Source organism: Emydura macquarii, unplaced genomic scaffold (assembly GCF_026122565.2).
Source record: "Emydura macquarii macquarii isolate MOO-44397 ecotype Brisbane River unplaced genomic scaffold, CSIRO-AGI_Emac_v2 contig_1363, whole genome shotgun sequence".
Classification (NCBI taxonomy): domain Eukaryota; kingdom Metazoa; phylum Chordata; order Testudines; family Chelidae; genus Emydura; species Emydura macquarii.
In genome coordinates, this window is record NW_027131500.1 from 17,436,684 (window position 1) to 17,508,772 (window position 72,089).

A 72,089-nucleotide genomic window follows, 5' to 3' on the forward strand; every position below is an offset into this window, starting at 1 on the left:
AGACACATCACATTAGTGGCTCATAGCCATCCTGTGATCAAAAGCAGGAGAGAAAATGCCCATTCACTCAGAAAAATAAAGAACCACCAAAACTCAAATTAAATTCATTGCCAATTAATAAGTAATTGTAATCTGTTCTAATGCAGAGTCTTCAACTCTCTTTTTACATCCTTTGACCAAGGCGTCAGATCTTGGTAGAAGGATCTTCTACAAGACAGAAATTGTTATAAGTGGCATTGTACTTCAAAATATCATAAAATAGTTAAAAATAAACTGCAGTTTTCATTAAAGTTGTGGGTATGTCTTATAAAAAGTTTTGAGTTAGTTTCTTATTCAACTAGTGACATGGCTGTAATTTTGCTTTTCTTATGGTTAGAAGCAAACTATAAGGGCTGTTAATACGGCTGGGAAGTCTCAGAAAGCGTATCAGAGAGCAAGCTTTGAATAAATTAATTGCCTTCTGGGCCAGTTGGAAACAGGTTAATGGATTAGATGGTTTATAGGTGGTAAGCAAGTTATTTTTTGGTGTATTAAGGAATCCTACATTTATAATGCTTACAGCATATATAGCACTGACATTTTCCAACTGCTTTCTTTTATTAGCTATTCATATTAACCTATATCCACCACAGAGGAGCGTTAAGTATTTCCATTTTATCAATGGAGACACACACATTTGTCCAGTGGCAAAGCTAGGATTAAAACTCAGGCTTCCCTGAATCCAAGCCAGGGCTGCGCACACAAGAAAGATCTCAGGATTTTTGTCTTATCTAATAGCTAACCCCCCGCCAGATTTCTCTGTACCAATTGACTAGACTCCTGAGTGTGTCACTGCCCGTCTAGCCTGATCTGAAGCCACAGTCAAACAAGCCTTTGTGTTATCAGGATGTGACCATTTATATCGCCTTGAGAGCTTTAATTATACATTTCACTGCTTTCCCCTATCCTTTATCTTTTATATTTGTACAGTACTTAACTCATTATGGGCACTTCCAGGAACAAATAATACATTTAAGACCTGATTTGTCATTTGATCAGGCAAAAAAACCTCTGAGTTTAGTTTGAACAAAGAATGCAGGATCAGATCCTAAATGTGTGTGTTCATAAACAATTATTGTTAAACTATTAACTAGCTGCTTATGTCTTACATATAACCTCTGAGATTTTAGAGGTAGCAACAATGAGCAATTAGGGTTTGTGACCAACTGAAGCTGAGATTCAAAGTCAACACTGCAGTTATATAGCAAATAGCATGATAGGGCTAAAGAACAATCTTCTCTTACAGATATTAAAGAATTAACTTCAGAGGAAAGGTAAATTAATTAAAAACAAACAGATAAAGTACATTAATAATCTCCTGATGGAGATTTTGAAAGGCAGTGTTTCCCCCTCTACTCTCTATTCCTTTTTAATAGGAAAAAAAGGGGGAGGGATCAGGCAAGTTGTTATAGTGATGTTTCCAATTTATATTGGCAGATTCAGGTCACTTAGTTTATACTCTTATGTGTTTTGTCATCAGTTGACTGGCTGTATAAGGATTTAAATGAAATAAACCCACTACAGTACATGAAGATGAACAGAAAAATAAAATTTACTTGTGCAGCATTTTGAAACAATGAAATATCTTTCTGCCATCTGTGAAATAATTTGTTCAAAGAGTAAAAAAACTTTGCTAATTTAATTAATATGACAAGCTGCTGTATCATACATTACAGTCTGTCATGGCTGGAACTTGATTTAATGGAGGGCCCTTCCCCCCAGACCTTGAGTTATATTAAGTACCTTGGAGCAGACTGACATTAAGACTGTAATTTTCTGGATTTCCTTATTTCAGGGTTGGTGTGTGTGGGGGGGGAATTACATGGTGGAGATTGGCTGTACACACACGTAGCCTCCCCATACATGGATCTCAAGTCCAGTAGAGGGGCTTCTGAGATTTGGGAAAGAGAAGAACTATTCTGAGTTCTGAGCTTTGGCGTTGTGTCACTTTTTGAACTTTAAATGTAAAAACTATTTTAATAGTCAAAGAAGGTCTTGTGGCAATCTTTGGAAAGGCTCTTTTTGTCTTTTAGTTGTTTAATCATTGCCAGTTAACTAATTTCCCAACTAATATCCATACTGCTATACTCAAATGGTTTCTTACAATAATAGCCCGTTATAACATCAGATGACATTACTATATTATGCATACATTTCACCAGTTATAATAAAACTTCCTGATGTTATGTTTGAGACTTGTATTTAGATGCAAAATATTAGCAAATATTCATCTCAAAAGGATTTGATGGCATCTTATGCATTTAAAGAAAAAGCAAATGTTTTCATTTATATATGGAAACATGGGATTGGACATAACACACATTGCCCAACTATACATGTTTTCTTTAAAGTTAAATGAACAAACACTTATGTGTTTATAAAAATTAACTAATGTCAACAGGGAAATGTATAGAATTCCTTAGGTGGTTTTAAACAAAGGGTTTTATTTCTGCCTTGTCTAATTATAGATCAGCCAGCCTAACCTTGATACCTGGAAAAAATACAAATTGACTTTTTAATAATTGATTCCAGTAAGCATCTAGAGGATAATAGGGTTATAAGAAATAGCCAGCGTGGATTTGTCAAGAACAAGTCATTCCAAAACAATTTCCTGCTTTGACAGGGTAACTGGCCTATTGGATGGAAAGTTGTAGATGGGATATATCTTGATTTTACTAAGACTTTTGACAGTCTGACATGACATTCTCATAAACAAACTATGGAAATGTGGTCTAGATTAATTAGAAGATTGGTTTTTCAGCTGATTGTTCACCTTACTCAGTAGTCATCAATGGTGTTCTGTCAAATGGGATGGGGAGAAGTATCTAGTGGCGTTCCACAGAAGTCTGTCACTATTCAATATTTTCATTAATGATTTGGATAGGAGTGGATTGAAGAGCATGATGATAAAGTTTGTGGAGGACAGCATGATGGGAGGACATAATTAGAATTCAAAATGACCTGACAAATTGGAAAATTGTTCTGAAATAAATAAGATGAAACTCAAAGTGCAAAGTACTACACTTGGCAAGAAAACAAAACCAAACCAAGCCAAACTCTCCTTTCCTCCTCCCTCCCTCACCCCAGGGGAATAAACTGGCTAGGTGGTAATACTGCTAAAGGATTTGGGGGTTATAGTGGATCACAAATTGAATAGGAGTCAACAATGCAATGCAATTGCAAAAAAGGCAAATATTCTTGGGTTTAATATTCCTGGTAGTAACAGGAGTGTCACATGAAAAATATAGGAGGTAGTTGTCCCTTCTACTCAGCACTGGCAATATCTCAGCAGGAGAACTGTGTCCAGTTCTGGGCACCATACTTTAGGAAAAGATGTGGCTAGAATCTAGAGGAGGGCAACAAAAGTAATACGTTTTAGAAAACCTGACCTAGGAGGAAAGGTTAAAAAACTGGGCATGTTTAGTCCTGAGAAAACTAGACTGAGGAGGGACCTGATAACAGCCTTCAGAAATTGTAAGGATCAATATAAAGAGGATAGTGATCACTCGTGCTCCATGTCCACTGAAAGTAGGACAAGAAATAATCAGCTTGATCCACAGCAAGGGAAGTTGAGATTAGACACTAGGAAAATTTTTCTAACTATAAAGGATAGTTAACACTGAAATAAGCCTCCAAGGGAAGTTGTGGAATCCCCACCCTTAGAGGTTTTTAAAAGGTTAGATAAATCAGTCAGGGATGGTCTAGATATACTTGGTCCTGCATCAGTGCAAGGGGCTGGACTAGAAGACTTTTCAAGGTCCCTTCCAGCCCTATATTTCTGATTTACTTTTAGTCCCATTTCCCCGTGAGTTCTCAGTGCGTTGTGTGCCCAAAGTATTTTCTCTCTCTGGAAAGCCTTAAATCTTTATAGGGAGGTAGGCCCCAGGCTGCAACCTGACTCTCCCAAATTCAGTACTTTCTTTTCTAAGGCCTTGGGTCTCCTCAGACACTAAATAGCATTGTCTTTCCCCAATAGTCCTTCAGCAGCACACCCTTCCTTATTAGTACATCTCCTCCTACCCTCTTGGAATGATGTGGCAGTGTGACATATGTTCCAGACCCCTCCCAGTCCCAGCAGCCTTTGAAAAAAGTTTGGTGTGTTGGAGATGCTGGACCACACCCACTTTTCAGTCTCAGGGATAGTTCACTATCAAAAGGTGCTTCCCCATCCCCCCTTTCTCATCTCCCCCACCTTCATTTTTAGGGTGGTCAGATAATCCTGGGATCTCCCATAAGAAGTTCCCTAACCATTGAATTATGGTAGGGGGGGGGGGGGGGGGAAGAGGATCTCTCAATATGTTTTTGAAGCTGTTTCACTTGTATTAACTAGTTGGGCCACAGGCAGTGATAATCACTGTAGTCCAATGGCTAGTGTCCTCACCTGAGACACACTAAAAAATCCTTAATTTCAATCCCTTCACTTCACCAGGCAGGGGAAGGAACTTAACCACGGCTCCCCACATGCCAGATGAGTACCCTCACCACTGGGCTAAACACTGTAAGGGAGGCTACCTTGCCACACTTATGTTTAGTGTGGCATTAGCTTTGTGCCACCATAATTCTTGCAAGAAAAAGCCTAGGTGCCTAAGTCATGAACCCTGTGGATCACAAGCAGAGATAAGCCCCTCCCTGAAACCTAGAATCAGGCCCCTAACTTCTTGGGGGGGGGGAGGGGGCCGCGTACGTGAGATACACCTGTATAATCAGCATCTCCCATTGGCTAACTGGGGCAGTTGTCGGCTTAACATGCTGGCTTTTGTGGATCCTATTGTCAGGTGCCTCTCTCCCCTCAAGCATTGTATGGGGCTAGGTGCCTAGTCCAGGCTCTGTGGAGTCCAGTGATTTTATTTTAATATGCCTAAAAGTTAGGCATTGAATTGCTGAGTGATGAAAGGCCTACATTCCATTGTGTATCTAAGCCCTGGACTCCCCAGTTTGAGCACTATTTGAGTTCACCCATCCGTGTTACTGAAACCAGCACCTTCTTGATTTGAGTGCTATGTTATATACCTCTCCACAGTCAGAGGGAAGATTTGTTCCCTTATCTATTCATCTCTACTAAAAACTGTCCTTGCACAGTGACTTAGGTACAGGAAATTTTCTGTCAAAAGCTGGCTCTCAAAAGAAATAATATATTTAGAAAACAGCCAAGTTAGCTAAAAACCTTTGTGATGAAATTGAGGGGTTCTGTGGCTGCTTAGTTGAAATGAAAGGAAAGTATTTTGAAGGCAAGAAATTAATAAATATTTATATATTCTCTCTTTACTTAACTCCTCCAATTTGGTTTAGATGGCTTCCCCCCCCCCCCCGCTTTTTCCTTAAAAAAAGAAAAAGAAAAAAAAAAAGATAGAAAATAGAATGTTCAGTGAGATTAACAATAGCCAGACTTACTTTACCACCTGTATCATGTTGTGCAAGGCATTTCAAAATGTTGCATAGTGATAAGCTATTAATATCTTGGGAGATGGGCAAGGATACATTATCTTTACCCAAATGCCAACCATTTGCAGACCCTGTCATGCTAACATCTCTTTGAGGAAAAGATGTGCAGTGGTTTTAATATTAAACCGATTTAACAGCTTAGTGATCAGTAACAAGCATATCATTTATGGTTGACCTCTGTGGACATTTTCACATCACACAAATCTAAATTACATCACACCTTCATGTATCAGTATATTCATAATGGAAGAGTTGATTGATTATAATTTCTAAGAGACAAGATTACTGGTATTTTTCAGCTTTGGAAAACTGCCAGTTTACTGGTCATTCATGTGCAAGCTTAGCCTGCATTCATTGTTTAATTCTGAAAAAATTAATTTCTTCACTGTCTCTTCACATCAGTTTTTGCCACTGTACTCTTTCAATCACATCTTCTTTCCCTATGATGTGATATGTTGGGCTATTTCAATAAGGATTATTGGTAAAATTATTTGAGGATGTATTTGACTGAAAAGGTCATATTTGCTTTAGGTTTTGCAGCTCTTCAATGATCTTCTACATCACTCTTGAAATAAATTTTTTTTTAAATAAAAGTGTTTAACTCTTAGAACACAGGCAATTTGCAGATTCAACAAATTAATTCTTAGGATTAGGACCTATGAGGGTTTATGTAACTCAGCTGGTTCCAAAATGATAATTTGGCATGGTAACTGTAAAATGACATGCAAATTACACTTTCCCCTGAATTTATGCTGTCTGTACAGATCTCCCTTCCATTAACTTCACCTCAGTTATCCCATGACAGAACATATGCCCGCATTCAGACATTATCGTAATAATCTTTGTACATAGTATGCCTTATAAGGGATCATTTGCTCTTAAGTATTCTCCTGATAAAATGTGTGCGCCACCATTGTATGTAAAGTTACAAGGTTTCCCTGTATGGTGTTAATACCACATGTTCCTAATCCTACAGCCCTGCCCAAACAGAAGTTGATATACAGGTCTGTCCTGAACAATGGAAGGTGTGTTCTGCTTTATTTGTGTTTAAGCAGTAAATAGAGTCAGTCTGCAGGAAGGAATAAAAAGGAAGTTTGAACAAGTGAAAGAAACAGCAGGGAACATCCTTCTGAATAGACAGTCTACCACCACCAAGCTGGAAATGTTTTTCAAGAGAGGGACTGAAGCAATAAAGAAAGGGTGGACAAAAACCCCTCTCACTGCATTCACTATCCCTGAAGTGACAAAGGAAGCATTCATTGGACCTTGGGAGAGAGGTCCTGACATACAGGGTTTGACCAATAAGACTGCTGAAAGCAGGTAGTGAGAAATTTTAACAAACTATATCAGATTAAAAGTTCCAGAGAGGTAGCCGGGTTACTCCGTCTACAGCAAAAACAACGAGAGTCCTGTAGCACCTTAAAGACTAACAAATTTCTGCAGGCATAAGCTTTCATGGGCTGCAACCGACTTCCTCAGATGTGTGAAATGGAAATCCCAGATAAGAGTGTATATATATATATATATATATATATATATATATATATATATATACACACACACACACACACACATCCAAGGGTAAGAAACAACAATGGGGTGGGTAAGTGCTAACAAAGTCTATTCAGTTAGAGTAGACGAGGCCTATTCACAACCCTTGAGTAGAAGGTGAGAATGTGTGAACAGTGACAATTACTTCTTGTAATGAGATAACCATTCCAAATCCCTATTAAGACCCAGTCTGATTGTGTCAAGTTTGCATATGAGTTCCAGCTGTGCAGCTTCTCACTGAAATCTGTTTTTGAAGGTTTTTTTTTTGTTGAAGTATGGCAACTTTCAAGTCAACTACAGAGCGTCCTGAGGGACTGAAGTGCTCTCCTACTGGTTTATGGAGGTTACCATTCTTTAGGTCTGATTTGTGTTCATTTATTCTTTTGTAGTGACATTGCCCAAACCAGACTGTCACTACTAGCACTTACCCTCCCCATTGTTGTTTCTTACCCTTGGATGTGTGTACACACACCCACACACACCCACACCCCTCTCCTATCTGTGATTTCCATTTCACACATCTGATGAAGTGGGTTGCAGCCCACGAAAGCTTATGCCTGCAGAAATTTGTTAGTCTTTAAGGTGCTACAGGACTTTTTTTTAATATCAGATTAAAGCAATTAGTAAATGGTTACAAGAAAAATAAAGATAGACATTTCTGACTTTTATGCCTCATTATTTGTACTTACTTAAATTCTCTTTGTAGTTTATAAATGTATTTTATTGTTTTATCTAATCCAGGGTGTTTACATTTAAGTGTCTGGGAAACTGCATTTGGAGGTCACAAATTGTGTGCATATTGTTCTCTTAAAGGAATAACAGACTTACTATAAATTGTATTGTTCAGGAGAGAACAGGACAGAAGAGGTTATACATTTCTGAGAGAAAAATCTAAAACTGGGTGTGTGTTGGGGATTACCCTGCAGTCTAACCAATGGGGAGAGTGAGTGTAACCCACGTGTGGAGGGCAGCTGCAGTTACACAAACACTCGGGATGTGACTTTCATGCTAGAAGACTGTTTGTGAGCAGCCCAGTTGGAGTTGCTTCAACAAGGCATTGTAATGTACCCAAGGTTGCAGGGTGGGAAGTGACAGCTGCTCATTAGTTTGGTTTGTACCCTCATGTCAGAATCACCCCACTGTGTTAAAAATGCCCCACAAGAATATTCATCAAGCTTTGGAAACTGAGCTCTATGAGAAAGTAAGTATTATTATAACCTAGATCTGTTGAGTTAACAGAACCCCTGCTCACTTGTTTGCCTTCTACTAGCCTGACCACAAGTCAGCTCTCATCACTAACTTATTGCAGCTGTGTACACACAGCAGCTGCCACCACCATCACCACCCCGTTTTTAGCCTTCAGCACTTGTGAAAGAACGCAGGATTTCCTCCTCTGTAAAAAAAGCAAGAGCCTATGAGTTGAAGGTGCTCAACTCATCTAAAAACCAGGCCCAAGCTATCTGAATTTGTTGCCTTCCTGACTGGCCGCCCACTATCAGAGGCCATTTTTATAAATTTGCACAAGATCAGATGATTCAGTAGCAGTGTCAGGAATAGACTGTAGCAAACCTCGGCCTCTATAATAGTTCAAGTCTGCATTAACAGCCATGGAGAGGTTACTGATTACTGAGAAGATTGAAGGATTGGCTTCTATCACACAAGTCCTCTGTAAACTGAGCAAAGCCCATTTATTCAGAGCTCTCTTTCACCCTGAAGGCCAAAGTCCTTAATTAAGTCTTTATTTAGTCAAGACTCCCATTGACTTCAGTGAGTGTTTAATTCTGTACATGCACTTCGATAGCATTCTGGGTGCATTTTATGAACACAGTCATAAAAGATAAAAACCATTTAACAAGTTGACTCAGTCAGTTTGATTAACTTGATACCATCCTTCCAAGAGATGACAAACTGCAGTAAAGTCCCACTAAATTATCTCCCTTACACAAAAGAGGAGTCACAGCATAGCTAAGAGGTCAACCCCAGGTTTGTCAGGCCAATGCTTAGAATGATTTCCAAACACTTGGCCCTTCACTGAAGATGTCCTGTCTTTGGTTCTCAGACAGTTAAATCCAGAAGCTGTTAGGTCAACATCAGAACTGTCAGGATAGAATATAAGATACCAGCCAAGGCCAAAGGCACATATGGCTTCATTTATGAAGCCACTTTGGACCAGATTCTCCTCTCACACCACTGAAAAATCAAAAGTAACTGTGCAGAAACTCATGCCCTTTAGCTGAACCTGGAAATAAATTAGAAGCCAATAAAGCTCAGTTCTCAGTAAACACCCCAGTATACACTGAGTAAATGTGCAGTTACATACTTCATTAGCTGAAGTCACCAGTGCGGTTTGTAGGTATTGTCTCTAGAAGAGTAGTAGTATTATCTTGACATGGCAAGGGCATGAATAACTGCTGCCAAGGTCCTCCTTCAGCTGGGAGGAAAAATTGCATTCTCTTCAAGAACTAAGACTGAAGACTCATTTATTTACTCCTAGAAAAAAATAAATAAAAACTAGGGAATGAAAGATATGCACAGCATTATTGCATATTTCAGCTAAACAGTGAAATGATCTTCAAAAATATGCTATATGCATTTGAGAAACTATTAAAATGAGAATGAGATAACCAACCCTGTTCTTTACCACAGATATTGCTCCTTTAAGCTTCTCAGCTGAAGATAATTGACGATCTTGCAACCTGTCATTCATCACAGCATAATAAATAACCGTTAGACCACAACATTCTTGATTTGAGAAGATTTTGTTATTGTTACTATCTGACAGCTTGCAACTTCTAAACAAATCACATATCCGTCATCATTTTCCCCCTTCATTGATACACTCCCAGTAACATATCACTGCCCTAACACACCCCCCACCACCACAATACAGGTGCATTTGAGAAAAAGGAAAAAAAAAAACAAAAAAAAAACCAAGACTATTCCATCCTTTTCTGAAGCTGTCCTTATTCTTTATTTATATAAAGAAACTGTAATAAATTAATTTTGACATTTGAGAAAAAGTGTTTTCAGAGATCACTTATTCTAAACAATCTGTTCCTACTTGCATTTTTCTGTGGCACTGGGAGAACCTTTCCCGGACCTGAAGAACAGCTCTGCGTGACTCCAGAGCTGCTCTCTCTCATTAACAGAAATTGGTCCAAGAAAAGGTGTTACCTCACCAACCTTGTCTCTAATATCCTGGGATCATCATGGCTACAATTACACTGCATAAAGAAATCTTTTCAATAGTTTCCAACCTGGTTGTATTTCATGTGGCAAACGGCCAGCTTCACCCTAGTGGGTCTTGCACTTTTGCCTCTCGTAGTGGGCCAGAGAGTTGCCAGTTACCCCATTTCCCCAGGGAGGGGGGTAGGGACTGTACTCGCAGCTGCAATCTTTTTTCCCCTGGGCTAATTTCCTGCCCTCTGTCTTCTCAGGCCCTGCTTCCTTGCCACCTGGACTGGGCTTCCTTACCCAGGCCCCTGTGCCTGGGGGGAAGTATCTCAGTCCTGTCAGGGGTGGGTTTCCCCACTCCTGGGCCCAGTACTCTCAGGACTCCTCTGTTCTTCCATGCAACACTGTGCTTCTTGCACAGCACATCTACTTCTCCAGCTTGTGCCCTATCTCTCTGGAGCAGAGGGTTTTTTAATCAGGCACCTGGCTGGGCCTTAATTGGCCCCAGCTACTCCTAATTGCCCTCTAGTGACTCCGGCTAGTCTACCCAGAACAGAGCCCTGAGCATTCTGGGGCTCACATACCTCCCTTCCGCACTCTCCTACTGCCCTCACTATATCACATTCATAAAAAATCCTCAGCAGGCAACACAAAGCTAAAAAAGCCAGTTAGACCACATCCAGACTGGCTGTAATTGAGTAGAGTGAATATATTCTTTGATTGGGATGGCCCAGTCACATAGTATATACAAGTCTTTGCTTCCTGATTGGCTTTCCAAACTTGAAAAACTTTTTCTGGACCTTTAATCCATTGCTTTCAAATGGAAGTTTACAAAAATACTTGTTAGTTTTCTTAGCGTATGGCTCTACTGGAATTTAGGGTGGCATAACAACCAGTTAATGCTGGCTTTCTTATTCTTCAAAGAGATAAATATTGAACAAGTTTTAACACTCACTTCTATATAAGTCATGTCTGTTTATTATTTCAATTTTACACAGGGCTGAACTAAGGCAGCGGGATAAGGCGACTAGCTCTGTTATGATCTGGATTTGAGAAATGAGATCAGAGTAAAGGTGAGCTAAAATGAAGCAACAAAAACTCTACTGGAGAAAGCAAACCAAAGAAATTTGGCTATTTTACAGGATTTGTTTCTGATCCTACAAATAAAATTAATAGGGGTTTGTGTGTACTTGAAGAGAAGGAACAGTCTGCAACACAGTGGAACTGGACACAAGCATATGGATAGGATGTTTGCTTGATAGAGTACTGGAACTTTAGAAAAGGCACCTTCATAAGAAGGAACACAAAACTTTTGAAGAACATCTGGGAAAAAGAATGGGGAAACAGGGCTTAGGCTTATCAGTTTCAAAGAAATATTCCAAGTGATATTCAGATTGCCCCAAACGCAAGAGAAACTGCTAACTAGAACAGTACCTTGTGGAAGTATCATGGCATTATGGGAATAAAATTCAAGGGAAAAGGGCAATACAAAACTGAGGTGCACAGTGTCTGGCAAAGTGGCTTTAAATCTTTTCCACTTCATACTTGCAATCTTGGCACAATGAAAATGTGAAGGTTGCATTAAACAAACAGGGCTGAAATGGGAGTGAGAAGCTTTCCATGTATTGCTGTTAGTGATAACTCAGAAACAGAGGTTAAGATTGAGAGGCCATTGAAAACCAGCAGAGATGCTATCATTTTGATCTTTTAATTTTCAGCACTTAAACACACAGTTCTCACAGTGTAACATCTAACCCTTAACTATCATTTGAACAATCCCATTAGAGGACTATGCAAAGCAAAATAACTATTTAATGTACGATTCAACATTGCTAGACTGTTTTGAGGTAGGATGCCCAGATAGCAAATGTGAAAAAACAGGATGGGGCGAGGGACTATAGGCACCTATATAAGAAAAAGCTCTGAGTATCAGGACTGTCCCTATAAAGATTGGGACATCTGGTTGCCCTATTCTGAGGTTACCTTAGTCCCTCACTTTAAAACAAACAGACTGCAGCATACAAGACTGAAGGAACTAACTCTCTTTTTTTGGTCTCACATTCTGTTTTCAGATAGACACAAACTTAAAATTGATTCAGATAATGTTGGGTTTGATTTTTTGGGACAGGGGCAACAAGTTGTGAATTTATACATAGGAATTAATATTTAAAAAACTTGCAATCACCTCTGTAAAATAATCTGAACTGAATGCTGAGTTCAGTAAAATAATCTGTAAAATAATCTGAACTGAATACTGTTAAATTATTTATTTATTTCCATGAGCACTCACAATGTGCTTGGGGCTTTCCAAACAGAGAAGAAAACACAGCTCCATCCTCAAGGATTGGACAATCTAGTGGCAGGCTAAAATAGACTGCCCTTTTCTCTTAAACTTCCCACCATTGCTACCAACAGTGAAGAGCCAATGGGGCATAAGGTACCAGTTCCTGCTATCATGAGCAGTCTGTTCCCATGGTTTCTTCCGCCACTGGAACGTACTGGTGGTAGCAATAATGGTAAATTTTAAGGCAGCTAGCGTGAACAGACCAAAACACAATATGAAGAGTGTGTGTTGAGGAAATGGGTACAAATAAAAGAGTGCTCAGGGTGGTGATTGGCCAGTGGTTTATACCACCTTGAACAGAGGGAAATGAATACATGAAGTACAAATTAGTGAGGATGCAGGCTCATATGGTTTGTTAAGAACTTTTATTTCAGGGATAAAGAGTAAGATGAATAAAGGAAGCTCTCATTCTGTCTCCTGGAACCACTTGCTAAAAACATTAGCAAGGACAAGAGGGTGTGAGCATTTAATTGCTGATTTTGAAATGCCATCTCACAGTTGGAATACAGTTTTTTCCAGAGTGCCTTAGAAGGAAGAAAATCCAAAAGTACTGCAATAATGCCATCATTACTCTGTCACGTGAGAGAGAAGGAAAGTACCCTTGAGGAATTACAGATCTATTCACTTTCTACCAAGTTTTAACACACACTGGGATTTTCTATTATACATTAGCTGCTGTACTTCTGATAAATGAACTGCTGGAGAAGATAAAGAAATATCACCTTTCACCAACTATGGCATTCAAAGACTAAGATCATTTCTGATCCAGTGATAAAGAGACTCTCTCCCACTCAGTGTAGCGTGTAAAGAAGAAGAAGATGAATATTACATATATCTCAGTAGAGCTGCATTTGAAGTTAAAAATTTTGCTGTATGACAAAACAAGGCTATTAAAAAAAATCAAATTTAAGAGGAAGGAGAATGAGGCAAGGAAACAGTATTTCTCTGAAGGGTTTGTCAGTTTTAGGTCTCCCATAAAGTATGTTATAAATTGACCCAGCTTCAAAAAGCAGCTAGGTTACATACATTTTGCAAAAATTTCTCTTCCTAGAACTTAGACTTTGTTACATACTTCTGTTTAGCCTGTTATATTTAGATGGAATAAATAGGCCAAAAGGTGTTAACATAACTCAGTCACTGTCCACCATTAAACAATGTTCAACAAGATCTGGGGTTTGGTATACAATGACCTCAGCCTTGTTAGTACTATGGCAGACACCATTATAAGACTTTTTAACCTTTTGTTTAAAAAGCCACAAAGTGTGGGTGGGCGGGGAAGAGAGGGAGACAAAAAAAAAAACTGTTAAAGTACTTTAAGTATTAAGTAAGGCTTTCATTTTAACTGCATTTTTGTTCCTTTTAGCTGGAGAGAGTTGTAGAAGAAAAAGTCCCCTTGTTTGACACACTCTTAAGTGATGTTAGAAATGGCAATAACTCTTCGCCAGAAGAACAGAAGTTATGGAGATAGGCTGGATCTGTTGTTGAAGTCTGATCCCCTTTAATCTCAGGTGGTGTTTGGGTTTCAGATGTAACTGCTAAGGGTTGGGATATAGAATCATAGAATATTAGAGTTGGAAGGGACCTCAGGAGGTCATCTAGTCCAACCCTCTGCTCAAAGCAGGACTAACCTCAGCTATATCATCCCAACCAGGGCTTTGTCAAGCCTCAGCTTAAAAACCTCTAAGGATGGAGATTCCACCACCTCCCTAGGTAACCCATTCCAGTGCTTCACCACCCTCCTAGTAAAAAACTTTTTCCTAATGTCCAACCTAGACCTCCCGCCCTGCAACTTGAGACTGTTGCTCCTTGTTCTGTCATCTGCCACCACCAAGAACAGCCTAGCCCCATCCTCCCTGGAACCCCCTTTCAGGTAGTTAAAGGCTGCTATCAAATCCCCCCTCACTCTTCTCTTTTGCAGACTAAACAAGCCCAGTTCCCTCAGCCTCTCCTCATAAGTCCTGTGCTCCAGCCCCCTAATCATTTTGGTTGCCCTCTGCTGCACTCTCTCTAACTTGTCCACATCCTTTTTGTAGTGGGGGCCCCAAAACTGGACACAATATTCTAAATGCGGCCTCACCAATGCCGAATAGAGGGGAATAATCACTTCCCGTGACCTGCTGGCAATGCCCCTCCTAATGCAGCCCAATATGCCATTAGCCTTCTTGACAACCAGGGCACACTGCTGACTCATATCCAGCTTTTTATCCACTGTTACCCCCAGGTCCTTTTCTGCAGAGCTGCTGGCCAGCTCGTCGGTCCCCAGTCTATAGCTGTGCATGGGATTCTTCCTTCCTAAGTGGAGGACTCTGCACTTGTCCTTGTTGAACCTCATTAGATTTCTTTTGGCCCAATCCTCCAGTTTGTTTAGGTCCTTCTGTATCCTATCCCTACCCTCCAGGGTATCTACCACTCCCCCCAGCTTAGTGTCGTCCGCAAACTTGCTGAGGGTGCAATCTACCCCATCCTCCAGATCATTAATAAAGATGTTGAACAAAACCGGCCCCAGGACCGACCCCTGGGGAACTCCGCTTGTGACCGGTTGCCAGCTAGACATGGAGCCATTGATCACTACTCGTTGAGCCCTATGCTCTAGCCAGTTCTCTATCCATTTTATAGTCCATTCATCCAACCCATACTTCTTTAACTTGCTGATAAGAATACTGTGTGAGACAGTATCAAAAGCTTTGCTAAAGTCAAGGTATATCACATCCACCGCCTTCCCTACATCCACAGAGCCAGTCACCTCATCATAGAAAGCAATCAGGTTGGTCAGGCATGACTTTCCCTTAGTGAATCCGTGTTGACTGTTCCTGATCACCTTCCTCTCCTCCAAGTGCCTTAAAATGGATTCCTTAAGGACCTGCTCCATGATTTTTCCAGGGATTGAGGTCAGGCTGACCGGTCTGTAGTTCCCTGGATCCTCTTTCCTCCCTTTTTTGAAGATGGGCACTATATTTGCTTTTTTCCAGTGCTCAGGGACCTCCCCCTGTTCCCACGAGCTTTCAAAGATAATAGCCAATGGCTCTGAAATCACCTCAGCCAACTCCCTCAGCACCCTCGGGTGCATTGCATCCGGCCCCATGGACTTGTGAATGTCCAATCCTTCTAAATAGTCTTGGACCCGTTCCTTCCGCACTGCGGGATGTTCGCCTCCTTCCCATTCTGTGCCACCCAGTGCAGCAGTCTGAGAGCTGATCTTGTCTGTGAAGACAGAGGCAAAAAAGGCATTGAGTACCTCAGCTTTCTCCACATCCTCCGTCACTAGGTCGCCTCCCTCATTTTCTAAGGGGCCCACACTTTCTCTAATCTTCCTCTTGTTGTAATCTTCCTCATGCCTGTAGAAACCCTTCTTGTTCCCCTTCACGTCCCTTGCTAGCTGCAACTCCAATTGTGCTTTGGCCTTCCTGATTTCATTCCTGCACGTTCGAGCAGTGTTTATATAATCCTCCCTAGTCATCTGACCAAACTTCCACTTCTTGTAAGCTTCTTTTTTGTGTTTAAGTTCGCCAAGGACATCTTTGTTAAGCCAAGCTGGACGCCTACCATATTTGCTATTCTTTCTGCACATTGGGATGGTTTGCTCTTGTGCCCTCAATAAGGTCTCTTTAAAATACAGCCAGCTCTCTTGGGTTCCTTTCCCCCTCATATTAGCCTCCCAGGGGATCCTGCCCATCAGCTCCCTGAGGGAGTCAAAGTCTGCTTTTCTAAAGTCCATGGTCCGTATCCTGCTGCTCTCCTTTCTTCCTTTCATCAGGATCCTGAGCTCGACCATCTCATGGTCACTGCTGCCTAGGTTGCCACCCACTTCTACTTCCACTACCAAATCTTCCCTGTTTGTGAGCAGCAGGTCAAGAGAAGCACGGCCCCTAGTTGGTTGCTCCAGCACTTGCACCAGGAAATTGTCTGCAACACTCTCCAAAAACTTCCTGGATTGTTTGTGCTCTGCTGTATTGCTCTTCCAGCAGATGTCAAGGTGATTGAAGTCTCCCATGAGAATCAGGCCCTGTGAACTGGAAACTTTCCCTAGTTAAGTAAAGAAAGCCTCATCCACCTTGTCCTCCTGGTCTGGTGGTCTGTAACAGACACCCACCAGGACATCACTCTTATTGTTCTTGCTTCTAAGCTTAACCCAGAGACACTCAACTGACTTATCTCCAGTTTCATACTGGAGCTCAGAGCAGTCATAGTGCTCTCTTACATACAGTGCAACTCCTCCCCCTTTCGCCCCTGCCTGTCCTTCTTGAATAGTTTATACCCATCCATGACAGTGCTCCAATCATGAGAGTTATTCCACAAGTCTCAGTTATTCCAATCATGTCGTAGTTTCTTGACTGTGCCAGGACTTCCAGTTCTTCCTGCTTGTTTCCCAGGCTTCTTGCATTTGTTTACAGGCACTTGAGATAAGTAGCCGAGTGGCCTACTTTCACAGTATGAATCGGGAGGCCTCCCCTGCTGCACCCTCCTCCTTCTGCTTTCTTGTGGTGTCCCTCTTCCCCACTAACCTTCGGGCTTAGGTCCCCGTCCCCCGTCGAAACTAGTTTAAAGCCCTCCTCACTAGGTTAGCCAGCCTGTCTGTGAAGATACTCTTCCCTGTCTTTGTTAGATGAATCCCGTCCCTTCCTAGTCATCCAGATCCCCCTCCCTGGCCTAGTCTGGTCAGGACATCCCTCAGGATTAGGGCAAAGAAGGTCCAGGGTCCCAAGAGATTGACAGCCATGATGGTGAAACTTGCTCCAGTAGTCGTTTTTAAATTAATTTAAGACTCGGGGGGTGGGGGGGGGAGAAAGAGGGAAGAGAATATTTTCTTTAATGATCCAAAGAGAGTGATAGGTAGAAGTAGCCCATCTCCTCATTATTTTATCCACCAGTTAGGCTTCATATTTTACACAAGTTTTGGTTTGTTAGTTTTTGGACCCATATTTTCTTGTTTACCAAGTGTAATATTAACACAGTCCCTGGATTTTATGTTAGTACACCTTTTTGTTTGAACTAATTTAGTCTGTCACCTCCTTCCCTCCCACATAAACATTATAAATTGTGACATCTTATGGACTTTTCCAATTTTCTTTACAGTTGATAGAGGATGAGAGCATTTTGTATATCCCATCATTACTTTTCCCTTCCATAGAAGGTTTGTACAGATTATTCATTTCATAAGGCTAAAGCAGGAGGGTCTAAGATGGTATGACACAGCTAGCAGACAGGTGGTCTAGGTAGTATGTTTCTTCTTCTACCACAAAGAAATTCCATGTGAAAAGGAGGATAACTGAGTTCAACTTATGCTCCTGAGATCCTAGAAAGTGTAGAGTATTGGATCCCTTCTGAAACTGTGGGAATAACTGCTTAGAACATGACCTCCATTCATTTCTGGTCTCACCACAACCAAGTCACTCTGCTTGTCCGCTGGTCCCGCTACAGCATGAATGAGTGCTGTGGGGCCACACTTCAAATGTGATATAGCGTGTGGGTTATTTTGTTTCCCTCTGTGTGTTTTGATGAAAGAGGGGACCATATGGCCCATGATGAAGTAAGCTATAGAAGTAACACTTAGCTAGAGAAACCACATTATCTTCAAAATATATTGAAAAAAGGATACAAGAACATCACTGACCAATGGAGAGCCATCAGTCCAGAGGTCTAGGCCAGAGAAGCATTCTGGAATATGGATGCTTTCAGGAGTAGAACCACCACTCAATCATTGGAACAATTTACCAACACTCATGGGGGATTCTCCATCACTGGCAATTTTTAAAATCAAGTTTGGATTTTTTTTTTTTTTTAAAAGGAGATGCTCTAGGAATTATTTTGGGGATGTTCAATGGCCTGTGTTTGACAGGTGGTCAAACTAGAAGATTTCAATGTTCCCCTCTGGCTATGGACCCTATGAATGCAAACAGGCAAAATTCCCAATTGCATCAATGGCAGGAGGCAGAGACACAAAATCATCATTGAAGATTGCCCTTAAAAGAATTGAGAGAAACTCCACCTGAAATGCTGGAGCTGAAAACATTTCCCCATCCTCACAGTTGGTGGGGGTTTATCTGATCCACTCTGGAGTTCATTCGTCAATTTTTAAACTTGTACATTTATGTATTAGTCAAACAATGGCTCACTGCAGAAACCATAGTTTCTTCCATAGTTTTTTGTAACAAAATAAACAAACACCCCAAAAAACTCCTATAGCCTTTTATGAAGTTGTAAGTAAGATGTTCGGTTGATGACTTAGTAAAAGTAGTAGTGACCAACAGAGGTAGTTATGTTGTTAAAAGCCATAATATTGACAATATTCCATTATTCTAGAATCTTGTATATAAAACCCACAGTAAGATAACCTTTGAAAAAACAGATTCTTCAAACAATTCCATATTTCCTGTTTTTACTTAGAGTTTACCATAAGATTAAATCTAATGAAAATCTAATCTTGACAAAAACCAAGACAGTAATTATATTCCAAAAGGAGAAGGAAAATAATGTATAAGTGAGATTTATAGGACAAAATGTTAGTACTTAACTGAATAATGGCAAAGTGTTCTCAGTGACATTCACGTTAAAGGCAGAACAAACATGGAAAAGCAGAAAGGTCTTGAGTATGAGAAAAGAATCCTATAGGGCAGCATTAAAAAAAAAGGGGGGTACTGTTTCAGCCATTCTCTCAGTAGCTGCATAGCAAGGAGACTGCTATAGATGCATTTTTAGAGAGTCAGAGGAAAAGATAGCTTCTTCCCTTTGTTAAGGAACACACACCGGAAGTTTACCGGAAAAAGCACTAAATATTTTCCAAAATAAAAAAGTGTTTTCTAATAATTAAGTCTTGACTGTATAGAAAGCAACCACCTGGTGGGTGAGAACTGTTGGCAGATGGCTGTTGTCTTATAAAAGGTATTCAGAGCACAGGACTGGACCTCTCATGCTGATTCTGTGTCATATATATCATGAAATATGTTACAGCTCTCAACTGCACCTGCTACACATGCCTTAGCTAGCTATAGTACTGGAAATGCCCTTCTTTCTGCAGACTAGGCACCTGAGGCTGTGGTGAGAAGGTCAGGCTTAATGTATTCACATGTCATGTACTTTTCTGGCCAGGTTATTTGTGCAGCTGTTGGAGGTTCTCTGCTGCCCCTTCCATATTACTCATCTTCCAGGACAGCAAAGAACAGGATTTTCCTAAAAAAAATTATTTTCTGGCTTATATAAAGAAATCATTTCCTATATTTTGAAAATAGGAAAATCAACATTAATTTTTAAATGGTAAAATTGCATCATGAATCCATAACTAGATTATGCTAATGAAGCTAAGTGGTTTGGGGAAAAAATTGTTCCCATCTAGGCTTGGAAGCCTACGTAAAATCTGCAACACCCACCAGTATTTCAGTTTCTGGGGAACATGCAGCACAGCTACTTTGAACAGATTGCAGATGTTCTTGATGTCATATTTCCAGAAGTGCAGACACTTATTCATAAAGCAGTTAATATTGGCATTAAAAAAAAAGGATAATCAGAGCTAATAATGTCATTGTGGGTTCACTTTGACATTCAGAATCATCTGGTAAGGGAAGCAGAGGAGGCACCATCAAGCCACAGCATAAAAGCAAGAATTTTAGTATTAAGCAAATGTATATTTATTTTCTCTTCTTTTGTAGAAAAAGAATAAATTGGAAAGCTGAACTGTGGCAAATAATTCCTGAAAACTGAAGGGGAAAAAAACCAGCTGAAGTTTTGTTTTTTTGCAGACGGTCAGCAGTGTTCTACTCTAGGCTTCTTTGGTGGAAAAGCTAGAGCAACTCCATCAGTAATTAGGGATTTACTCAGGGTTTACACCACTGTAAGAGGAGAGCAGAAGTTACTCTTATCTTCAGACATGATTGTGACCGAGTAAGTGAGTTCATGCTCTTAGCTTACAGATGCATAAAGCAGCTATGAAAGCCATAATGGGTGACATCAAGATAATTGTTTCACAAAGCTTACACTAACAATACATAAAGGAGCATGTCATGGATCCACTTTCTGCTGGGGCACTTCCTCCTGGCCACTCTGGGGAGTAGCTCCTTTCAGATCTGGCACCCTCCTCTGGCACTCTCTTCACCCATCATCCCCTCTCACCCTGCAGCCCCTCTGGCTCCAGGAGATGCAGCTTCCTCTGTATGACTTGGCCCTCTGCCAAGGTATCAAAATCTTTCAGAGCAAACTGTCCCAGGTAGCTCAATGTCCACTGTCCACTTTGTGTCACTTCCCCAGTGGCTGTAGGGGAACCCAGGCCCACCTTCTATTCCAGGTTCTAGCTCAGGGCTCCTTGGATCGGTCACCAATGTCTCCACTATCCCATACTGTGCTGCTTTTCCCCTGAGCCTTTCCTACCTTTTGGCTCCTGCTCTCTGGGTTTGTCAGTCCAAACTCCCTCCTCCCAGGGAGCACCTGTAGTCTACTTTTCAGAGTGCTACACATGCCTGCTTTTGCCCAGGGAGGGACTGCTTCCCTACAACCCCCTTTCTACTCTCAGCTCCTGGGCTTTACCCAGGCCCCTTTTGTTCCCATCCAGCTGAGCCTTGTTTAATTAATCCCTGCTTCCTGGCTTCTCCTCCAGGTGCAGCCCAGGCAGTTAACAGGGCTAGGTGGCCCACTTAATCCCTTCAGGCCTTGTTTGGGGTGGACTCTGCATCACAGAGAGATAAGCATAAACACCAGAGAATGCTTTCCTTTACTGGATAGGTTTCACAGGGGGGACATTTCCTTCCACCATGGGGGAAATTGCTGTGTGTCTACAATTATATTAGATTGTCTCCCATAGAATGGTGATTTTCCTCAAGTCACAGGGAAGTGACAGGAGAGAGAAAACATCGCTGGGTGAGTAGTTTTTGGAAATAGGGCACTTTATGGAATCGTCGATTTTTTTAAGGACAGAAGAGAGCATTGTGATCATATAATCTGACCTCCATAACACAGGCCACAAGTCATTCTTGAATTAATTCCTGCTTCAAGTCCAATAACTGTGCTTGGACTACAGGCTCTCTTTTAGAAAGACATCCAGGTGGTAAAGAACTTTCATGTACTAACATAAAGGCCTGATTGAGTTCTGAGCAGGGGCTCCCTCCTTCACTGGCAGCTACCCAGGCATAAGTGCTGGAACTAGGGGTGCTGCCACATCCCCTGGTTTGAAGTAACAACAACAATTCAAATACAAGGTTTCTGCCTTCAGCACCCCACTATAAAAATTGTCCCAGCACTAATCTACACAGCAGTTACACAGCAACCTAGACTTGCCTCTGGCTACAGATGGAGTCAGACTTCTTCTCAGGCACCAGGAGTTGTAGCTGGGAGGCTCCAAGAACATGAGCGAGGGAAAGGAGGAAAAACATGCTGCCTTCCAACCAGGAACCCTTAAGTGGCATCTGCCCCCAACAATCACATTCCTGGCTGATTAGTGTGAAACGTAAGTATCCCCTAAGGAGGAGGAGAACTGAAGCCTTTTGGAAAACCATGTGGAGAAATGGAAAGCATTTTTAATAAATATGTTTCCTTCAGTGTACGTGTGATATTACCCTGCCTACATGCAGAGTTAGATCAACTAATATTATTAAAGGAAACCAGGGAAGAAGGGTAAAACAATGAAATAATGGAAGTTAGGAGCCTAACTACTTTTGTGGATCTGGGCCAAAGTCCATCCACTGTTCCTTTCTTCAGTAGCCTTAAGTGTCTTCTGGATTGGTCAGGCTGGCATGAAACCAAAATACACATCGCTACAGGGCTTACATGGAAACAGTACTTGGACTTGACTCTTCAGACCTGAAGTAACAGGATTTGAGTCCTCAGAAATGTTAGTGAGTTTCACCATTCTACAGTAACTGGGAGCAGAATAGGGCCTAGTGTATAAGTAAAAAATATCATCATTTGGGACTGGAATGCTTACTCCCATTGAGGAGTACCATGTTCCAGAAGAAGCCCCCATTGAAATCAATGGTACTACATGCAGATTAAGGCACTCTTCAACATGATGGTTTGGCTCTTTGAGTACACAATCTAATTTTTACATTGTAAGCTCTTTGGCCTACATCTACAAAGGGAATTAGGCACCTAGAAAAATCATAGGAACAACACCACAATCCACAAATCTTGAGTTAGTCACCTTGGCTCCCTGTGTAATGAATGGAGAGAGAGCGGCCTGAGAATGTGATCCACAGCAGCCCGAGTGCTATGTAAGGAGCTGCCTGAATTAGCCCATGGGAGATGCTGGCAAGAGATCTATCCTCAGCCCTACTCCTCTCATGGAGTTTAGTGCAGAGCCCAAGCTGCAGGGAGGCACCTATTTCTGATTGATATCCACAGCTAGGAATCACTGCCCTGGCAGCAGTCAGGCAGCTAAGTCATTAGTTGGGAGAATGAGCTAGGCTCAGGTTTCATTCCACGTTGTCATGGTTGCGGTGCCAGCCTTATAAAACTTTTTAGCCCAGTGGGCACGTGGGATGTGGGAAATACACTTTTAATACCTGCCTCCTGCCCCAGGCAGAGTGGGAGAGAGGACTCGAATAGGGTGTCTCTCTCAGGAGGGTGCTCCAAATATTGAGCTATGGGCTATTCTGATGCAGAGCTCCCTCGGTTTCTCCTGTTGAAGCTATTCCATAGTGTATAAATAATTAAAGAGTGAATGGAGCAGTGGGACTGGACCCTAGCTGCCCACCTTCTAGCTGGATGCCCTAACCATTGGGCTATAGCATTACATTCTCCCTCCTTCTGGACCAATAACCCTTTAAAAATTTATCCAAAGTGGAAGAACTTGAACAAATGGAACTCCCTCAATCTCACATCAGAATATCCCACTACTTAATGGTTAGGACACTCCTAAGGGATAGGAGACCCCTGATCAAATCCTCTCTTCTTCTCCAGCTAAGGAGAGGAATTAACATAAATGTTGTCTTTATTACACAATAATGAGTAAACAAGGTGACTGTTAAGGAAGGCACATTTGTGTAAACTCTTTGGCTTCAATGGAATTGCACTGGAGCAAAACTAGGGGGTAGATTGTCAGGTTTTTTTCAAATATTAAAAGATTAAAGTTCTCTCATGTTGTTAAAGTAGAAGAACCAAAACCAAATAGGACGTAAAAGCCAGGGACACAATATAGACAGCGCTTACCACTAAAATATTGATAATTTCTGCTCAGTTGCTGTATTAAGTGCTCTTTAATACAGATGATAAAATTTAACCTTTCTTCTGCTATCACATACCAAAAAAATGACAATCCTTGGCATAGCAGCTAACACCACTGGAAAGCAGGGCAAAATTCAAATAATGCATTCACTTCAATTAACTTTTGCGGTATTCCAAACAGCAGAATGACTGAATGATCTCTCATAGACACCAATGCCCTCCTTTGCATGCAAACATCCTACAAAGGTATACAATATAGGGGAAGAACAGGGGATCAGATCCTCCCAAGGTGCCCAGTGAATGAAGGGAGAAGTCTGTGCATGTTGCAGGTAGCCAGTAGCTCCGTAAATCCTCCCTTCCTGGGATCCCATACACTATGGAATGGTATTGCTATGGGAGGGAGCAATCAGGACTCATTCTATTTCAAGTGGAACATTTAACTACTGTAGATGATTAAAATCAGTCCCGACCTCACTTCCATTGGTGCAAATTCCTGAGGCTTCAGGGGACGTTGTAACGCAGTAGTACTTTTCCTCATTTTAACAAGCATTCACTGCTAGGCCCAGTCTTCTTTAAGCAGGTTTACATGTCCAAACATAAGCACGTAACAGACAAAATACAGTCCTTCAACTCACCCTTTGTCCTAGGACTCTCACAGTTCTCCCCTCTAGTAGTGTCTAGTAACCCTGCTTCTTGAAATTGTCTAATCCCAGCCAGCTCTACTCCCTTTCTGGAGCACCAGCTGCAGGGTTATACCTCACTGATCATCTGGCCCCTTTTTCCAATGACCCACCAATACTCCTCTGAGTCTACAGCCAGCCCCAATCATTCCCCTTCCTCTCTCCCTTTGACAAACCTTTATAACCCCAGCGGTTGCCAATCCCCCTTTAAGTGGATCAATTGGGCCCACCTGCTCTGACTCAGGGGAACTGCAACTGGTCTGCTCAGGGACAAGCTACCTTGTGACAGACCCATATAACTGAGAGCAGAATTGACCCAAATGTGAATAATACATGTACTATAAATAACTTCACAGAGTCTCAGTCTCTAGCTCTCCACATGTAGGGTCAGAGGGCATTCCTCTCCCAAGCCTGACACCCTTAAGATGGTTCATGATAGTTTTTCAAGAATTGCAGTAGGGAAGCACTCTCTCTGAGCAAACATCGATCTCTGATCATTCAACCTAGTCTCCCTTTTGAGATGATGATGATGCAGAAATAAATGGCTGTGCTTCAGAAATAAAAGCCTCATTCAGTGCATTAACTGGCTGTTTTTTCCTCTAGGAACATTTCTAAAATCCTCTTGGTTCTGCCTTGCACTTAGTTTCTAACAGGAGTTTGTGAACTGTGTTTGACTGGTGAATACACGCAAATGAAAAAGCTGATTGATTCTGACTGAATAATGTCACATTAAATCATGAAAGTGAGATGATGTAGAAGAAAGGTATAAACCTTTCAAGGCAACCTCTTTGCTCATAGTTGGAATTTTGTTTGGAACTGCTTGTGGGGGGGTGGAATTAGAAAATAATTTCAAGGTCTATGCTCAGAAAACTGTAAGCTGAAGCTGATCTGGCCATAGTTTGAAGGCATTCAGTTTCGATGTAAGCTACCCTGTGAAGTCAGGCCACTATAATAAATCTTTGAATTTTTGGTGCCACTTTCCCATAAAGTTAGGACAGTTGTCTGTTTGTCCTATAAATCCTTTAAAATCTTGTACATGTTTAATGGGTGATTTTAAAAAAAAGTTTAACACAAATAGTAAGTTATTTTTCAAATATTTAATTTTGTGACATATTTTTCAAAAGAAATGAAGTTAAATAACTGAATAGATCAACCCAATTAATTTTCCTTCCTAGCATTTTAAGTTGTTTTAAAATAAAGATGAATCTGAAAGAAAACGGGTAACAAATTTATACTTTGCCCCAAAAATCTATTCAATTTCACAACATGACTTTATAATCAGTCTTTGTTGGAGACTGAAAACTGAGGTATATTTACTGATTCCTTTAATCTTTGTACTTATTATGATAGTGGGGCACTTAGTTTATAATTTACAAGTGCATTTTCAAATGTATGTTCAGAATTTTTATAATTTCATGATAACAGGTCTGTTGAATGAAACTTGGATGAAAGTTTGAAATTGAATGATATGCATGTTTTATGCATAGATTGTATCACAGCAAAAATAATTCCTTTGTACCTGAAAATTGGATTTCTGACACAATCTGAGGCTTTAGGATTAAGCTTTTCTTTCAGCAGGTGTTATAAGAAATCATTGAATTAGTGTTGTAATACATCTGCTATGTCATACACTTCATTTCCATTGGACTGTTTCCTTCAGTACATTTTTAGAGGTTTATCCAGTCTAGTTTTAAAATTCCCAGTCAGAGGAGTTTCAGTTTGGACACTATTCTCCTTGTTAAGATTTTTCTGATAGTCAACCTACATTTTCTTTAATATAGCTCCTAAACAATTTCTCTCCAATCCTGTGTTTACACTCTTTTAGTATTTGTACACTCTACATTGCAAGATAGCCTCCTCTTTTCATTGCCTTCTCTTGAAAAAATTATGAGCTCCTCTGTACTGTTACCTTCTGAAGCAATCTCCTAATTTTATAGATTTCTGTCAGAGCTGATCAGGATTTTTGCATGTTTCTTTGTGAGCTTTTCTGTTTAAGTTCATTACATTGAAATTTGCATCCTCATGTTTCCCTTTGATATTCTGAGGTCATTGGTTTTCATTTCACAGGGAAACAAATCTGAGCAAACTTTTTCAGACATTTTTTTTTCTGATGTGGAGTGAGACCTGATGTCATCAGGATGTCATTTGCTACAGGAGTCTATAAATAGCCTATAAATACCTACATGGGGAACAGAAATTTGATAGTAGAGGGATATTCAAATCATACAAATATAACAAGATTCAATGGCTAGAAATTGGACATAGACAAATTCAGACTAGAAAAAAGGTGCAATGTTTTAGAGTGAGGGGATTTAACCTTTGGAACAGTTTATCAAGGTTTGTGGTGGATTCTCCATCACTGAAATTTTTTTAATCCAGATTAGATTTTTCTAAAAGATCTACTTTAGTTCAAATAGGAATTAATTCAGGAAAGACCTTTGGCCTGTATTATCCAGGAGGTCAGATTAGATGATCACGGTGTCCCTTCTGTTTTTACAATCAATGAGGTATAGGAGGAAATTAACTTGGTAGCAATCACCATTCACAAGCCCTGATGCAACCCAGAACAGCACGTTCTTTTTGGAGAGAGAATGGGAAATAGTTTTATTTAAATATTTACAAGATGGTGTTTTATTCCCTAGCCATCCACCTGCTGCTTCTAGACCTTTAGGCAAACCCATTTTTCTCTCCTCGTGCTCCCGTGGAGATGGCCCCTTCCTTTTCTGTTTGTGTGGGAATGGGGCCACCTTGCTGCAAGTGCTTCAGTTATGGCCTACAGCTCAGTTTTTCTGTAGACCCCTTTCCTAATGGAGCAGTTTGTTTTGTTTTTGTTTTCCCCCCTGTTCGGCTGCTTTTCCCTTTGCCTCTCTACAGGCTGGGACCTTTCCTTGCCCTCACAGCCTTTTCAGAACTTTAGTTGATCTCTTTTCTTGGATTGAGGAAAACAACCCTCCCTGCAGCGGAGTTTCCCTTACTTTATTGTCTTTTAATCCTTTTCATTTTATTCTCCTCTCTCTAGTGGCAAGATCCAGTCAGGTCTGACACCGTTTCATACTGAGCAGGGACACAGAAAAGCAAGTGTGGTTTCAACAGAGAATAGTGCTTTCTTAATAATAACCCACAAATGACACAGTCATGACTTCTTCCAGGTAGACAGAGACCTATAGCATAACTCTAAAAACCTTCCAGCGCATTATATAGTGGGGGAAGTTCATTGTCCCATTATCTTCTGAGTAATCAAATCCTCATAGACATACACTTTGTATTTATCTTTCACTCTCTTCTAAAGTCTTAGAAGATGGTCTGTATTACAAATTAATGTTTTGTTCTACAATTTTATGGAAGCTTTCAAAATGTATTATAAAATCCTTGTTAGGTTTTTGGTTGTTTTTAAACTCTCCCTACATATTTGTTAGATTCTGTGGATTAGTTTTTGCTAAAACCTTAGTTTTTGGATATTGCTTTTTTAAATCCCTGTGGCCCCGGATAGGCTCTGTGATGTCGATTATCTAGTCTTGTAAATTGTCCTCTTATTTTCAGGTTTTGTTAGCACTAATCTATGCACTGAAACAGCTTAAATATTTGAATAGGCTCCTTTTACAGAAAATAATCAGTGTGCAATTATATTTTTCAGAGTTTTAATTACTTTTTTTCCTCATACATTCTTCCATGCTGCTTCCTACACAAACATTGTTCCTCAGCTGGTCTACAAAGCTGCTACCATCTCCTTATTTAAACCCTCCTGAAAGAAACTTTTTTTCCAGAGTGACTTCAAAAAACTGGGTATGTTATACCAATACACCTTCAATATAGTGTCTGATTCCTAAAATGAGTATCCAGTCCAACCGTGTATTTGAATTTACTTTTTCAGCCAATATATCTATTTGCACTAAAAGGATGAAACATATAGGTTTAAACATGGCTGTAGAAGTGAGAAAAAATAAAGGTGCTACTTATTCAGTAAAGAAGAGTTGTTTTTCTTCTGTCGCAGTGCTGCCCACCCACTCTAGCTTTGGGCTAGCCATTGCCTCAGTTTCTCCTCACTCAGGTTAAATCTCCTGACTCTATAGCCTAGTTTGGTCATTGCAGTAATTTAGCCCTCCAGCTAAGTCTTTTTTTCTTTTTTTTTTTTTTTTTTTTTTAAAAGTCCACCCCTTCTAGGGTATCCAAACAAACAAACAAAAATCTTCTACCACAGTCTCTCCTTTCTGAGAGTCTGTCTTCTCTTCTCACCCCTTCCTAGACTCCTTTGAGTCTCCTCAGAGTAAAGTCTCCTAGGTTTCCTCCCTGGATTCTCCCTTGGTTTTCCATAAGCTTCTAGTGGTCATTTTCTCCATCTGAGCAGGTGAAATAAGTATGTCACAGATGGTGCTGGGCCCATCGCCTCTTAAAGGGCCAATTACCCCGTGAAAATTTCCTCTGAACACCAAGTATTGGCCTCTGCCAGTCTAGATAGACTAATGATTTCATTCATTACGGTTAATCCTACTCCCTTCTGAATCCTTACCTGCCACACCTATAGTCTCCTGCTCCATCACTTATCACTTTTCCTTCACTTTGCAAAGCTTTTTCCAGTTCAACTTAATTCCTTCTTAGGATGGCTCTCTCTCTCTTCATCTTTGTCACTTCCTATTTCTCCCTGAGCTGTACATTACCCCATCTTCTCTTCCCTGTTTTTCTCCCTCTCTCTTCCTGTACCTTGGCCAAGATCTATTTTCCAGAATTCAGTACATAGTTTCCTTATTCATATTAATTTTGATGACTATAAAAAGTGTTCTTTATTCATGAATCTGAAGAATAGAATGTGAACTAATATGGAGGCAGTGCTGGACTGCAAGTACAAGTGTGATTTTTTTTAACCAAGTCATGACTGTCTAACTGATCTGACATATAGGAAAATCTGGGCAGTTGTCCCATAATACTCCATCAAGGCAAAGATCACTGAAAGTATATGCCTAAGGATTGTCACCAGCAACTGTGGTGCTTAACTGCACAAAGGTATCAGAGGAAAGATCACTTACTGATTCAGTTGCATAGACAGATTGTTCTGTATATATACAGTAAAAGAGCAGTATGGCCCAGTAGTTAGAACAAGAGTCTGGAAGTCAGGACTGTGTTCTGGACCTGACTGGCTGACTATATGCCCATAAGCAAGTCATTTAATATCTCTGTGACTCAGTTTCCCCTTTTCTGTAACCATCTTGCTAAAGCATTTTGCGGTCTTTGGCTGAAGAGTTTTTATAGTTTAAATATATAATTTACATTTTTATTAGCTAGGTTCCTTTTTTTCCCTGTTCTAGTTTTTGCTCTTGCTTTCCTCTTCACATTTCTTGCACCACTGCTGTCACTCTATTTGTATCGATTTACCATAACACTAATGCTATAGCCTTCAGTTTGATGTGTTGAAGAGAGGATGATAGATTCTAATACTGCAGCACCAATCTTTGAGCATATGTATACATGCTTAGAATAATCAAATGAAATTATCCAGAAGATTAATTTCAGTAGTATCTAAAATAGATTATCCAGTAATAGTTTAGCTATTTAGTTATAAAATATGAAACAAATATATATATATTATTACAAGAGAATGCTTTTCAGAATATATAGTCCACTTTTACTTGGAATAAGAATTATGTTAAAATATTATTTAGCATCCTTCTTAAAAGAGAGTCTCAAATGAGAAGTACATAAGACAACAGTACATGAAAAAACATAAGGATATTCAGCAATTTCATGAATAATGAATTATATAAAATGTACCACAATACTATATTTTTTAAATTCAGCAGAAAATATCATATACCAGAATATTCGAGTCAAGATGATAGCATATTTGGGAAGATCAAATTTTGTGTTAATGTTTAAATCAGACATAACTATCCAGTATCTTTCTTTGCAAGATGTCACAGAATTGAAGAAGCAACAGACTGGTATGAGACTGATGATATAAGAATAATGAACTGAATATTTCTCATCTATTTACTCCAGTTTAGTTGAACTCCATGGGGTTGCACCACATAACAGAGAGCAGAATTTAGCCCAACATCTCTATAGATATAGTTCTTTTATGGCTGGTCATAGGACCTATTTTGGTGACCCACCCTCAGAAGTTAATGGATACTATTTAATTCAAAATAAAAATTTTGGTGGCTTCAGAATGTGGCCACCAACTCTTGCTGGTGGCCACTCTGACAAATTTTCCTAAAATACTCCCGCAGCTCCCCATACACCTGCATGCCCCTGCTGCTTCTCTTGATCCCTCCTTCCACCCATTTCCCCAGCCCCTGCTGCATCTCCCAGACTTCCACCACCTCCCTGGGCTCCTCACCATCGCTCCTGAGCCCCACTGCTTCTCCCTCCCATTGTCCCGAGTTCCCTTCCACAGCTTCACACCCCAGGCCCATCCTGCTTCTTGCCTCTTGACCATGGTGCCTGGTATGGTCAGCCTTCCTGATGCCCCACAGCCCCGGTCTGAAGCCCAGAGACGAAGCTAGATGGGGAGCTGAAGCCCAGAGCTTGCCGCCAGAGCCCTGTGGCTGAACCTGGGGGGATGACTGAAGCCTGTTGCTAAAGCCTCGCGGCTGAAGCTTGGTCTAGGGCTGGAGCCCACCTCCGTAGCCCCAAGGCCAGCAGGAAGGCGGGTTGGGAACTCACCGGCCACCTGTGGAGTTGAAGATTTCTCCCCTGCCAAGTGCATACACCAGCCCCACATGTCTACAGAGGTGCTGCCCAGAGCCCCCAGGAGATTGTGCGGTGCAGAGCACGGATATGCTGCTGGCAGCGCCTGCAAACACCAAGCTCATCCAGGAGCAACAGCTGGGTGCTGCGGCCTCTCCCCCTAAATCTCCACCCAGGAGGCTCTGGTGGCCACAGAAAAATCTCCTGGTGGCTGCATGCGGCCACGGTGGCTGCATTTGAGAAGTGCTGATTTAGTTTCAGAGGGTTTTGTGGCTGAATACTCCCTTGCTGACCAAACCATTCTATCAATAGTGTTTAGGGACATCATAATGATCTGTTGTTCTCCACCATCTAAATGTTCTCCTTCCTTGGCTTTATCCTCACACTTCCTAATGGTACACTTAGGACCTGTAACTGATGAAGGAAATGGGAAGATGGCTAGATCAATGGTGATAGAAGTCTTGCTCTGTATCAAGTTGTCGTGGGGCTGTCATGGGAGTTGGGTCACGAATGCTGGGAAGGCAGGGAAAAGCAGTATAACTCCTGATTAGATCCCCCATTGGTGACCCCGACTATTAAACATGGTAATACAGCCCAATGGCCAGAATCAATAAGGCAGCGTGGCCTAGTGGCTGGAATCAATAAAGCCACCCACCTCTGTGGGGTAATGTGGCCTATTGGCACAGGGGGAGTGGGGTGTCACCAAAGGGTCTGTGGTGCCCGAGATGGGGGGCTCATATCCTCCCTGCTCCTCCTAGCCCCAGCCCAGGGCCTTGGCAGTGGCGGGGGGGGGACTTACCACCAAGTCGGCAGGGATCCTCCCAATACATGCTGACCAGTTTCCTGATTCTCCCACCACTAGCACAGTTTAAGTCCCCTGGGCTGCTTTCTACCCTGTCTTCCATGGCGATGATCCATGATGCCCTGGGGCCTCCGAGATCTTCAGCCAGTGCCACTCCTGGTGTCTTGGTCCCTTTTTCAGGTTCGTCTGCTCAGCTGGAATCTGCCTGAGGCTCAGCATGGCTTAGCTCCAGGGTCAAAGTCTGTGGCAGCCCCCTGGGAGAACCGGCAGTCTGCACCCTTCCTCTTCAGCAGCCTGCCTAGACTGAGCTGGATGGCTTCCTCTTGTACCTGGCCTCCAGGTTCAGCATTCCCAGCAGAGGCAGAGGGGCATGGCCACCTCTGCCTGCAGTGCATCATTAACCCTCTCTGGGCCAGGCCGGGGCTGGTACATCCAGTCACACAGACTGCTCATAGAAGAAAGAATTCTTTCCAGTGTTACAATGTGGCCATGCAGAGGTTGAAGAAAGATTGCTTCACTACTGTTGCAGCATCCACAACTTTCAGTCAGAAACATTGGCCCTTAGGTGGTCTCAAATCTTGTCACTGGTGGCCATGTTATTGGTTATGTTCTGTCATTGCCAAATCTGTATATCCATCTCTATTGAATATTTATGACAGTTATGATCATTTAATGGGTACATTAAAATCCCTTTATTCTTTTCACGTAACAGTTTCTAAATCACCTGCCTTATTACATTTCCTCTTCTTCCAGCAGCACCACAGAGTGAGTAAACAATATTTTTATAGCTGTCAGCATTTTTCTATTTTCTATTATAAACACTATGAAAAGCCCAATTTAAAAAAATAGCAAGCATATCCAAAAAGGATACATTTCAGACACTTCTACAGTTTGAAGACTATTATCTGTAAATTCTTTAGTTCACAATAGCTCAATAGATATTTATTTGCTTACTATATCAACCTCTACTTTGTCTGCAAAAAAATGTACCTGTATCAAAAGCACCTTTCAATAAGTGCGTGACTACAGTGAAACAGAAATGAAAAAAAATGTGGACACTGCCTTCTTAGATACGCTTTCCCATCTTAATTTGTTTATGTGGTAATCTAAATCATTAGTGGGATCCTTACATAATTTTCTCCTATAAGTAGTGAGAATCCAAACACAGCTTCTGAGATGCAATTAGATTCAAGTTCAGATAAAGACTTGTAGGTACTACACAGTATCTTACTATTTACCCTTTTGAACTTCCTCTAAAGAATTGGTTGCTGTCATACTGAGTGACCTGATTTCGAGAGGTACATTCTATTTACATCCATGAATTACATCACAGCATTGGCCAGTGATGATTGGCTAGTGCTATATCATCACTCTGCAACACCACTTGTTAAAAAAAGATTACTTTCTGGAGAAATGCAAGGACATTACTACTCTTCTGAATCATAGAGTTCTTTACCATGGGTAACTTGAATATGCTTGGTGAATCCATAGAAAGCCCAGTATGCTCTGCACTGTGTACACCGTGATCTCTACACAGAGATCATTTTACAAAACTCTCATTTACTTCAATAGGAGTCAAACTGGGTCAAAGCTGAGCACTTTTTTGAAAATCCTATCCAGGATCTGAAACAGTTCTGAAGAAAATGTAAGTTTACTTTTGTTGCATGCTTGAAATTAATGATTTGAGATTGTCAAACAACAGGCTCAGATGGAATTATTTAATCAAAGGTTGACGATTTGAGATGAGTACAGAACTATACAGAATAAAGAAAGAAGGTATACATTACCCCGCTTTGTAAGGTAAAGAGCTGGCCTCTGTATGTCTCTCTTCTGTAACTGATGGGATGCAGGCAGTTTGCTTTCCCCAACCTAACTTTCAAGCCCTCTCCTCTTTTTATATAGTGGGGGGAGGAAAGAAACTCCTTTTTGGAGGAAAAATTGCTTTCCCGTGATTAATTTCATAATGTGTTCTGTTTTTGTCATTTTTGTGTTACCTAATTACTTATTGAATTTCATTTATGGTATTTTTAAGTTACATAATTGATAAGCTAAAAGTAATTTTAATCTAGTCACTATTACTGACAGCTGTGACAACCAGCAGTTCTTATTGAGTTAAAACATCTTTCAATGGATCCTTATTTCATTCATTACAGAAAACATGTGCAATAACAAGCATCTCTTATCAATCATAGAACATAATTAAATCATAGGCTCCATTATCAATCACCCAGTCTTGTTTATACCATACTTCAGTAGACACTTATCAGTTTGAGGGGTCCTTTCCCTAGACAGCTATATTCCCAAGACTTGGAGGCACCACCAATATTGAAGTACAGCCCAATACTTGATCACATGAAGTGCCTGAATACAGGTCACTCACAGGTTAAGAACCAACTCTCTGGGCCTTAGAATTCAGACAGACATACTCTTTGCTAATATTGTAAGAGATTCTGGGGGAATAGATAATATGCTAATTTAATATACAAGAAAAAGAGGAAAAAAGGTTTAATATTTACTAGCAGGTATTAACACTTTCCAAATTGATATAAAACTGACAACAACAGATAATTTAGGGAATTCATAAAAGCCTACAGACTCTTCTACTTCCAGGGCACTAGTCTGAACCAAGCCCGAAAGAGTAGGCATCTGCTGTTGCCGTCCAATTGCAGTTCGGTTTCATAGTTGAAATAAATTTGATGTTTTCGATTCAGTTCCTGTTGTCAACATCGTGAAAACCAACACAACTCACATTGTCAGGTATCTCATAGGCAGTCTAATGAGAGAGGATTCTGATTTAGTGGGCATGGAGACTCACCTATCTTCTTGCTTTACCAATGATGCCTCCAGATCGAGGCACATTGGTGGAAGAGTGTGAAGGAAGCTTGAACTGCTGCTTTGCTTGCTTTACCTATTGTGTGGCAGATGGAGAATTTCAGTCTAAAATCAAAGCAAAAATATAATAGTTAAAAACGTGCATACGGTTGGTGGCAGAGGGCAAAGGTTTACAGACTAACCCAGTGAACAGTTTGCTTGCAGAACGCTACAAAATTTGCATGTGATATAAATTATGATTGTAATTGCTATGGTATTTGAACTTGAATCACAAGAAGTAGTAATAAAATATTCTTTGGATATTTCTGGCTTGGCCAGGAAGCAAAGTAATGGAATTGCAAATGAAATCCTAATTTCATAAGATACCCATCCTGATTTTCAAAATCTCTAACCGAAACCTTTCCAGTAATTACTAAAGTTGTGCTACAGACAAGTAAGGAAGTGCTTGTTTGAAGGGCTTACACTCTAAATAATACTGAAGTGATAGTCCATGCAGTTAACTGTGTGGGGGTTATTCATAGGAGATCTTTAAGGAACTGTCTGTTCAGCATGAATATTAAAAAGATATCATGGATAAGTGCTGTACTTTTGGAACAGAATCAAAACTCTTGACATTTCCCCCATTGCTGTCACTAATTTATGTAGTTGGCTACTGGGATTAATTCTTTCTTCCCTGCACTCCTGCTGTCAAGAATAAACTCAAATCCAACACATCACTGTCCTGTTATAAATAACGTCTCCCATTTTAACCCAACCAGCGTTTGTTAATTTACTTAAACACTCTAAGAAAAAAAAAAAAGTGTAGCAATGAAGGCATAAATTTAGAATGTCTACATTTGGGAAGAGGATGCACTTTAAACAGGAGAAGATCAAAGAGTCAAATATAAACAAGACATTAACAAAAACTGCCCCGTTAATATAAGAGGCACATTTATGTGAACAGAGAAGTTCTTAGAATTTCTTATTTTATTTCAATGTATTTAATTTGGGGGGAAATATAGTTAAACAAATTTTGGTGCAAGATTAATTTTAATGGATCTCCAATATTTTCAAACGAATACATTTTTAATACAATTTAGTACATTTTTAATGCAATGATATATGCATATTGCACTGAAGATGGGCTGAAAATTCTTGTATCCAAGAAGAAAAAATACTGAGTATGATCTAATGAAGCACTATATATCTAAAATTATTTAAGCACAAGGTGATTGTTATAAAGAATTTCAGCTAGATACTACTTCATTAAATCATACTCCGTTTTTATTTTTTTCCTCTTGGATACAAAAATATTTGGCCCATCTTCAGTGCTGCACACTCTTTTTGTTAACACTGTTCAAGCAAACTAACCAATGCTGCTTAGATTAACTATGAAGGATGCACTTAGTGCCAATTTTATCATGTGGACACATTTCCAGGAGGAATTGGACTGGCACCACTAACTGTTTTTTCTACAGAGGGTAATAAATAGCCATCAGATGATAACACATTTCAGTCTCTGCCAACAAAAGCCTGGATTCAAACCAGCAACCTAGAGGAGAGATTAAAAATTGTGTTATCCCGTTATTAATCCCCCCAAACTGCTCAGTGATTTTCACTCCTCATGACCTTCACTTTAAATGCTCTTCTTCAGGCTAAAATGAAATATCCAGTACCAACAAGTCAACAATGAATGGTTATCCCCAAAATGCCCACGTCTACCCAATGGCACTTCAGAGCAGCAGAGACCCTCCTGTTTAGATTTTCTTCACAATACTACCATTCTGCCTTTTTTTTTTTAAATCAAACTAACAACTTCACATGAGAATTGGGAAACAATGCTGGAATTATGAAAATAAATTACAGTGAAAATCATGCCTAAAATGCAAATGTAGTGGATACCCTTAAAATTCATACCATTGTGAATAATTTGTTTATAGTGGAATTCTCCATTATGTAATAGGTAATTTTGCTGCAAATGTTAAACTTCTGAAACAGCATAACTTGAGTGTGGGCATATTCGGGGAACATCAAATACTCATGAGTTCCTCTAATTTCTGACGAACAGCAGCATAAGATATACTAGGCTGTAAGGAAAGAAAATACAAGAAATTATTAGTTTAAAAAATTAAATGGAACTTTAAATAGCTATCCTAAGGCTATGAAAACTCAACAGGTATAAGATGTGGTGCAATGGCTGAAGTACAACAGCACTAAAGGTATGAGCTGAAATAGTTTAGATAAGAGCCAAATTAATGCCTTGTTGCTTAGCTTTCTAAGGGGATTCAGGACTCAGGCAGGGCCACTTCTCCCTCCAGCATCCCCCCCAGGCCCAGACTTGTGCTGGGGAGACCCTTCCCCACTCTGGGTGGTGCCTCCTCTCCAGCCCGTTTGCCATATGGCCTTGGGGAAAAAACGCAGTGAGGAACCATAGGAGCAGCTGCAGAAGCAGGAATTTTTGGACATCTCAGAGAACTTTCTAGAGTTTTGATTGGACTGTCTTCTCCTGTTCTGATTGGCTGGTTGTGCCAACCCTCTCTTTCCCTCTCCTTTAGTCTCTTCACCTCAACTTCATTAAGAATAATGGTAAAATCTTTGCCAGTAGGTATACACTAGGGCTAGAGCTTATTTGGAAAAAGATTGGTGGTCTGTGAAAAAGAAAAAAAGTATTTTGCTAAAGGTCTTAAATCACAAAACTAAGGAGGGGAAAAGACTGTGAAGAAGGTGAGAGAATGAATATATAAAACACAGTTTGATTTTCTTTGTCACTGGCTTTTACATAGGGTGGAAATTTTAGTTTTTCAAAATTCTAGAATATTAGTTATTTCTCAAAAAAAAAAAAAAATGTTCCAGTTTCAAGATTCAATTCTTGAGAATTTTCAACATTTTCAACCAGTGTAAAGAGTTAATGGAGTAACAGCTCCTAACAGCAGGACTGATTCTGAACTTTAGCCTAAAATTCAGACGTCCATCATCACTTGATATAAAACAACTTTTGAAGAGTATGTCACAAAGATATAATGAACTAATCCAGTGAGATTCATGATGAAAGGCACTCCTATAGAGTCCCACAACTGCAGCAGGAGGGATGCAGAGAGCACAATAAAACAAATGGTGTTGCAAAAGCCGGTGAGGTAACCACTGTTTTACCAGCCATATAGGAGAGAGTTAAATTTTGCATTACATCCTTTGATTGGATTAAATTAAGCCAAATCAGATAAAGTATGTGATATGACCTATATAGTAGTGTGCTTCAAACAACTTTTCTACAGCACAAAGGGGAGCCATAGAAAGATACCCACTAGATACACCCAGCAGATGGGAGGAAGGGGAGTTACTTGAATTTCTTGAGATGGAATCTTATGAGGTGAAAAAGATTTTTCAAAAGGGAGAAAATGAAACACATAAAAGAAACAACCCCCCCCCCCAGAACTCTTCTCTTATGTTCACAGCATACACACAGAAATTAGATTAAAATACATTACTAATCTTGCTGGACATTAGGTCTTAGAATTCAGGCTGATGACCCCAAAACAGAGAGAGAAAACAGGTGCTCAAGGCACAACTCACCCCAACTTGCTTTAAGATGGCTCTTTCCATACTGATTCTGACTGCATGTCAGTTCCAGAGCTCCCAGCCTGCAAGCAGGATCAGAAAATCCCTTCTTCTGCTCTTAAACTGGCAGTTTGCAATTCCAACACAGTTCTCAACATACCACACTTTCAACCCAAAGTACATTTCTCTTTCTGTCCCCCAAGATATCTTTTGAACTTACCGTTTGGAAAATATATATGAAAACAGGATAAAATGCAAGCGAAATTGGATATACAGTTTATCATCAATCTATCTAAATTGCTTTAGAACACAATCTGATACAAAGTATTGTTTATGTATAGTTGCTGCAAAATATTTACCATGATAGCTGAAGCTCAGATCAGGTAGATTGTTTCACAAGTCTTTGGAGCAAACTGGGCTAATTTATACTTTTATGTTGAAAACCCATGCAGTTTGCACTCTCATTATTTTGACTGTCTGATTTTTCTCTTGAAGTTTGAATGCTCTTTCAAAACGAGGACAAAGTAAAGCTCTGTCTAAGTTCCTCCTACAGTTGTGGGCACCAGTGTATCTGAACACTTCAAAAGAGTAAATTCCTTCTACCTTGCATCCTGACAAGAGGTAAACTCAGGGGCTTGTTTGATTGTTTGTTTTTATTATTATTGAATAGGAAAGAGTGGGAATGTTGTTCTGAGTGAGACCAACTGGAAAGCTAGAAAGTTTGGACAAAGAGCTGTGCATAGAGAAAGCTTAGTGATTACGAACAGCCATACTGAGTTAAACCAATGGTCCATCTAGCCCAATATCCTGTCTTCTGACAGTGGCCAATGTCAGGTGCTTCAGAGGGAATGAACAGAACAGGTAATCATCAAGTAATCCATCTTCTGTTGCTCATTCCCAGCTTCTAGCTAACAGCGGCTTCGGACACTTCAGAGCATGGTTTTGCATCCCTGCCCATCCTGGCTAATAGCAATCAATGGACCTATCCTCCATGAACTTATCTAGTTCTTTTTTGAATCCTGTTATAGTCTTGGCCTTCGCAATATCCTCTGGCAAAGAGTTCCACAGGTTGACTGTGCACTGTATGAAGAAATACTTACTTTTGTTCATTTCAAACCTGCTACCTATTACTTATTTCATCTGATAGTGAGTTTCACAGTTTTGGTTTGGCACCTGTGAAGTCTCTGTCCCCCTTACAGTCATGAACCTTGACCTCATTGTTGATAGTTTCATAGTACCAATGGATGCAGCTGTTGTGGGAGGTCATGGTTGCAGAAGTAGGACCAATTCCATGCAATGCTTTGAAAACCAGGACAACATCTTGAACTAGGTTCTGCTCATTGGGTCCCAGTGCCGACAGGTGCATTACAGAGCGATGTTTTCTCAACAATACATGTTGCTAAGCAGTGAGCTGTTGAATTTTGAACTAACTGGAGTTTTTACGGTACTGAGCTTCATTAGTAAATTTACAGAATTTCAATAATTGAGCCTAAATATGATGAAAGCATAGGGTCACAGTGGATAGACCTAAATTTGATTGGATTGGGTACAAACTTCTGATGAACTTCAGATATAAGTAAGCATTTTTGTCATCCTCGCTTTTTGGGTATCCAAGTGTATTGCAGAGAGTCTAAAAGTAGTCCAGAATGGAGTTGTCATGAAAGGGAATGGTTCTTCAAAATGCTTCCCTCTTCATATTAGCAACATCTCAGCATTGTCCAGGTTAAGTTTCAGGCAACTGCCCTACCTCCAAATGATAATCCCCACAAAGTATTGAGAAATCTAAAGGATGACATAATTATACCAATGTACAACCAGAAGAGTGGTTCTTTACACCTACCTTGTGCAGGTGTAAATAATTATGTAAAAGCCATGGTTCCTGATGTGCAGTTTGAGGCCCAAGACTTCTCCATGGATATCAATAGAAATTTTCAGTAGGAGTAGCATGGGACCTGAATGTGAAACCCAGCTGGGAAAACACTTTGTGGCTTGACTGGAGAGCAACTGAGGGAATGGACACCTTCTGAGACTTACAATGATGTCTTTAAACTTACAGGAGACTAAGAGACCAAAGAGGCCTCTTGAAGGAATAGCTGACCAGACTGTTCAGAAGGAAGGGATATTGTACTTTGCACTTTGAAAGGGGGTTCTGATTTGCTCATTTCCATAAAGACACAAGGGATCACCCATCCTTAGTTATTTGTTTCAAATTCTCACATTAATGACAAGTAATGTTAATAAAACAAGAGACACAACAAAAAAGAACGGAGGAAATAATTTGTTTGGGGGAGAATAAAATGAAGTCAAGTGTCTTAGAAGACTGGGTATAGATTTCACATCACTACTACACCACAAATTAGGCATGGTGAAAAGTTTCATGTCCAGAAGCTATTTTAATTTTGACAACCTGCATCTGCTGGCAACAAAGTCTCTCTCTTATGTCAACTGCATCATTTATCACATGGAAACATTCCAGTATATTATGAGAGAGAAGCCTTTATGAAAAGTAGGTCGGAGAGTTTTTTGGGGTTTTTTAAGTCTACAATTCAAATAGTGAGCTATGGTAAACCTGGAACTCCACTTGGCATACCTAAATTCTGAAACCAAATGTACATGCTAAACAATGTAGAGCACTACTGCTGCATATATTAAAGAATGATGCTAATTAAAGAGAGAGAGGACCATAGTATTTTTATTCCTTTCTGTTTTTCTCTAAATAAACTGTGAAAAGATTAAAATCAAGAATGATTGTAGATGATCCCAGAGTAGGAGGACAGATCAATGGCCTTCTAACCTCAGCTTCCCAAATCTGCCACCCAACTGTAAAGAAGATCATACAAGAATTTCAAATAAAGTGAAATGTCAACAAAAAAAGGCTCTGGGACAATACCACAGCTGTAACAAAAGTTTATGATTAGATATGAGAGAATGGTAGATGTTTATCTTCTCAAGTGTTTTTTTTAATTTTATATTAATTTTGATTAAAATATGTTGATCCTTTTCTGGTGACTTCGCATGACTCTGAATACTTGAGCTTTGCTGGTGCAAACACTCAGAGTTGGTTGAGAAATGTTATTCTTCACAAAGAATTTCAACAGAAACAAAATACTTTTTTTTGATGTTTCCACAGATATATTTAGTTTTCTGAGAAAAATAAGCCCAAAATTAAATTATTTTAGTTGACAAAAACCAAAAATTGTTCACTTAAGTCTGACGCCACCTCCCATTTTGTCCCCTTTCCTATTTCCTTTCCAATAATTTAAAGGACTTATGACCAAGCAGCCATAGAGACCCCTGCATCAAGCAATCCTGGCTACAGTAATAATGAACTCAGTCAAAAAGTCCAGTGACATCATCACCATCTGGCTGTCTGTGTAGGGAACGGAGAAGCATCTGTCCAATAGGGAATGAAATCAATGTCCTGATACTTACAGAAAGTCTATTGGGTTCAAACAGTTTACCCATGGTATTAATTTCTTTCCCCAAAATACATCTGCAGCTGCTCCATCCACTTCTCAGAAAATCTCTTTTCAGATGGCAGTAGGAATACACAAAAGACCAAGGACCCCAACCTGCCAAATCAGATCCTTTATCATTGCTGGAATTCTAATTAAGTGAAAGTATTAAAGAGCATTGTGATTCTTTTGTTATTTCTGCTGTGACCTAGTGGGAAATCATTGGCTGTGATGATTACTTTTTGGAGACAGCTACCATTCCACTTCGGAGAGTAAAGACATCAGCACAGGGTTACAACACTTAATTTTCTCTTTGTTCTTCACTCTTCACGTTTGTGTAGCTTACTCCGTTAGCTCCACTGGGTTGCAGGAAACAGAGCTGAAAAGTAAGTGGAAATAATCTTATGTTTCCCTGATGTCAGTGGATGAATCAGTCTGTAGGGGTGAAATCTTTCAACATCACTGGAAGCAGTGGGCTAAATTATCTGCTAATTCAAACCTTGAGCAATTCCACTGCAGTTAGTAGGACTGCACAAGGTGTAAGTCTGTCCAGAATGCAGCCTAATGTGTTTTATTATACTATTTGCTTGAGATTTTTTTTTAAATGGTGCAAACAGCTAGGAGGGTCATTCACTCCTGGTATTTCTTTCAGGATGCCCCGGGAATCTCAAAGGCTGCCACTGAACTCAGGCCATCTCTTATTTAGGGAGCAGTGCAAAATCAAGTTCACTTTTGTTGCAGTTTCTGACACTGTCATCAATTGGAATTAATATAGATTATTTGGAAAGCTGTAGCCTATTATGTGCAATAAATCAAACAGGCCAAACTGGCAGAATTTACTGACTACATAGACAGTAGCTTTTTCCATCTGAAAATAGATATGCACAATTTTGTTTCTATTGTTGTTTACATGGGGAGAGCCATTTCACATTTTGATTGCATCAGTATGAATGGAACAAAGTAAAAAGGATTTAATTGTAAGGCCTTTCACACGGTTAAAATTTTTAAAAGAACATACTTGCTTTACAAGGAGAAATGTATCAGTTTCTGTAATTATTTTTGGTGTACTCTGAAGCAAGTCTTTATTTTCCACTTCAGATTATGTGTCCAGTGAGCATCCAGCCCTACTGGACCCTAAATCATGGCATCTAGAGGTTTTACCAATGTACCATGGATGATCCTAGATTTGGTTCCACCTGTTCATCTGTTGGATTTTACTGACTCCTACCACTGGGAGAAAGAGGGAAACTTCAGCCAGCAACATGACTGCACCTCTAATCCAGCATTTCCAACCAGACTTTAGATGGACCAGGTACTGCTTGTCTAAGAAAAAACACAAAATTCTAGCCTGCCAGCTATCATCCTCCACTTACTACCAGACCACAAATGGGACATCTGTTCTTCTTCTTCTCCCCTTTTTCCTATTTGTCTGTTTGTTTAAGGAAATTGACTTGACAAAACTCACAGCTTTGTAAATTCTCTGAAAGTGTGCTGATTGTGACATTTTGCTATTAGTTAGGAAAAGGAAAACAAAACGTGTTTCTAGTTTTGCTGAAGACTGGATAAATAAAGCAGAATGATTAAAGTATGGTTACTGAGACCTAGTCTGCACTAGACAGTGTTTGCCAGTCTAGCTAAACCAGTATAACTGTACCAGCAAACTCTCCTAGTGGAGCTGCAGCTTATACTGGCAAAATCATTCTTTTCCCAGTATATCTTATATCAGTTCACTAAAAAACAAAATAAAACAAAATCTAAAAAAAACCTTTAAAAAAGGACTTTTCGATGGTATAACTGCATCTACTCTATGGCTTTTGCCAGCATGTCGGTGAGATGTGTGACTTTTTAAACACCTTTCACCAACATAGCTATGCTGAGAAAACATGTAAGTGTGGACTACACCTGAAAAGTTAATGCCAGGACTGTGAAAGGAGCCTTGAGACCACTTTGTGGTGTGTAAAGGTAAGATCCAAACAATCCTTAAGATATGCCAGTTGCCAGTCTGATTACTGGATTTAAGAAAGCAATTTTAGAATGTTTTGAAACCAATTACTAGATACGTTTAGTTTTGATTATTAATCCTAGATAACTATTTTATTACATAAATGGTAACATACAATAACTGTCACACATCAAATGTGCTCAAAGATAAATGTGTGATTAGGAATCTTAATTTAAGAACTCTACTCTGTTAAGTGACTGCTCATCAAATGCTCTTGAAATTTTCCATTGTAACACATCTTGATGGTAATTCATTCTAAGCAATTTTCTTCAATCCATTCTCTAGTCTAAACCAAAGTTTTTACAATGATGCACTTGTTCTATATAACTGCCTTTCACTCAGACACTTGAGAATGTCAATCTGCTAATGTTCATTTTTCATCAGTTTCTGGTTTTTCTATTATTCCTAATTACCTACAATACTCCCTTTCAAGTAGCTCAGTATATGTGTTCTCTCTGTTCTCCTTTTAATGCACAAAGGATTCTTGAGCAGAACACCCCATTAATCATCCTGTGTATCGATGAGAGAATAAAACCTTAAAATATACTTTGCTGTATAGGAGACAGTTATAGTAAGACATCTGTGTGAAAGCAGGAAAGCAAAAGGAGGAAAAACTCAAACAAATGCCTAGGTACTAGACCTTATGTCCCAATCTCCTTAGATGAAAAGCCAAAGTGCATGGAGCCCTCCTAATTTATCTGTATCATCAATAAAGCGATTATTTAGCTGGTACAATAGTTGATTGTGGATTACCTCTGGAAATGTCATTAACATGAGCACAAGATTTTCTAACCAAATCCCATAACTTGATTTCTTACTCTCTCCTCTCCGACTCCCCAAAATCTAAAAGGACAAAAGCTTTTTTCTCAAATCTTAATATTTTGTTATTGCCTCACATCACACTGATTAAATATTCATGGCTGGATCAAGATTAATGGCTTTAGATCCTCTTATTTAGCAATATGCTCATCTCAGTGTGCTAATGTATACAATCAACTGTTGTATTCCTGCAATCACAATACTTCCCCCCGGCGTCATTTTTAACATAAGGAAGTGACTATCAACGACACAAGTAGCATGTAGATTTCATGAAGATCTCATTTGCACAATAAAAGGCTTTGTACTGCAAACTCTATTCCACTTTGTACATGAGTACTTACCTGTACAGACACTTCATGATGTAATGAAACCTGCATCTGCAATTGAAAACTTCTACTTTGAAGATATTAGCACAAATGTAAAACTTTGTAAAACTTTGTAAAAAAGTTTTACATTGTAAACATGTAAAAATGGGCATGTGTTACAGCCCCCTCTGATCATCACCAGGGATTGAAGCTGGACCCATCAGTGCTAAGCCATGGGCCTCAGATACTTGAGCTAAAAGAATTACCACTGCTACCAGCTAATGGAGTTGACTCTTAACCTCTTATGCTGACCAACCAGTAGAGGAGAGATACATAGTACACCTGCATGGTTACAAACACAGATAAAACTGATGCTTGGTTTTGAAACAATTTTGTGACTCTACGTTCTATCTTCCCTCACAATAAATTATGGTAGCTGCAAGGAGAAAGTTCATGGCCAATACAATTAAAATGAGAGGAAATATCTTTAGCAATGCTCCTTTTCCAAGTTTAACAAAACACTCACTTGTTCATTACAACCTAACAAGCGGAGAAATTAAAATACAGAATTAATTTGTCTATAAAACAGAAGTCACAAAGGCCTTAAAAATCATTGACTATTTGAAACAATTTCAGAAAAACTTATGGAGACTGATGAGAAGAAAGATATGTTTAAGTCTTGGGAATGTTGGATGGGAAGTGAAACTAGACATTTAGAAAAGCAGGGACCCATCTGTGCTATAAACAGCATAAGAAATATCATAGTGGTAGAAATATTGTAATTTGTTTAGGCATTTTCTGAGGAACTGCCAAAATACAGTTCTTCCTCCATTTCCCTCTCACCTACCCATACTCAGATACTTGCCCATTTCCTGCCTCCCAAAGCATCCATAAATGTTGTTCTGTATTACAATACAGCCATAAGTAAATGAGAAAAATAATAAAATTAGTAAGCCTGTTTTCCAAATGGGTAAGAAAAATAGCAAAGCCTAATGGAGCTCTTCAGTCATTACTCTTGTACTGTAATTTCCAGCTAGGAAAAAAAAAATCAGTTCTGTGAGGGAATCATCATCACATCAGATGCTGAAAATTAACTAGTCATCATTTAAGTTGGTGATGAAACTAAACCTACCTACATGATCTTAAGTTGCATAATTTAGGGTTCCTGAAACAATTAGACAGCTGGGGCATTGGAATAATGGTCTCCTTCTTAGATGATCATACCTGCAGCTGTGCAGAAAAATGTTTCAATTTACCAGCAGGATGAACACTTTCTATAAGCTATAACACCTATAAAATCTGAAATGTGTATTGTAGTTTTACTTGTCAGGGCAGGTCATTGGAGAATATTGATGAAGATTCATTCACTGTAGGGCTTCAACCGTGCTTGCTAACAGAATTTCTCCTCACCTACTGTCCCTTTGAGATAATCGTGCATGCTATTTTTTCCAACAGTAGTTACTGTTCTGTTCATGTTCAGTTGATTCCATTTGACTTTTTAAATGTTATCTTTAACTGACATTACACACTGCTCATTAGAAACCACCTATTTTCCCCCCTCCTGTAAGCATGCACAACTCCCAGCTGAAGTCAGTTGCATGTTCACATTTTAAGGCAGAATTAATCCATATATCATTATTTGTAGCCATAGCAAGAACCTTTTGTGCAAAACTTTCCTATTTTTTATTTAAAACAATGTAAATCGTATTAAAGGCAAAGAATTGAAACATGTTTGACTATTGATTGCAATAATCACAGCCTGAAACCCTTCTTTACCTTCTTCTGAGTGCAGAGTAAATGAAGATTTCAAGAATAAGTAAAAAATAAAACTAATTCCTGAAGTCCTTACACAGGTAAAACTTTCACCAAAAATCAATGACAGTTTTTGAGAACTTCAGAGATTTAGCCCAAGATAAATAAAATTAAATAGCTGCTAAAGATTGAAGCAGCAAACACAATTTAGTTGCACAAAAGGAAATTAGGAAATTAGTGCCTGACCACTTCCTGTGGAGACAGGATGCAAACTCTGAGAAGAGTAGAGTAGAGACGTTAAGTATGGTAGACTGTACAAAAACTGCTTCACTTGGTTGCTATGAGTCTCTGTTGCCATACCCAGTAGGGACTAATTCATCTGTCTGTACTGGGTGTATTAGAAATAGGTATGTTTAAAAATACAGTCCGTTGGTTTATCCTGACGTTGTGTCCCTTGCCTCACTTTAGCAGAGCCCACTGAGCAGTGATGTACCATGGGTCTCTGGCACCTGGGGGCCAAGCCTGCATTTGCATGCTCCCCAGGCCTCACATGCCCCCGACCACACAGGGCAGGAGAGATCCCTGGCTCCCACCATATGGCACCACCCCCCAGCTGCCCCAGGAAAGCGGGGTCTGTACCTGCGGGAGGGGACACACCGCTTACCTCCTTCTTTGTGGGGGACTTTCTGTGGCTTATTGCAGCGGCTGAGCCTGGCTCTGGCCGGTCTCTGCCCCCTCCACCCCCCGACTTACCTGCCATGCAGAACCCGCCTCTCGCTCTAGTCCCGAAGCCCTGTGCCAGCTCGGGAAGGATGGCCTTAACCTCCCGGCCCGGGGGGGCACCAGGCCAGCCCACAGGCCGGCGCCTGGGGGCGCAGCCCCCCCTCGGTACACCACTGCCACTGAGACAGAAATCCAGTTTGAACAAGTTTGTCAACCAGTCCATCCAGCCAAAAGGTCAGCTCACACATCAGAACAAAACTCACATTCACAATAAGATCATGATGAAGTTGACTGCAAAGTTTAGATTTTTTTGCATCTGCTTTTTTTTTTTTTTTTTGCTTAATCTTCATCATGAGCCCAATGGACATACCAAACAAATGGCAGGTAATCTGTACAGTTAAGAGAGGCTTGTACACAAGTGGGGGAAAATGTTTATATGCAACTCTAGCTTGCATGCCAGAAATTTCACCTCTGAATAGGTTTTCTCCATCGTCCTCCTTGGCCCTCAGTCTCTAATGTAGATTATTAAATATTCAGTGCTATCAAACAGAATTTGTAATTCCCTGTGAGGTCACATGTAAGTTGTATTCACTATCTGGCTCTCCATTAGCTAGGCTACAACTCATTTACTCTCACCATAATCCTGCATTACTCAAACACTGGCGTTTGAGAAACAAACTTGAAATCACAACTGTGTCATTACATCTCCTTTCCTTTCATGTGAAAAGATTAGAGCATTACTATTAGAAACTAAAGTTCCATTTCTCAAGTGCTATTTAAAAGAAAGATTACTTGACATAAGCAGCTTCTGTCTATTGCTTTACAAATTCAATTCTCTCTTCTTGTACCCCAATATCTCTATGGACATATCATACATTTATGAGATATTAACTATTGAACCATTGAACTAAGGGAAATTAGTTCAATAACCATCATTTTTGTAAATTGCTCCTTCCGAAGAGTAATTTCCAGTAACTATAAGCACTTCTGGTAGTGAAGGAGGCCAAGAATGTTTTAATCTAAGACATTCCTTTTCTCTCTATTCCACAGGAACTTTAATCAATTCTCATTCTACTTTTTCCTACTGCTTCATATTCCAGCTTCCACCACTAACAGCATTTCACCAATAAGTCTCAAACATCCATTTATCTTTCTGAGCACCTCTCCTTCTCTCCAGTTTCCCAACCTGAAATTTAAGATTCTTAATCATTAAACATCCATCACTGGTAACATTTTCTGCCACATCCTCACTGATAAATATGAACACATAAGCCAATATACCGGCAACAGAATATCTTATTGTGCTGCTGGCAGGCCAGATGCCAGCTCATGCCAAGGCTCCAGTCCTCCGTGAACATTGACAAATGCATAGCTCGATCTGGCTTACCTGTGTGTTAGTATAGTTAAAATAGGTATTAGACTTGCAGCAATGTGTTTAGACTTTCTGAAATGCTTGTGGGATGTTGCATGTGTTAATCCTACTTATCTGCTTCCCATGGTATAAGCCTAAGGTAATGTTTAGATGTTTGTTCTGTAACTATAAAAAATGTTTGCTAAATCTATAAATCCCCCACAGTCAGGGGAGTATTACCAAGTGTGAAATACTCCCTCAGTACAAGAGGTGTTGTCTGCTGCCCATCAGGAAGGGCTATTGAATCTAAATGGGCCATTGTGGAACAAATACTTTGTTGACAGCTTCCCCTACAGCCCTGAAGTGGGCTTGAATGTGGGGAAAGGGAATTAAAATGCGTGTTAAAGAGAATTTTTTACTCCTATGCTGCTTGGACCCTCAGGGTATGTCTACACAGCAAAGAAAAAACTGCAGCTGGCCCACTGCCACTGACTCCAGCTCCAAGGCCCGGGCTGTAGGGCTGTTTCAACTGATGTGTAGACTTCCAGGCTCGGGCTGGAGCCCAAGCTTTAGTATCCTGCACCACGGAGCAGGTGAAAGTCTGCCCTGAGGTTGGTATTTTCACTCCTGAGCCACTCCAGACAGCATTGCATTTATATCAAAAGCTTATTTAATTGACAACAAGATGCCTTAAATTCCTCACTTACATTTAGAATAGATTTGCTTGTATGGGAACCAAAATGAAATTGCACTTGTTTTTACAAAATACGTAATGGTTATATATAGTGTAACAGTCTATTTTCACCCTGAAGTAGCATATCGCAGATAAGCCTTAATAGGAGAGGTAATTTCCATGTTCCTATAAAAAATAAAAGTCACTTTTTTTTTTTTTTTTGTAATTATTGATTTTAATGGTGACCACCATGCATCACTTCCACAAATGTTTAAAGAATACCTCTGAACAGTTTTGTCTTCTACAAAATCAATTACATAGTTAGCATGAAAATGTCAAGATTCATATCTCAGATTCATATTAAATTATATTCCCTTATAACACAAGATTCTCCTTGGATTGAAGGCAATGGCAGTCCTTGTCTCAGCCTTGAACAACCCAGGTGAATGTTATCAAAATAAATGTTCTGCTTAGTTAGCTACTTGAGCCAAGTGCTACCTCCCGTTTCATGGTCCTCCTCTACAGCTCTTCAGAAGAGTATTACAAAATAAATATGAATGGGAAAAGAGTGGGGCAAGGTTGTATTTGTCAAGGCTAGAAAGAGATATGGCAGTAATGAAGCCATCAGATAATGAGAGCCTGGACAAGCATTTTGGCTGTGTGAATGGGTAGGAAAGGCCGTATTTTAGAGATATTATGCATAAAGAATTGACATAGATTTAGACATAGCCTGGATATGAAGACCTGGAGAGAAGTCCAAGCCAAAGATAATGGGCCTGAGTGACAGGCAAGATGGTGCTGTTGTCCACAGTGATCAAGAAAGAAGGTAACAGGGAGAGATAGAGGGAGAGGAGGATTAAAAGCTCTATTTTTTAGCCATGTTGGGCTTAAGATGGTTGTTAAACTGTTTAGAGTGGCTCAGAACAAAGGATGACAACCTCAGGACAGACTATCAAGAAGCAGGGCACAAACCCCAAATTTGTTGTATGTTACACACACACACACACACACACACACAGAAATAATTATTTTAGCATGGAAATCATCAACCAAGTAACAAGAGTGAGCTCCATAAGCCCTATAATAGCGTTACCATGGAGTCATAGACAGTCCCCTGGGGCACTCTGGTCTATCTTGCCACCCAGACAAGCTTGTCTTTGTGATAAATGGTCCTTTAAATAAAAAAAAAATCACAATATTCAAGTTACTCCCAGTCCTAAAGGACCAGTCACTTACCACAGGTCAACTGTACTTCAGATCTCAAACCGAAGACAACACTTGTAGCCAATCCTATAATAAACTATCCTAAGATTTATTAATAGGAAAAAGAAATAAGAGTTATTTATAACGTTAAAGCTGGTAAACATGCACACACAAATAATATGCAGTCTTAGATTCCAAAAGGTGATAGTAGCTGCTATAATATGAAAGCTTTCACATGTTCTTTAGCGTTAACCCAACACCTGGGGACCCCTTGCTTATGCTTAGAAATTATCGCCCGCAGAGTTCAAGCTGCACAGGGAACCAGTATTCCTGGTCAGTGATTTTTGTCACCGTGTTCCCAGAGTCCAAGCAGATGGATTGAGTTCATGCACAGGTGTCCTCTTCCTGGAAGGGGTGAGGAATGTAATGAAAAAACTTTGTTCTCATTTGGTTTCAAAGGCCTTCTCATTGGGAAGTTCTAACATCTTCTGTTGGAAGCCAGCATTTGCATTAGAGAAGCTCTCTCTCCCGTTTGAAGAGTTATACAGTTACAGAGATTTGGAATGCAAACATTCAATATAATCTTATATTATGGGCTACAGATGCTATGCAAGATGAATACATGCAACATCCTACAGGCATTTCATCAAGTCTAAAAACTAAACACATTCTTATCAAATTAACATATATTCTAACAATACTAACACACTTATAAGCCAGACTGGTTTCCAGCTATTCATTTGTCAGTCTTCAGTGAGGCCTGGCATCTTGACATGAGCTGGCAATGGATCTGCCAGTGTCACGTTGATGGCTAGACATTCATAAAGAGATTTCAGAGAGACAAACTGAGATTTGAGTTTAAGCAGAAGGTGACAGGTCTGTCATAGAGAGATAGATCTGTGAGCCATCCCATAGGCTTTGACATTGTAGTTGAATGTGTGCTTATGGAAAAGATTACCCAGTGATAAGGTGTAGAGGGAGAAGAGAAGGGACCTCCACAGAACATAGGAGAGGGGATGAGGAGAATCATCCAAAGGACATATTGAAGGCCAGTTAGAGAGGTAGGAGGAGAACCAAGAAAGGACAGAGTCACAGAAGCCAAGGGAGAGCAAGATTTCAAGAAGAGGAGCATGGTAAAGGCAGTTGATGTGTCAATTAGGATGAGGATGGAGCATTGGTTCTGAGATTTGGCTAAAAAGAAGTTGTCAGAGATTTTTGTGAGAGTGGTTTCAGTGGAGTGCAAAGAGTAGAAGTTGGGTTTGAGAGGGTCTAGGATGGAATTGGAAGAAATAATTCCAGACCGCAATTCTAAACAGTGAATTCAATGATGAAAGGCAGAAGGGAGATGGTATGCTTGCTGGAAAGGTAAGTGGGCTGCAGGGTGTGTGTGTTTTTATTTGTTTATTTTTTGGTTCAGATTGGAGAGACTAATAAATGCTTGTATTGTGAGGGAAAAGAGTCAGAGGAGACAGATTAAAGAGAAGAGAGAGGGAAGTGACTAGGGGAAGCATAAGAGAAATTAGGAGATGGAATGGGATGGTGTCGCTGGAGCAAGTGGAAGGGTCAGAGGAGAACAGCAGACAAGAAACTTCTGCATCTCTGACAGGGGAGAAAGAGAAACGTTATGGGTCATGTTGCATTTTGTTAATTTTCTCTTGGAAGAAATCAATGATTTCCTGTGCAGACACAGAAGTTGAGGCAGGAAAAAGGAAGGGTTTGAGGAGTGAGTTAAAGGTGGCAAAAAAGCAGCTGGAATTCTGGGCATGGGATTCAATTAAGTTGGAGAAGAAGAGTTGTTTGGCTAGAAAGATGACAGAATTGCCGGAGGAGAGAATGAATTTGTAGTGGAGGAAGCCAAATTTTTCATAGGATTTCTGCCAGAGTCACTCCACAGCATGACAGATGAGGCGGAAGAAGTAGATGTTGGGCATGAGTGAGGGCTGAGTTGGCAGAGTAGCCCATATGATGAGAGACGGGGGCAAAAGAGTCCAGGATGGAGCAGAGTGAAGCATGAGGAGAATCACATCAATGGAAGAAAGTGAAGAGAGGGCAGGAAAGAGAGGGCTGAGAGGAGACAAGAAGCCATCAACTCTGATAGACTGGAATGACAGGGGGTGTATGTGAATTGATGGGTGATGCTGAAAGGGGCAAGATGTTGGTTGCAGAAGAAGAACTCTATGGACCTCCCCGATCAGAGTATTCATATGAAGGATCCTATCTTAATACGCCATGTGTACAAATGTTAAATGAAAAGGCAGATAGGCAATGCCATTCCCTGTGGACCAATGAGGAAAAAACATGTTACTTCTGGTCCTTCTGACTCTGAGTAAAATGCCCTAAAATTAGGCTGGAGAAGATATAGTTGCCTAAATGCACTAGTGCCTCCTGCATTTGCTAGTTAGCAAACTTTCCCTGTCTTCTACAGTGGATACAGATTAGTGATTATTATACATTTATTTGATGCAATATCCTTGGGGGCTTATTAAATTGTGCTTATTTACATATTGTCTAAACCATAAAATGTGGTTTCCCATCACTAGCAAAGATTTAAAGGTTTTACTGTTGTGACGTTCCTCTCTGCAATCTGGACTGGTGTATTGCTATGTCACCCCATTCCCTCATTCTTGGAGCCCGTCTCACTCTGCTCTGCGAAACCCCCACTCCTGGGCATTCCATGCACAACCTCCAGCAAGCAAGTTGCTACCCACTAAATGAGTGAGTGCTTCTGGCTAGCCACTTGTGGGATTATGCAATGGTGTGACCCCAGCCAACACTACCCAATCCCAGATGCAACCCTATGAACTGCCATTTTACAATCTTCAGTGCTGCCCACTGCAAGCTCGAATGTTTGTCAATTTATCAAAGAAATTGATATGCACCTGCCTTGTCACTCCAAATGGAACCTCTAACACACCTTAAACCAAATGCACTGTTTTTGATAAAATAAACAAATAACTTTATTAAGCACAGAAAGATTTTAAGTAAGTATAAGTCAGAGGAAAACAAATCAGATTTGATCAAGATAAACAAAAGGCAGATCGCATTCTAAACTAAGTTTAACACTTTCAAGAATCTTACATATTCAGATGATTCTCACCACAGTCTGGCTGGTCTGCCTCCAGCTAGGCCCTCCCCCTGTTATCAGCATTTCAGTTGTTTGGTGCTGTTTGCAGATGGAGGTGGAAGAAAGAGAGCGACAAAATGTCTCACCATTTAAAAATGTTCCTTCAAGCACCCACCCCCCTTTTTCAGGGTCAGATGACAAACAATGTCCTTGTATGGGTTCACCATTTCTGAGTCACGTGAGCATCCCCTTATCAATGCTTAGGCTAGTCCATTGTTCCCGGAAAAGCTGGTTTGTTTTATGCATGCCTTAGTGAGTGCAAACTGCTCTTCAGCTCTGTAGAATTTTGCCTAGATCTGTCTCAAGCCATGACACACACATTTGGGAATATTACATAGCGAATCCTCATAACCATATACATGACATTGCAACAAATATATTACTATAACAATAATGTTCAGTATGTCATGAGAACTCCAAAATCATCTCACATGACATACTTTGCATTAAGCAATACACAATTCCACTATAAGGGTGAACATGAATGATACACAATCACACCATAAGGGTGTACATGGGGTGAAGTGTGTCACAAACGCATACTGGCCCCTGGCTCTAAAACATTCGCTCCCTACTCTAGTCTGAAAAAAATATTGCTCCTAATTCAGTCAATTGGGAATATGTTCTCTCTCTATTGGGTGAACCACTAGCTGCTCCCGTTTCCTTCTGATCATATTGTGGTGTGACCTGAGGATTTTAGATTTGGTCACCAGCAGCAGCAGCAGCACTCTGAATCTGAATCCTTCACTACCAACAAGTGGCCAGTCAGCACCTATTGGCAGTGTGCTATGCCTTTATGCTGTTCCTAGATTAATTGCATCAGGCCTCCCCTGATCAGAGCACCCAAATGCAGAATCCTATCTTAATTCTCCTTGTGTATGATGTTAAATAAAATTACTGGCCTAAAAGCATGGATAAACATTAGTACAGGAAGCAATTTGGCTCATGTATTCTGTGAATGAATTACTTCTGATTGCTGAATTGTGTTTTCAGTGGTTCATTTTATCTTGAAAAATTTAAGAACTGAGTCAATAGGAGCACTCAAATTGAACCAATTTAGAGCTCTGCCATTCAGGAAAGGGGGATGGGGATTAATTAGATGCTAGCCACTGCAGAATTCATAGCTGTATTCCCACAAAGAATAATACACTGATTCATGAGAGATATAGCCTCATTTTTGCTCTTCTGAAACCTCTGCCAGTGCAGAACCTATAGATTTTATCTTCATGATCTCAAGCTGCTGGTCTGAGACTCAGACTTTTCTGGCCCTGAGAACTAACTATAAAATCTCAGGACTAAGAACAGATCAAACTACATGTGACAAACAGTATGCATAATATTAAATATTGAGGAGAAAGAGAGAAAAGGGTACTGGCGACGAAGGCCACAAATAAAGTCTATGGATCCCAAAGTCTTAAAATATACTTGCTGGTGCATTTCCCCCTTCCTCTCCCTCACCTATAGGGGCTCAATCAATCAGAAAATTACCTTTTTCTCTGAAAATTTTGTACCTGCTGTAGTTGCAAATAACACTTAGTGTTATTATAACTGAAAGAAGTTAGTGAAAAAGAGTTTCTTTATTTTTGCCATTTCTTAACTTTGCACATTTGACAGCACTTCATGTATAGTCAGTGGCACTACAAGTAGGGTCATGGATTAGTTTCTTCCTCTCTGAATAGACTCTTATAAACACCATGAAGACAAGCAGAAAAAATTGTAATTTTTTAAAGGATTTTATTTTTTATGAAAAATCAAGACCAATTAAATGGTGCTCTCTCTCACATATGAAATTATTTTAAAATGAGTCATTAAAACAAGAAGTTAAGTCAATTGTGTCCTTTGAAATGTTACAGGTTAAGGGTCAAAGGAGCAGTTTGACATTGTGACAGAAATATTCTAGACCTACTTTCAAAAGCAATGAATGCAGACAGTGGACCCACGTCTACACTTAGTTATGCTTATGTGTCCTTTGCCCTGAAATTCTCCTATCTATCAGAATCTCTATTTATTTCAGTAAACACCAAGTCCTCTATTATGTGTAGATAAACAGGATTTTACTGTTGGGAATGGATATAGAGACCTGGAGGAATCCTAACAAGTTTTGGCATTTTTAATTGTATTAAACGTCACGGTTAGCAAGCCATACATACATTATGGTTAAAATATAAACAGTAATATAAGTGTGGGTGTGATCAAGCCAATGGCTTCATGACAGTATAGTGTCATATTACATATGTAGGATCTTAATTCACAAGGATGCAAAATATTGTACGGATTGTACTCGCTGTTATCACTTCATACAGCACAGGAATACGGAAACTTGGCGGTGAAACATGGCATCCTTTCTGCATCAACAACATCGTGAAAATAGCGTTTCAGGAGTCCAGGAAGCTTACCCCATCCAGCAGGCACTACAGTAGTGGATGGAATGTAGCTCAGAATCACCAGCACCAGGCTTAGTTCAGTACTGAATCACCAGTAACAACATTCCTGCCACAATATATAGTTTTAAAAAATTATATAAGATAAATATGTCTAGACGTGAAGGGGCCATTGACTGCTTCTGGCCCTATGCTACTATGTAACCTTGGTTTTCTTCGGAAATTAAACTACTTGGCTTCTGAGACCTGACAAGAGGCTAGCCCAAGGTGGTATGCTTGTGTTACATCACACATTCTCACACTGCAATGTTGATACATGGTGAGTAGCACCCTTTGCATCTTAACTTGGGCTTTTGGGTGGTTAGGAACCTCTTGAAGGTGAAATGCATAGAGCTGGGGGAGCATACCTGCCACACCATTCTTTGGTAATTAGTGGCTGATCCACAGATTTGCAGTGTTAGATAAAAAATTGAAATATTCCCTTCCAGCTGGAATTTATGACCTTAATACTGACATTTTGCCAACTAGCAAGCTGCCAGAAAGAAGAATGAAGGAAAATCTGGGACAGACTTGCAGTCTGGTATGATACTGCAGGGGAAAATTCCACTGGCTTTCAGGATAAACTGGACTGTGAGAATAAAGTAAAACAATGTAACTAAATAAAAATAAGCAAGAACAAGATTAATTATTGTGTCAATTTCTAAGTTAATGAAATATTAAAGAAAAGCCATAACTACATGCACAATAGAATACCAGCCTCTTTATAGATCTGTAGTTTAATAATAAATAACTGTCTAAGATTAGCCTGAGTTTTTTGATATTTTATCTTTAGTCTGTTTTATCCTGTCTGTATCCTGTGCATAAGATCTATTACGGTTTTATCAAGTGTATATTACTGTAGGCGGTTTTAATGTTGTCAGTTTGATAGTGTATTTTTGCTAACTTAATATTCCTTATTTGGCAGTGTTAATTAAAAAGCAGTCTAACCAAATCCTAAGGGCTGGTTGTCATCACAATATGCATGTAAACAGAAGATCAGTAACAGACAAAAAGGAGATCATTAATATATGTTACAAAGAGGAGAGACTAGACCCTTAAGGAACCGTGTTATTGATTTGAGCTAATTTAAAAGCAGATGCAGCTCACCTATGACTGGAAACAGTTGTCTTCTTTCTAAATAAAACTGCAATGAGCAATGGGGCAAGTCTCCAATGTCTGAAGCAGAATTGTGTTTGACTATCAAAAACCTTGTTTTTTTGTTTTGTTTTGTTTTGTTTTAAACATAATACTAAAGCTGTACATTTCAGGTCTTTGTAGAACACACACATTTAAAATTTTCCCAAATCTTTTTAAAAAGCTAATTTCATTCTGCATGAGGAGGGATGTGATTCTAGTTATCTGTATAAAGTAGAATGGAAGAGTTGGTACTATGGGACAAACTCAAAAAAGTTGGAGAGGCTGAGATCTATACCTGCATTTGAACACATAAATCAATTAATTCTGCATACACGGAGGGCCTGATTTTCTTCTCACACTGTTTTTACACCAGTGTAACTCCATCAACCTCTGGGAAGTTACTTCTGATTTATAACAGGATTGGAAAAGTATCAAGACCCTATATTTTATGTATGGACCTCAGCTTCTGCTTTTTTGAAGGTGTACTTCTCCTCGTTTTCCAGTAATATTGTCTCTGTGTGGCGATGTAAAAGTTCAGATCAAAGATCAAGTGGTTTCAGCGGAGTTTTTTTTACACCTGAAATCCAAAGTGATAATCAAGGGGTGCAAGTCCTAATGATTTTAAAAACAAAAAAAAAGTTCACATGAACCACTTTGAACCAAAGTCTTCCAAGTTTTACATAGATGTCTGATGGCATTATTCCATCAGCCACATTGGCTAAGGTGTTTGAACACCTTGACTTAGAGTGACTTAAAAGAAAAACATGGTTTCTCAAGGTAAAGTAGGCCTTATGGTCTCTAGCTTATATGTATCTTTGGTTTTTATATAAAGCAAAATCCATCCTGGTATACACAGCTTGGGCAAGACACTCTGCATCCCTTGAGCCCCATACAGGAGTCCATATTTACATCAAACCAGTGGCACTGCTAAAGCATACAACCAGCACTGAGAAGCTGTGCAGTGTTGGCTGGAATAGTGGCCATCTGAGGACTGTGTGGTAACTGAACACCCTTGGCCTGGATCTAAGGCAGAATTTCACTTCCCCAGCCTCTGGGCACTCCACCACATGAATCCCAGATACTTAGTCTCTGTGCGTGTGTAATGAACAAGGCCCATAGCACTGGTTAAGGAATCCAGATGGCTCTCCTAGATTCATCTCCTATATAAACCTGCTAGTGTTGCAGACTCTAGCAAATAATCTTATTATTGGTTGTAGTGATGCCGACATGAACTAAGTATGTCAGCCAGGTATTACAACCCTGAAGCTGTACAAGACAGGAAGTGGTCTTTCTCTGGGAACTCAGTTTTATTCCACGAAATTCACCTTGCAGGACTGGAACAATCTGAAGGCTTCAGGGTTGCAGAATCACAATTAGCTCTTCTAAGCCAGCTTGTCTACTGTTTGTTGATTCCTCTCCTTTTTTGTAATATGTAACACTAGCTTTTGAGTACCAAAGAAGCAACTAATTTCACAGTCGTAGCCTATAGGATGGTTGAGGTTAAGAAATAAGTAGAAGTTAGGCTCATAACTTAAGTGTAGAGGAGTATGGGAAATTGAAGCTGCTAGTGAGAGAAAACTTAAAGATAAGTTGGAGACAGAATAAATAAGAATTAGCCAGGAAATGACCCAGCACTTTGTTACCATTATGTTTTGATTATAACTGGTTTGAGTGAGGTTTTAAGTAAGTGTTTTTGAAAATTGTGACAGTTTTATTAAAATGCTGTATTGGTAGTATGGGAGGGACATTGGCGCAGATGTTAATTTGAAGCATACTTAATGTAATGAGTCAATTAAAAAATGGTGGAAATATAATTACGGTATAGGCCAGTTTAATGTTAATTAGTATTATACCAGAATATATAAATGGTGAAGTTTTGCTAAATTGCGGGAATGCTCCAATTAGCACTCAAACGGTACCATTAGTTTCTAGGATTATAAGGCTATACTTCTCTCTATTGGCAGTGGATTGATCACCCATTAATACATCATTTCATCTTTGAGTATGAGTTGAACAGTAGCATTTGTGTACGTATTAATTGTATACCTGTTTAACTAGCTATTTTTCTTTTATTAAAGTTTGGTTGTATCATTGAAAGTGTTGCCTAGTGGTTCTCTATTAAATACATTTTGTGTAACCAACCTAGAGGCCCAAACCTGCAAACTAAGTTGAGTTTTATTGCACCCTTATCTTTAACAACATAATATTAATTGGGAGTATTTCAACATAAAGTTCACAAAAGGTTACAAAGTCCTACAGAAACTGAGTCAATGCCTGTGTTTAGTAGTATGCAATCATCAGCTTTCTCAGCACAGAGGCACATTCATCCATTAGTTATACAATAGTCAAGCCTATTTATAAGCCTTGGCCTACTTGCAGTATGTTATATTAAGGCTTTAATTATACAGAAGATAAAGTGCCCAGCAATATTGCCAGCCTGAAGTGGTTTTCTTCTTTGCTTTCACTGACCTTATTTAGGATCATCCTTGTTCTTTCCCACAGATTATCTGAGAAATACTAATAGCCACAAAAGATTATTTCCTGAAGAAAGATAACCCATTATTTTTCTTTTAGGTTCTTAGGAGACACCCTAAATATGTATTAACAAAAAACTAAAAGACAATTTCTAAAAGATATATTTACTCCCCATTCCACCAATAGATTGATGAACAACTTTCATTTAGGCTACCCACTTTACATATGTCTTTGTTTGCAAACATGTGGGGAAGAAATAACATGGTTTAAAGATATAAGAACCCAGAATAAAACTCCCCATAGAAGGAGCTGAAAATGCCATGCAGTAACAGCACCCAGAGAGGCATTAAGGTTACCGCATGGGTTTAAGCACTTTTCTCTGTGTGTCTGTTAAAGCTCTGAGGTTCCTTTGTTTGCAGAGCAGCTGCAAAAAAGAATAGATGACTAGGCTTACCTTTACAGGCTTATTTCAGTGGACAGCCTTGGTCAAGGGGTTTCCCACATATAAAACCCAAGGACTAGGATGGCAGATGGCACTGTGTGTTCAGTTTCACTCTTGGCAAATGCAACAGCCCTGAGCCTCCACTTGTGTTTTAGCCTCTAGCAGAAGTAAGTTGTGGCATTTGCACTTCAGCAGATTCATCGTCAAATTAAAATTCAGTAGGTTTATCTTCATTCATGTATTTTCTGTTATGGAAAAAAAGTGATGAAATGCCGATTTAGATTTTCTGTTTTAGATTTTAGATTTTCTGTTTTAGATTTTCTTGCCAGAGGGGGAAAGAGGGAAAATCACCAAAAGCAATGATTTTAAAACTTACTATTTCTGTATAAATACATTTTTAATCAAAACACCATGAAGAATTCAAATAATAAGCAAAGTTATATTCAAGGTTTTGGTATTTCACATTTCAATGAGATTTTTACAGTTTAAAGCTCCTGTTAAAACTGGACACTGTAATGCAACCATAAGTATGGTGCATCAGTAACTGTACCATAATACATACATAATACAGAGGATAAGGTATGTTGTGTTGCTTGATCCTTTTTAAGGTTAATAATATTTGTACTGGTGGCCAATTGATCTGACTGCGATAGGGTTCTACCACAGAATCAGGCTACACAGAGTTAAAACCAATGAGTTCAGTATCTTCTCAGGAGCCTCAGGGTCTATGATAAGGACACTCATGCTGAGGGTAAAGTAAAGCCTTAGATATCTTTATTAAAATAATGAATGGAGCTAGAAAAGCTGTGAGCCACTAGGTAAGAGTAATACAGCACTGGGGCTCTCTGTGGTTTCATTCTTTGCATAAACTCTTAGATCTGCATACTCACACCCTTCCTTGAGGACCCTGTGGTAAGAGACAAAGGACCAGCTGTGTCTCTGGCATGCCAGTGATTCCAATGGTCCAGGTTCCTTAATGAACTGACGGGTCAGATGGTAGAAAGCACACAGCAAAAGTCTAGCTCCAAATGGTGGTATGACTTATTATAGGGCCTAAGTCAATGTCCAACTCACCATACCCAAATCTAACTTCTTCACCCACATAATGTTGAGGTGTACTTACTGTATAGGTTAACATATTGACACATGTTAATGCCATTTTAGCACATTATCCTATCTGTCAACCATTGCCCAAACGGATCTTGCGGTGATCACTTTCATGTTCCTTGTGGTGGCTCTTTACCACTAAACAGCCACCACAGGGAACCCCATTAGATACGGGGCAGTATATAGTGGGATCCCGCAGGAGTCAGTCAACGTTTTCATTAATGACTTGGATAATGAAATGGAAAGTATGCTCATAAAATTTGCAGAAGAACCCAAGCTGGGAAGGGTTTCTAGCACTTTAGAAGACAGGATTAGAATGCAAAACAACCTTGACAAATTAGAGAATTGGTCTGAAATCAAGAAGGTGAAATTCAGTCAACAAAAGTGCAAAGTACTACACTTGAAAAGGAAAAAATCTAATGTACAACTACAAAATAGGGAATAACCGGCGAGGTTGTAAAACTGCTGAAAATGATCTGGGTTTATAATGAATCACAATTCAATGTCATCCTGGGGTGTATTAATAGGAGTGTCATATGTAAGACATGAGAGTTTATTGTCCCACTCTATTCAGCACTGTTGAGGTCTTAGCTGGAGTATTCTGTCCAGCTCTGCATGCTACACTTTAGGAAAGATGTGGATAAACTGCAGATAGTCCAGAAGACAGCAATAAAAATTATTAAAAAATTAAGAAAACTTGATCTATGGGTACGCTTGGCACAATTTGATTTTTACATTTTATAATGTAAACAGATAATATTGATGTTTATTTTCAAGCAATTTTTTCAATTTTTATCAATGTAAATGTTCACAGTTGAACAGAATTATGGGGTTTAAGAAATTTTTTAAGAGTGAAAACACTTTATCTTGATTTTTCTAGATTTAAGTTTTCACATTTGTGGGCAATTATGTGGCGATCAGTCAGTGGAAGGTGTCAGACAATAATTACTTAACGACAGTAATTATTGAGATTCAAAGAGTTAAGTTTTATAGCCATTAAAACACAAGTCATCATCACATGTTAAAATATACAAAGTAAATATTCGTAAATCAAACTCTAATAAGTTCTCAAGCAGCATTTTTTTCACTTTGCCTATCTGTACATTTCAATTATTGATGGAAATATTTTTGTTGGTTTGTGTGTGCAGGGGTGAAATACATTTACTGGTAAAAATCTAATTCTTCCATGCCTATTTAGAGGAAAGGTTAAAAAAATTGGGTATGTTTAGTTTTGAGAAAAGATGACTAAAGGGGGTAACCAGATGATAGTCTTCAAATATGTTAAAGGCCGTTATGAAGAAGATGATCAATTGTTCTCCATTTCCACTGAATATAGGACAAGAAATAATAGACTTAATTTGCAGCAAGGAAGATTTAGGTTAGATAAGGGGGAGGGGGGGGGGAATTAACTCTACGGACAGTTAGGCACTGGAATAGGTTTCCAAGGGATGCTGTGGAATCCTAATCACAGTTTTAAAGAACAAATTGGGCAAACACCTGTCAGGAATGGTCTAGGTATATCTGATCCTGCTTCAGAGCAAAAGGCTGGATTTAATGATATCTTGAGGTCCCTTTCAGACCTACATTTTTATGATCATGATTCTTTTTTAAAAGATCCTCTATTTTCCCCAATGCTTGGTTGATATAGGACCTTGGATGAAAGCTAGTTGGCCTAAATTAAATGTAAATAAAACAGATGTGATGTTAATTCATTGGAGAAACATCTAGGGAGATCAAGGGGGGAAAATTCTACTCTGGGATGAGATGTGGCACGAGGAAATGGTTTCTTTTTGGGAAGGTAGGCATCGAGTGGGTTGAAAATAAGGCTTAAAAATTGGATATTAGGCTGTATGTTAAATATGGAGTAGATACTTCCACTCGACAATAAACTAAATCTTTGTGAGCATATGCATCTAGGTTACAGTATAAAACCTGGCCAAGGTTTCATCTATAAAAATAGACAAAATGACTAATGCATGATTATTCAGGGAGCACAGCGGCACTGAAAGCCAGACAATATTAACACCAAAAGTCAAGAGCAAAGGCCGGTTTCATTTATCTAGGTGAATTTAATGAAAACTCTGACCTACAAATTCATAACTTTCAAACAATTTTTATTTCAATACTTAATAATAAAAGTACTATGGTAAGGAGCTGTCTGACATTTAAATAAAACATGAGTTGAAACTGCAACTTGTTACAATGGGCCAGATTCTGGGCTCTGCTAATACTGATGTAAAGCAGCCTTAAAGCAAGCTCTAGCTGGCACAGAGTTGCTAGGCAAGGTCTACACATCCCTGTCCTACCCCTCAGCATAAGGGGCAGGAATGGGGATGCCTAGTATGTAATGTACTATGATGATCGTTGGTCAAAGTACTGGCCTTTTGGGGTCTATTACAAATCAGAAGATGCTAGAGCAACCCCTGAGGCTGTTTTAATTTACACTAGAGTCCAGCCCAGCCTCCCAGTTGATGTAAGAATTGGGAGATTATAAACTTTGCCTTAACATCACTTTTACCTCACCCCCTCCAGCTGAGTCAAACAGAATTTGAGTTTGACAAGGCTAAGGATCTGGACTAATATGTTCAAGAATGTGTGGAATAAACAAATGGTGTCAGTATAAACAACATGCTTTAAAATATATCATGTAGAAGAAAAATAAAAGAAATGCAAACTCATCTCAATGAGAAAGAATGGTTATCAGCTTTTTTGGGCATTTTTGAACTGGCCTTTTCCATTCTTTGTTTCTGCTAAGGTGTTTAAAAATGTCCATTTCATGAAATTAGTAAGGGAGAGATTCCATTTCCAGTTCATTGAGGCGTTATTGCAACAGAATCCTGGGTATTGTAAATTAGGTTTCTGTGTGCTCTTGGTGACAATCTGAACCATCTGGTTGCAAATAAATGTATCATATCACCACAGTGTAATTGAAAAACACAACTCCTATTCAGAGTAAATGCCATGCCTTTTGCTGGGGGAGGCCTGCTTAATAACACTTTCTCTTTTCCTAGTCCACTGAATCCAGATATGCAAAATGAGTGTGAGAGAGACTATAAATAATTTTTCAAGTGCCAAAAAATACAGTCGGAGTGTCTCAAAATAAACAAGGAGCCATATATTCTAAATTGAACATCACATCAAGCAAAGGTCATAGACACAAGAGGAGTGAAGAGGAGCATCAGGCTAGTAATCAGATCACACATTGGAAGGCAGTGGGCTCCATGTGGGGGCAGGGATCCAACTGCAAGGCCACAACCATTGTAATAAACTTGAAAGACAACAGATGACATTTCACATACCAGGGAGGAGAAGAGTTTAAGAAGAAATATGATCATGAACAGGAATGTGATTAAGCCTTTATTCAGTTTATATATTGTCACGTTTTCATCCAATCCTCCTTTTTAAAAAGTTAAAGTGTAATCAAATATTTTCTGTAAGTAATACTACAAAATTGTTTTTTAAGAGTGATTTGTGTGAGGTCAAGGTGGGGGCTTAATGAATAGCCTCTGGAAAGGTTCTAGATACCTAATGTTACATACAACATCTCTTAGCTATATAATGTAGAACCAGTCCTAAAGTTCATTATCAGTTAAGAGTACCCATTCTTAAGAAGCATTTGGAATAATTATATATATAAATATATTGCAGATGATATCCACATGATAATCACAGAAGGTAAATAAACACATCAAGCACCTGGGATATGGGGGATCCAGGTTCAATTTCACCCTCAACCTGAAATGGAGCAGAGAGTTGAACTTGGGCCTCCCACCTCCCAGGAGAGTAGCCCAAATAGTGGGCACTGAGGTGTTCTGAGGTCGGGCTCTTTCAGTCTCTCCTGTTGAAGCTGCTCTGCTATATATAAAATATTTGAACTGGAAAAAAATGGAGTGTTCCCAAATGACTCAGTAGCCTGGAGACTGGAGCACTCATTTTAGAACATAAGAATGGCCATATTGGGTCAGACCAATGCTCCATCTAGCCCAGTATCCTGTCTTCCAATAGTGGCCAATACCAGGTGCTTCCGAGGGAATGAACAAATAATCTTCAAGTGATCCATCCCATCAGCCATTCCCTGCCTCTGGCAAATAGCAATCACTGCCTATCCTGGCTAATATCCTTTGATGGACCTACCCTCCATGAACTTATCTAGTATTTTTTGAACCCTGTTATCGTCTTGGCCTTCACAACATCATCTGGCAAAGAGTTCCACAGGTTGACTGTGCGTTGTGTGAAGAAATACTTCTTTTTGTTCATTTTAAACCTGCTGCCTATTAATTTCATTTGGTGACCCCTCATTTTTGGGTTGTGCGAAGGAGTAAACAACACTTCCTTATTTACTTTCTCCACACCAGTCATGATTTTATAGACTTCTATCATATATCCCCTTAATTGTCTCTTTTCCATGCTTATTAGTCTCTCCTCATATGGAAGCTTTTCCATACCCCTAATCATTTCAGTTGCCCTTTTCTGTACCTTTTCCAATTCCAATAGATCTTTTTTGAGATGGGGCAACAAGATCTGCATGCTGTATTCAAGATGTGGATGTACCATGGATTTATAAAGAAGCAATATGATATTTTATGTCTTATTGTCTATCCCTTTTCTAATGATTCCCAACATTCTGTTAACTTTTTTGACTGCCACTGCACATTGAGTGGAAGTTTTCAGAGAACTATCCACAGTGATTCCAAGATCTCTTTCTTGAGTAGTAACAGCTAATAGACCCCATCATTTTGTATGTGTTGTTGGGATTATGTTTTCCAATGTGCATTACTTTGCATATATCAACATTGAATTTCATCTGCCATTTTGTTGCTCAATCACCCAGCTTGGTGAGAACCCTTTGTAACTCTTCGCAGTCTGCTTTGGAGTTAACTATCTTGAGTAGTTTTGTATCATTTGCAAATTTTGCCACCTCACTGTTTACCCCTTTTTCCATATCTTTTATGAATATGTTGAACAGTACAGGTCCAGTACAGACCTCTGGGGGACACCACTATTTACCTCTCTCCATTTTTGATCATCCAGTGGTTTAGCAGGCTTCCTGCTTCTGAAGTACTTAACATTTTTTTTGCTGTTACTTTTTGAGTCTTTGGCTAAGCTGTTCTTCAAATTCTTTTTTGGCCTTCCTAATTATATTTTTACCCTTTACTTGCCAGAATTTATGCTCCTTTCTATTCTCCTCAATAGGATTTAACTTCCACTTTTTAAAGGATGTCTTTTTGCCTTCAACTGCCTCTTTTACTTTGTTGTTTAGTCATGGTGGCACTTTTTTGGTCTTCTTACTATGTTTTTTAATTTGGGGTATACATTTAAATTGAGCCTCTATTATGGTTTCTTTAAAAAATTTCCATGCAGCTTGCAGGGATTTTACTTTTGGCACTGTACCTTTTAACTTCTGTTTAACTAACTTCCTCATTTTTGTGTATCTCCCCTCTTTGAAATTAAATGCTACTGTGGTGGGCTGCTTTGGAGTTCCCCCCCCCCGCCAGGGATGTTAAAATTAAATCGAGAATTGCCTCTCCTCTTGTGGGTTCTAGGACTAGCTGCTCCAAGAAGCAGTCATTTAAGGTGTCAAGAAACTTTGTCTCTGCATCCCGTCCTGAGGTGACATGTATCCAGTCAATATGGGGATAGTTGAAATCCCCATTATTATTGAGGTTTTTAATTTTTATAGCCTCTCTAATCTCCCTGAGCAATTCACAGTCATTATCACTATCCTGGCCTACACTACTATACTCTTATTATTCAGCATGGAATTACTATCCCTAGAGATTCTATGGCACAGTTTGGTTCATTTAAGATTTTTATTTCATTTGACTCTATGCTTTCTTTCACATATAGTGCCACTCCCCCACCAGTATGATCTATTCTATCCATCCAATATATTTTGTACCCTGGTGTTACTGTGTCCTATTGATTATCTTTATTTCACCAAGTTTCTGTGATGCCTGTTATACCATATCCTCATTTAATACGAGGAACCCAAGTTCGTCTATGTTAGTATTTAGATTTCTAGCATTTGTACATAAGCACTTTAAAAAATTGTCACTTTTTAGCTGTCTGCCATTCTGTCGTTTAATTGAATGGGACTCTCTTTCATTTGTATGTTACTCATCAGATCCTACCCATATTTTATCCTCTTCCATCCTCTCCTCCTTACTAGGATATAGAGAATCTCTATTAATAGATCCTCCCCTAAGAGAGATGTCTCCGTCCAAACTACGTGCTCCTCCGCATTTGTTGGCTTTCCTCCCCAACCCTTAGTTTAAAAACTGCTCTACGACCTTCTTAATGTTACGTGCCAGCAATCCGGTTCCATTTTGGTTTAGTAGGTGTAGCCTATCCTTATTGTAGGTGCACCCTCTTTCTCAAAAGGGTTGCCGTGCCTAATAAATCTAAACCCCTCCTCCCTACACCATCATCTCATCCTTTCATTGAGACCCTGCAGTTCTGCCTGTCTAACTGGCTTTGTGATTGGAACTGGAAGCATTTCAGAGACTGCTACTATAGAGGTCCTGGACTTCAGTCTTTTACCTAGCAGCCTAAATTTGGCCTCCAGGACCTCTCTCCTATTCTTCCCTATGTTCTTGGTACCTACATGTATCATGACTGCCACATAAGACTGGGGAGACCAAAGTTCAGGTTTGTGCTCCTCTAAATATTTAATTATTTATACCAAGTGTAACATCTTCACTGGGCAGATTCAGAGAGCCTGGGTCTCCCGTATCCCAGGTGAATGCCCTAGCCTCCTGTCTAAAAGATATATAGGAGCTGCAGCCTCCTTCTCCAGCCATTTTGAGAATTTAAAAATGCCCAGAAATAAAATGTTATGGATCAAACCAACTGCTTCATGTGACTCAAAACAGATTTTTTTAATTAACAGAAAATTCCAAAAAAAAAGTTCAGATTTGGTTCAATCTAAACTGAATCTTTTTTTTCCAAAACTGCTATCATACCAAGAAACTCAGTTATTCACCCAATTCTACTTAAGACAGACATATTTTACTTTGTTCTATCAAGAAATATGTACCCACAGGAGATAAAGTACCATGTACCTCAGTTTATTTTAATGCAATACTCCACAACTATGAAATATATATAGCAAATAAAGATGGAATATGGCACATGAGTAGTTTGTTATGAATGCCTGAAGTTTGAGGGACTATTATTTAATTGTTATCCTAAGTTTAACATGGCTGAGCGATCAATCTTTGTCTTATTAATGGGTGACTATTTATACATTGTGTACCCCAGCAATTGCAAGTATTCAGCATTTCAAAGGACAGTCTAGGCTGAAGAGGTGCACACAAGTGATTTGAATTTCAAAGAGCACAGAATAAACACCAGCTGTTTATGGGCTAATTTATACCGGACATGGCAGGAAGAGAAATCTCACTTGTTCTAGAACATTGCACACAGTGCTATAGTAAACAGAAGACTTTGAAGTGAGATTTAGTAATTAATACAAGACTAAGAAGCCTCATTTTTCTCTTTTTACACCAGTGTAAATCACAAGTAAACTGCACTGCAATCATTGGAATTACATGAGTGTGAAATAGGTGTTTGGAAGATCAGAATCCGGCTCTGGATTGAATCCAGGGTGAGATTATTTACCAGATTAAGTCTCTAATAAATTGCAAGCCAGCAAGACATTCAGTGGTTTGTTTGTGATGAAAAGGTAACCAAAATAGACACATGGGTAACTGCTCAGCTTCAGTTTTCTTACTGCAGGAAAAAAATATAACAACTGAATTTAGACTGCATATGACATGCAATGCTGATACAAAATTATGTTAAGATTTAAGATGTCTACATCTTGTTCCTTTCTAAATTCAGATGCAGAAGATGACCATCATAGAAACTAAAGCCTTTTAATGTGTCCATGTAGTCTCAAGGATAAGGAATTTAGGAATCCCACTGGTCTACAAATCTCCATATGAAGATCCTGAAGACTTGTTGGAAGAACTAATAGAAGTCTTATCAGAATAACATTTGTTTGTTTGACATTTGCATTTTAGTAATGTGTGCCATCTCCTTAGAATGCAAGATGAAAAAAGAAAGTAAAAGATACTCTGTTTATATATATTTGCTTATTGTTTCATCTGACAAATAAATATTTACAAATGTTTACTAACCACAGCTGTCTCAATCATGCTTCCCCCTCAAGAGAAACAAACAGCTACCACCATATTGGAAATTAATTATTGAAAGCCAACATTTTGAATGCTGGACAATATTGTTGTAATGAAAAGTATCTATTATTTGCACTATGTTCTCTTTTCCATTTAATCATCCCATCTCCCCATGCAATCATGAGCTGCTTTGTGAACAATTTTTGATTATGATAAAAATGTTAGGCTCTGAAGTTAGCACCATGAAAAATAAGTTATCAGAATACAACATGTTTCATCCAGTTCTTATCCCATAATACCCTTCCTTGGAGAAAGGCTTTTATGTAGATTTCTGCAGACTTCCCCAATGAAAAACCACTTTGAAATTCCTGTCAGGTGCTTTCTGCTTGAAGGGCTCCAGTGTGTGGGTGGCTGTTTCTTTTGTATGTGCAGCAATGATCCCACTCCTTCAAAGAGATGTTTTTCTCTTTTGCTTTCACATCACATTTGTAGTGTCAGAAATGGAATGACATGTTGTGAACCAGTCTTGGAAAAATTTAATGAGAACTATCCATCTGCTTAGAGTACAGATATTTTAATAACCAGGCTGCTTGTTGGTTTAGTAATTTGGGCTATTCCCTGAAAAATGCATTAGGAGTCACATTTTGTACGTTTTTCCCCTTAGAACTGATCTTTGTTATGTACTTTCCTTCTCTGTAGGACAGCCTTGTCTACATTGGGAAGTGAGCGGGGGGAGGGGGTGAATTTAAAGTCCACAAGCTACTCCGCCCTAGTTCCCTGTATGGACACTATTGCAGTGCACTAAGAGCATCCTAATGCACACAAAATAATGAATGCACTGTAAGAGTGTCCACAGAGGGTGGAATATCTAGTGCATATTAGCTACAGTGGCTTTTCTCCCATATAGACAAGCCTCCCTAATGATACACAAAAATGGTGTTTTGTCTGTCATGGGATACACTCACCACTAGTGGTATCCCCTCATGGCCATCCTGGGGATTAGCTCTGGCCCCCTCCTCTGGCAGTGTCACTTCTATTATCCTCTCACTGTCTGCCACTCAGGGAGCTCCCACTTTTTGACTTGGCCCTCCAACCAGTTCACCACGTGTTTTCTCTTCTGGAGGGGGGGATGTATCAAAGTCACTCCATACAAAATGTCAGTCTTCCCTTTGCTGCCCCAACTGTGTGACTCCTTCAGTGGCTGGCAGGGTGACCTGGGGCCACCCTCTACTCCAGGTCCTGGCTCAGGGGCCCTCTCATCAGCCAAGATCTGACCTACCCTATACCTTGATGCTTTTCCCCTGAGCCTTGCCTACCTCTCTGGCTCTCCCTCTTCTCTGGGTTTGTCAGCCCAAACTTCCCCCCTCCTAGGAAGTAACTAAACTACTTGCCTCTAGCCCGAGACACAGCTACCTTCTCCCAGGAAGTGACTGCACACTCCTTCCCTGCAGCACCTTCTGTTGCCAGCCTCCTGGCTTATATTAGCCCTGTCTGTTCCTGCCCAGCAGAATGTCTTCTAATTAAATTCCTGCTCCCTGTCTCTTCTCCAGGTGCAGCCTGGGTAGTTATTTGGCCCACCTAGCCACCTTAACCTCTTCAAGTGGGGTGGACATCCCCTCACAGTCTGTGACTGGAATACACAAGGCAATATTTTCAGTCGTTGGCCTTAAACAAGGGAGAAAAATCTTCAAAATTGTAACAATCTGAAAACTGATATTTTCTAAAACTACATTATATACAGTTTTCCAAATATTCAAGGGGGTAGAGTGGTTGTAAGTTTTTTCTGGCTTTATCTTATCTGAATAATGCAGCAAACAGCATGGTAGAATGTATTGCAAACCCTTTCTATGTTTCTACTTGGCAGGCATGATGTTTTGTAATACATATGGATTTTTTACCTTAAAGTATATATTTTAGTGTGTATATACATACATATATGAGAAAGAAAAGTTAGTGTGTAAGTGACTATATAAATGTATGTGAAATACATTGGAAAAGGCATTAAAACTAATAAGTTCATGAGATCCTGCAAGTCTGCAAAATTTCAGATATGTTCCACTATTGTCTAATCAATTTCCCACTATAATCATACATTTTATATGTTTATTACACATAAGAGTTACATTAAAAGAATGTTAAAGTTGTTAAGTCAAGCTCCAGAAGTTAGGAAATGTTAAAATTAAGGTCATCTGTGCAATATTAATTCAGCCCCCTTTTGCTTATGCATTATTAAGATAGTATTTAATTACATGATCATGTAATATATTTTCCCCACAGAACTCCAAAGGGTTAATATTTGGCAACTTTATAAGCCACTGAAAACAGGGTTTGTTAAAAGGAGTGTCAGGCAACATTAACTATTGGGAGCACTACCAACTCCACCCATATTACTACTTTATATTCTCCCTTATGGAGACTTAGAAAGAACTGCAGATGCAGGCTGTAATCATTTTAAAATAGTACCAAAATTAATCCCTAAAGCATTCAAGAATAGTTTTTTTCTGTAAAATGTGTGTTACAACTAAGAAACATCATGGTATGGTGCCGTGTAAAGATTATTTAGCACTCATTTCAAATGACCTGCATAACTCTTTTGTGGCGTTGACATTATTAGAAAATGTAGTCATCCCAAATTTTATCCATAATAATATTGTTTCTAATTAACAGAGAGAGAGAGAGAGAGAGAGAGATATTACCTTAATTCTGTCTTAATTAAGTTTTTTGTCTTTCAATGTGTTT

The 72,089-nt window shown here is 39.5% G+C and overlaps 1 long non-coding RNA gene across 1 annotated transcript; it reads left to right on the forward strand.

The window, feature by feature from the left end:
* Nucleotides 1-21,267: 21,267 nt before the first annotated feature.
* Nucleotides 21,268-43,368, forward strand: LOC137155605 (uncharacterized). Its single transcript, XR_010920571.1, has 3 exons — nt 21,268-21,394; nt 24,979-25,138; nt 42,778-43,368. It is a non-coding gene; the product is annotated as an uncharacterized lncRNA (long non-coding RNA).
* Nucleotides 43,369-72,089: the final 28,721 nt, after the last annotated feature.